General features: G+C 38.0%; 4 protein-coding genes across 10 annotated transcripts; 3 read left to right on the top strand and 1 right to left on the bottom strand.

Annotated features, from left to right (window-relative positions):
* The first annotated feature begins 3,765 nt into the window (after window positions 1–3,765).
* On the top strand, window positions 3,766–7,006 carry LOC306836144 (uncharacterized protein). Its single transcript, XM_079363090.1, has 2 exons — window positions 3,766–4,079; window positions 5,441–7,006. The coding sequence occupies exons 1-2, from the start codon at window positions 3,987–3,989 to the stop codon at window positions 6,305–6,307; spliced, it is 960 nt and encodes a 319-aa protein (XP_079219216.1). The 5' UTR covers window positions 3,766–3,986; the 3' UTR covers window positions 6,308–7,006.
* Window positions 7,007–9,174: 2,168 nt separating this feature from the next.
* Window positions 9,175–19,058, top strand: ppp1r1c (protein phosphatase 1, regulatory (inhibitor) subunit 1C). 2 transcript variants are annotated; one of them, XM_079363024.1, is made up of 6 exons: window positions 9,175–9,445; window positions 10,967–11,024; window positions 13,432–13,469; window positions 13,876–13,930; window positions 16,398–16,598; window positions 18,159–19,058. In XM_079363024.1, the coding sequence occupies exons 1-6, from the start codon at window positions 9,365–9,367 to the stop codon at window positions 18,212–18,214; spliced, it is 489 nt and encodes a 162-aa protein (XP_079219150.1). In that variant the 5' UTR covers window positions 9,175–9,364; the 3' UTR covers window positions 18,215–19,058. The 2 variants fall into 2 exon arrangements, with proteins under 2 accessions (XP_079219150.1, XP_079219149.1); XM_079363023.1 differs by lacking the exon at window positions 18,159–19,058 and having other exon boundaries at window positions 16,398–16,695.
* A 3,389-nt stretch (window positions 19,059–22,447) lies between these two features.
* On the bottom strand, window positions 22,448–53,177 carry nckap1 (NCK-associated protein 1). Of its 5 annotated transcripts, none has more exons than XM_079362987.1 (32): window positions 52,811–53,177; window positions 46,882–46,899; window positions 40,571–40,681; window positions 36,793–36,885; window positions 36,643–36,699; window positions 36,404–36,546; window positions 35,740–35,830; window positions 35,179–35,316; window positions 34,929–34,977; window positions 34,651–34,807; window positions 34,011–34,067; window positions 33,399–33,495; window positions 32,523–32,629; window positions 32,287–32,419; window positions 31,818–31,899; window positions 31,589–31,647; window positions 31,340–31,485; window positions 31,080–31,212; window positions 30,821–30,940; window positions 30,561–30,700; window positions 29,943–30,074; window positions 29,214–29,432; window positions 28,848–28,978; window positions 28,646–28,743; window positions 28,071–28,164; window positions 27,778–27,860; window positions 27,120–27,200; window positions 26,928–27,021; window positions 26,242–26,358; window positions 25,334–25,443; window positions 24,923–25,012; window positions 22,448–24,712 (listed from the first exon to the last, which is right to left on the bottom strand). In XM_079362987.1, the coding sequence occupies exons 1-32, from the start codon at window positions 52,916–52,918 to the stop codon at window positions 24,596–24,598; spliced, it is 3,405 nt and encodes a 1,134-aa protein (XP_079219113.1). In that variant the 5' UTR covers window positions 52,919–53,177; the 3' UTR covers window positions 22,448–24,595. The 5 variants fall into 5 exon arrangements, with proteins under 5 accessions (XP_079219113.1, XP_079219114.1, XP_079219115.1 ...); XM_079362988.1 differs by having other exon boundaries at window positions 36,793–36,879; window positions 52,811–53,175; XM_079362989.1 differs by lacking the exon at window positions 46,882–46,899 and having other exon boundaries at window positions 52,811–53,175.
* On the top strand, window positions 51,144–66,536 carry LOC306836094 (dual specificity protein phosphatase 19-like). 2 transcript variants are annotated; one of them, XM_079363022.1, is made up of 5 exons: window positions 51,144–52,368; window positions 54,582–54,831; window positions 59,664–59,710; window positions 62,574–62,726; window positions 66,173–66,536. In XM_079363022.1, exons 2-5 carry the CDS (start codon window positions 54,606–54,608, stop codon window positions 66,353–66,355), a joined length of 609 nt encoding a protein of 202 aa, XP_079219148.1. In that variant the 5' UTR covers window positions 51,144–52,368; window positions 54,582–54,605; the 3' UTR covers window positions 66,356–66,536. The 2 variants fall into 2 exon arrangements, with proteins under 2 accessions (XP_079219148.1, XP_079219147.1); XM_079363021.1 differs by lacking the exon at window positions 51,144–52,368 and adding an exon at window positions 53,774–54,226.
* Window positions 66,537–71,525: the final 4,989 nt, after the last annotated feature.

The following is a 71,525-nucleotide window of genomic DNA, read 5'->3' as shown; positions in this document are numbered from 1 at the left end:
ACAATTTACAGGTCAGTGAGGGGAGGCTGGTTGGGTAACAAGTCATTGTTGAGCTAAGCAAGCTAACTGTGAAACGATGAGACTTTCCTGTGATACTGTTAGCTTAAGACAAATGTCCTGCCAATGATGACTCTAATATTTCCCCTTGTCAGTCACATCCAAGCGTGGCTTTAACAGCTTCACTGGATTGTAGACGCATCGTGGCTGCCTGCCCATTGTTAACATGACTATTCTACGTCTTAGCTAACAAAAGCTACGTTAGACGATTTGTTTCATCATTTTACGACATGCTCAGATGTTTGAGCGTGTGCCGAAGACGTCATTGAATACATAGTAAATAGAAGTCAGCACGTGTGATAGATGTCGTCTGAGCTTCACAAAAACAGTCGTACGTGCTGAGAAGCCTGAATGCGAGATCTCACTCATGACTGCACACATTACTTTTGTTTTTAATTGACCGAGATGTGCCGGGATGTGGTTAATAAGGAAAGCCTCCACCTGTAAAACCAACATTTAAAGGCAACACTTTTTCTCAATAATAATCTTTGGCCAAAACATGCACATAGTACATTTGTGTCAAACTTTGAACTCCCTTTATGTTAACTCGAGTGTTAAAAGTTGTGAATCATCTGCTGTATCTTAACCTTCTCCAAAGTAAACCGATTATTTAAATGTTAAACTTCTACTCTATACAAGTATTTGAATTAAGTAAATTAAATTGCACCAAACACGAACAGTAGCCTTTTTTTCCCAGCATCAAGTGTGCAGTTGTGGTTTGTTTTGCACTTTACAGGGAATATCTCTTCTTTTGTTAATCCTCTTAAAAAGGATGCAGTGACAAAGGTACTGTGGTGAATGGCAGTGATCGTAAAACAGATGTTAGGTTAAAAATATCTGTTTTGAGTCAGTGTTTCATTTTGTAATGATCTTCCGCAGCAGCCTTATGTAACAGTGTGTGTTTTTTAAAAAACATACTAAGACTGAAATTTCTTTCACTTTCTCTGACAACTGTGCTGACAAGTTTCCCCAGAAGCTGCTGGACAACTCCATTAAACAAAGTTGTATCAGTAGTCAGACAGTTTTTTTTCTCCCTCAAGCATGTCTGCTTCATGATCAGCGAATGTGTGTTAAAATGTCATTTGATGATTTTTTTGTTTTATAACAGCTTGGCAGTGCTCTCATAGTTTATATTGCTGTCAGATTCCTCCCATAAGAATTGAGTAATTTTTCCAGACAAAACATTTATGTCTTAATGTGTTAGCCTTCATCGTAATTTTGTGAAATGTTTGATTTGATGCAGAGAATTAAAAAATTGAAACCACTCTGAAATTCAATATTTCAATAAAGTTTTAACCAGACAACATGGAAATTAGTGACTTTTAGAGATGCTGGTAGTATAATATTGTGACCCTTTAAAGGCCAGCTGCTAAGCTGTATGCTATGCTAACCAATGCTGCGTCCACATTCATATCAGAGTTTAGACTTGGGTGAGTGGAGTCAATCTGCTGTTTTAAGAAGACTGTGCTTCATGTCAGGCATTAAGAAGGACAAGTAACTGCTGATTTTTGACTGAATCCTCATTTCTTTGATTTTTCCTTCTTTTGGTTGTCGGCTGCTTTTTTGACAAACCAGCACAGATTTTTCATGCCTTAAGTGTCTCTGCACGGAGTAACATGTGTGGTTGCATCCAACTTTTCATTGTTTAGATACAATAAAGATATTTTGAACCGATGTGATTTTAATGGTCTTATTTTGTTTGACCCTTGTGAGCCTGGTAAAGAAAGGCACACTTACAAAAGCTTAAAGTTGCTTATAATGACGTCATGAGAATACTATTTAAAAAATAATGCAGGAGTTAACACTTTTCAGGCTCTTATGAGAAACCTAATTATGCTGCTGACAAATCCCAGTCACAGTTCTGTGTGATACCAGTCAGCCTTGTGGCGACACTGGTACAGTTGTCTTTTGTCTGATTGTATGTCTTTTGACCTTGTGTTTTTATGTTGTTTGCTTTTTATGTGTTTTCTAATAGACTCCTGAGTCTAGCAATAAAGATGACGATGATGATGTGTGTACAAAAGTAGTAAGTGGAGTTTACATGAAGCATGCACAACCTGCCAATCAAGTCTTACCTATAATAAAAACAGCTGATTAAAAACAACAGGATTAAGAGTAAGAACAAGAGAGAGTTTTTTCAGTGGTCTGAGTTTGTGTAGCGACGTATAAGGATGATCCTGCTGTGTGTTTACAGAGGGTGTATGTATCTCTTATCTGTAGTCTGGTTTCTTTTTCTTGTCTTTTGCTATGTTCAAATCAATGTGACACTGTGTACTCTTACAACGTAAAAGAGACACGTACGCTCACACGGGTGGGAACACTCATTTACATGAACAAATGCAGGTGAGTGAGTGCTGGAAGTCGACACAACCTGACAGTCGAGCTGTTTCTAGGACCTGAGGACAAGAGAGTGGGAACGTGGGTAAGTACACGTTCTCAAGATTTCTACTCAAAAGTTCAAATTTTCGTATATTTATGTTAGTATTTCTTTTAATATATCTTTCTGTTTTTTACTCCATATTGGACTTTATTCTGGCAAATCCAGTTAGTAGATATTTCATTCAATACAATTAGAAATGTCTGTATACATGGCACATATAAACCCTATCACATTATTCGTTAATAAGTAAGCAGCATTAACTCCACAGTCAGTTTGTAGCCTGGCAGAAATAACTGATGGTGGATTTAGTTCTCTCCCTTAAAAGTCACTTTGGGCTTGGGTTGTTTTCTGAAAATTCGCTCAAATTTTCCTGCAGTTGAAACAAACGATAGAATAAAGGAGAAAATAATCAATCCAGATCAATCCATAATACAATAAATGTGTCAGAAATCTATTCTAATGTTTTTTGTTGCTAAAACAACCACAGTTTCAACCACACGCAGAGCACTTCTGTTCTATTCTCGCTTTGAGTGAACAAGAGCAAACATTTAGGAACTTTATGTAACATTTTCTTTTTAACCCATTTGGTATTAAAAGGCCATTTTTCTCATGCGTGTAAAGGATATGATTACCTTAGTACTTCGTGTAAAAAAAATGATCTGAAGAATTTTACAGAAAAATAAGAAGATGACTTCATGTTACTTTGTTTTGACGCTGTAATATTTTCACCAGCAATGAATCAAAAGAATACATTATAATAAACATTCTATAGAAAGGCAGAACATTTTAGAAGTTGGTGTATGCCTTTATGCAAAAAAAATTACTATGACATCAATTAAATTACTTATTTATGTGTTAGTCATGGCGTTTGTTCTCGGCTCTGTAGCATTGGCAGATCATGTTTACTCATTGTACGATTGGAACCTGTGCACATTTTGCAACTTTTACCTGTGTACCGTGCATTTGCACTTTTTATCATCTGTGTTGTGTGACGTGACTCTCCCTGTAAAAAAAAACAAATCTACCCAATGATGAATAAAGTAACCTGAACCTGATCCTCTGCATTGCCATATGACAGTAACAATACATAGTTTAACTTAAGCGTTTCACTTACAGGAAAAAATTTTATCAAAATTTTAACATATTTATAATAATATTTGTATTCCTAGCCTTTTCCATGACTTGAATAAAGTTAAAGATAACATTATTATATTGCCTGCAAAAATCTCCACAACAGACACTGACATTATGTTTCTTACATGTAGCTCATAAAAACCTTTCTGCTTTTCTGAAGTGTAACATCTTTTTTCCACAGCATCAGTTAATGCCTTCATCTATTCATTGAAAATGTAACTTAAAAGAGCTTTTCAATCCTGCAGTGAACCAATGACAGGATAGCTCAGTGTGATTTTAGTTACAGGACATCACAAGTAAAAATTCCATGAGAACAAGAACCTTGCTCTTTTGTGTTGGTAAAGTATTTGTTTTTTCTTCTTGCCACTAGGGTTTAGCCAAGGATCAGGATATATGCAGGTAAAGAGGTGGAACAATGAGTGAAGGAGACGAACGGCCTCGAGGACCTCAGTCACACTCTGGAGGCTCCTCAGAAGAGCAGAATACTGACAGTGAAAACCAAGCAAAGGTAGATCTCTCAACTTTGTATGACAACAATGGTGTGTATCAATCTTGCTGCTTTTTATTTAAAAACAACATTTGGCAGCCATTAGGTCTGATGATCTGACATTAGGGGGTTACTGGAACTGGCGTATAAAAACAGTCATTCTAGTCCAAGTCTTGTTTGCTTCTTTAGGTCATTTAGGCATTATTATTTATTTCAGTCAGTTTCATAGCTACCAAAGAATTCCTCACAGCAGCTTTATAGCAACTGTTTAACAATTTGTTACAATACTTACATGTTCTACTAACAAGTGTACGTAACTACAGAAACATCTCAACACAGTGGTTAGCAACACGGACACTAAAGGGGGTTAGTTTGGTTTAGTTGTCAGGGACCATGTTCAAAAATAATATTAATCTCACATACAAAAGATGCTTTGTACCAGATTATAGCAGTTTGCTAATTTCCATCTGCAGTCCCTGGGCAGGTCAACACAGAATACAATGAAACATAAATTCATATCACAATACACTTATGCTAAGACTCCACACATAAACTCCATTTAAAAAGATGTTTGCATCTTCAGAGTTAAAATATCAAATACTACTTGCAGGAAAATAATAAGTAATGTGAGCATTATTGGTTATTTACAATCCATTTCTTAATGTGTTGTGAGAACAGATGAAAGTCTGTATGTGCTAATTAGTTCATGGGGTATATTGTTCCATTTCTTTATAGCTCTGTATGAGCAGGAGGACTGACTGAATGCAGATCCTCTCTTGGGGACTCTACACTTCCTCCTAGTGGTGGACCTTGTAGTCCTGCAGGTGGTTTCAGAGCAGAGCTGAACAAAGTTTTTCAAGGGAGGGGGAGTAGCGTTATTTTGTGGACCATGCAGATGGTTGAAAACCGAATGAAATTTTCAAGAGTCAACATTTTGTATTAAGAGAGAACTGTATGTGACAATGGTGGTACTGTTCTGATTTTCTGTCAAATACTTTCAGAGCTTGTTCATGCAAAACATTTTTAACAGATTCCAATGTTGACTTGTTTGCCTGACACCAACATGTAATACAGTAGGAGATATGGGAGAGGCTCATTGCATTTAAAAACATCATAGACGCACAACTATACATGATCACATCAGTCGGGGCTGTAACATCCGCTGTGCAATGCAAAGTAAAAGTCTTTACTGACTGAATCTGTGCTCTTTAATGCCTTCAAATTTACCAAGTTATAAAGGTGTTTTGGTATATTTGGATTTTTTTGCCCCCCATCCACCTGATTATATCTTCAAACTGAAAGTATGAAATAACAACTGTGGAATTCAAATCATTTTAATGACTAATTGTTTATTGGCCTTCTTTATCTCCTTGTCTGTCCAGACCATACCAGGCCCTTTGTTCCTCAGTCTGAATCGCTGTTCTTCCTGCTACAACCACAAGAAAAGATTAAGGCGAGATTCCGATGGTGAGTCGAGCTCATCAGCTGAAGGCTCTGGAGCCGAGCTGGACTCTGACTTAGATGAAGAATCCAGCTCCAGCAGCAGCTGCTCTGGGAGCGTTCTATCTGAAACAAATGAGAAGCCCGAAACAGAGGAGTTGGTTGAAAATGTTGAAGCTGACCTTAGAGATAAAACAGGTGAAGAAAGACAGAAGGAGGTGGGGGAAACGTCAGAGAGCATGGATAATAAAGGAACAACAATGTCTGGGACTCGAAGACCTCCACTTCTCAAATCATATTCCCTGCCCTCCTCCTTCCCTCCTCAACTCATCCCCTGGTCCTGCTTGCCCCGCCCTCGTACAATTGTCACCACCCTCCAGCTGCAGTGTTTATCCCAGAAACAAGACGACGACCCTTTCAACAACATTCAAAAACACATTTTTGAACAAATAAAAACTGAGGAAAATAGTGGAGAAGGGCGAAAAATAATCGACCCACCATATCCTCTAAGTCCTCCAACGAACAAGTTACTACGGCGACAGAAGTCACTACAATCATCACAGCAACAGCAGCCGCAATACCCGCACCAACAACCAATGCTTGAGCTGTCACATGAATACCAACAACAACAACCTCATTATTTTGATCCTCTCTCAGCTCAGGGTCAAGTGATACCACCTCCTCCACACACACTTCCTGTGTTACACCCCCAGCTGATTTTCCCACCCATGCACAACCCACTTGTACAAATGTATGCATCTCCTCTACAACCATACTGGTACAGCATGCAAAATCCTTACACGTACTGATTTGGATGTAATTAAGAATATGCAGAAAAATAGAAAATACAGATTTAAATATAAGGTAATGAGGGAAATTATTTTGAATGTTGCAAGGCCTTAGGCATATTTTTATGCATATTTTTATCTGTTACATTTGAGTTGTTAAACCCTGTAACCCTGATGCAGCATTTATTTGGACATTTTTTATTATTATTCTAAAATATGAATCAAGTGTACTTAATCTTTCTCCCTGGATGTGTGTTTCCTGTAACAGCAGCTGTTAAAACAAACCAATGTAAGACATTTTCCTTCTTCAGATCTCAGCACTTTCACTTTACAACATTCAGCACTGGCTTGGTTTAATACTTTTCTTCTCGGAAAATCAGACCAACTAGCTTTTAATTTGTGAACAATTTATGGACAAAAAGACACACTTGAAGAAGCTTTAACCAGCTGTACCCAAAATCTGACGTCATTTACCGACTAGAGAAATCCGACAATGGCAGCCGTTGACATGGAAAATGCAGGTGCTTGTTAGCAACAGACGAGCTGCAATTTGTGTCTCACCGTCACAGCAATGGACAGCTTCCAATCTAATAGAAAAAACGTACAAGAGGCTCTTTATGTTAAGCGTGTGTTTCACCTTTAAAAGCTACTAAGTCACTCCAGATGTCCCCACAGAAACAAAGCGTTTGTTTCCACTACATCTGCCAACACACACACACACACACACACACACACACACACACACACACACGATGCAATTGGTGGTAAAAGATACAGGTTTTCGTTTGGGGGAATTGAAGTGCAGAGACACAGAGATACAAAGACAAATAATAGGAGGAAGACTGAACTTTATATTTCTTTAGACTCTAATTTCTGTTTGCATATCATAAAACAGCCCAAACAAAAATCTGTTATGCATTTCCTAGAAATGTACAGTACATCCCAATCACAATGTTTCGACCAGCCGTTTTCTTCAGGGGATCATTTTTGACAGTAGACATCTGGTCAAAAAGCTGTAATTGTGAATAATTAAAACTTTTTTGTCATATTTGAGCAAGAGTGTAGGCCTATGGTCTTTCTCAGTGTACTTTCTTTGCATGGCCCTGCACCTACATGATCTTTTTCTAAATGATTGGTTAGGCCGAAAATTACTATACAATGAATATACTGATATCAGTTATTATTTGTTACTGTGTTTTTGAGGAGTATGATGAAAAAAATAAAATAATAAAATGAGTCTGGAGTCCATGTTTGAAGTCACATGGGTGGTTTACTATTGGTCTCAAGGAAACAGTTTGTTCATCCATGCTGTTTTATTATCTACATCATATTTCCATCATGTGACCCTGAGAGGTTCCTAAATGTTATGGTAAACGTTTTAAATGGTTTGGGAATAATGTTTAAGTCCATGAAGCATGGGAACATTGTGAACACTTACATCATTTTACTTTAACTTTCTGGGAATATAGGTTTTATCAACCTCCTGAGAACTAATTTTGTCAAAACCACACTCATAAACCACATTTAAAAGATGAATCACAGTATTTAAAGATTCCATACATTTATAACATCACTTTTTAGCCAGTAAAAAATACAGAAGTTATGGCTTAAGGGGCTGCTGTGATGCTGGCAGTGTGGACAAAGCTTTAAAGCGTGTGAAGTGAAATGTAGAGGAAATACAGGTACTCTATCTATCTATCTATCTATCTATCTATCTATCTATCTATCTATCTATCTATCTATCTATCTATCTATCTATCTATCTATCTATCTATCTATCTATCTATCTATCTATCTATCTATCATAAGTGTTCAATGAGGTGGAGTGTACTGATTCCACCTTCTGATTGAAAAAATGCTGTTAGCACCAAATAAACCAAATAACATGGTGTCCAATAAGTTGATCCCTTCCTCAACTTTTGACAATTTAAAAACAACAACAACAGCCCAATACAGTTGTTTGTAAAAATGTACTGAACTTGGTAGAACCAGTACTCTTCCCTCCTTTCGTGCTTTATAATAACTTTGGTGATCCTTGAACTTTTTCGTTGGAATCTCGTCATAAATATTTGACAAATGTTTACACAACGCCATCATGACATTTTCAGATAGCTCAGCTCTACTTGCTAACTACTATTTTTACATTGTTTTTATTTCTACAAGCTAAACAAATAAAAGGAAAACTTGACAGATTGAACCCGTTTAACATATACAAGTTAGCATTCACCACAATATATAAAATGGCAGCAGAGACATTGCTTTCATTCAGGATTTTTTTTCAAAAGGGTCATAGGATCTAAATGTCAAATGACGGGAATAAACATGTAATTTTACAAAAATGTGTAGAAACTGCATATCAGTATATTTGTCATGTCCGGATTTAATTTTTGGATGCCATCAACTTAAACAGCATCATATTGTGTATAAGAATGTTTAACTCATGCAGAATAATCTGTATATTCTGGAGATTCCTTTTTTTCCAGGGATAAATAATGAATAAAAATAAATGAAAAAATGTTTGTTTTTTTAAGTGGTTGTCTTCATATTCTTTGTCCTTTATCATGTACATAAAAGTGTTGCTTAATTACCTACTTTCGATGAATAATGTTAAAGTTCGGAATAAAGATATATCTTCAGTATTTTGAAATATACATTTGTTTCAATTGGTAAAACTGGTTCCCTATCATCATTCAACAATCAATGTTGCTGCTTGCAATTGAAGCTGTCTATTTAGGCTGTCTTATTTAATGTGAATCAGACGAGATTAGACGTAATTACTGTTTTAGGTTGTTCTGGTGTGGAACGTGATTAAAAGAGGCCAACTAATGTACACATCTTTGAAGTTATTGCTCTACATCATCTTACATCAGAGGTTGTGTTGAGGAAAATGTTGCAATGACTAGGCCACTATTTTTCCTCTCTCCCAGTACAAGTCTGTCAATTAGTGATAATGGACCTCATCGGCCAAGAAGACCACTCCCTCCTCTTTGCTCCCTCCCTCTTTGTCAAACACACACATACACACTCTCTCTCTCTCTCTGTCTGTCTTTCTTTCTTTCTATCTCTCAGTGAGTAATAATGGAGCCGAGCAGTCCGAAGAAGATCCAGTTTGCTGTGCCTCCGCTGCAGGGACAGCTAGACCCACAGGCCGCAGAACATGTAAGTGTGCATGTGTATGTCTGAGCATGTGTGCGTGTGCCACAGAGTTGGGTTGGATGGTGTGGGTTCATGCATGTGAGGGCTGAATGGGGCTTCTATCTGTGATCTTCTGAGTCTTGACTGGAATTCTCTATGTGTGGGTGCAGACCAGCAGCGTGTGCATAAGTCAGAGCTATGGAAACTGCAGTGTGTAACTGTGTGTGTATTTATTGGGTTTGTCACATTTGAGCGGCCATTCATGTGACATGTTTAAATGTTTTGCCAGCTAGTTTGAATTTAAGTCAATTTGCAAAGAGTTTGAATTTGTTTTTTTTTTAATGCTTTGTTGATGAGGAAAAATCCACTCATACAACTATTTACCAATAAAAAAAACACCCAATCAAGTAAAATAATTTCAGTTGTTTTACAGACATGTTGCCAATTGCATTAATTTCTTTTGCAGTTCTGTTGGGACTTGTTTCAGTTTTGCATCGTGGGAAACATACTAACAGACTGGTCTTTTCAAGCACAAAGCACAAAGTTCAGAGCACCACAGATGAATGTCTTCTCAGAGTATCAGAGGTGTAATTCTCCTTTAACTGACTCTTGACTGGCTCCTACAGCGGTAACAAGAAACATTGCTTCAGGGAGTAAAATAGTCCTCTCTATGTAAGCCGCGCTGCTCGCTGCCCCGCCGACGTCTTTACGAACTGTTTAGTTGATGCAAAACGGAAACAGTTGGTTTCCCAGGAAGCTGGTAATGAACAGTGACAGATGAGGGCTCCTTTGTGGCTGTTTAGGGAGCCCCTGTCACCCTTAACAGAAGTCAGAGATAAACTCTAGCAGGGGTTTTATGAGATTTCATCTTGTAACTGGGTACCCCTCTTTAAAATGACGACAAACATTTACATTTTTTCAGTGTGAGAACTGAGAGCCAGGAAGAGTGTTGTTCTCCTGCAGGATTCATAGAATTTGTTATGGCTGCAGTGTAATACTGTTTAGTGTTTGTACGCTACGTTTATCATGTTAATGTAAAAAAATATATATAAAATAAATTTTAACATAACACTGAGTCAGTTGACTAAAAAAAATGGAGTGCTTGATTTCTAAATGCCAACTATGTTGTACTTGCAATAGGGACATGCTGTTGTGGGAAAGTGATTTATTTTAGTAAGTTAGTAACACAGTAAGTGGATACAAATTGGTGGATTTGAAATATAAATAACAAATTGGCTAGTTAAATGCGCTTTTTTTCCACAAACCTACAGGAGTGTGTTTCAGTCTAAGGAGATTAGAGTGAGCTGAATATAGCTTCTTTTTTTTTTAAGTTTTATGTTAGAAGAGTTGTCAGGTCAAATAGCATGTTTAAAATAATGGCAATACAACCTACGATCAGCAATATGGGGGAGATACCATATCAAACTGATACATATCATACAGTAAAAATCTAAATTGTAGGAGAAACATAACAGGTGAAGTTTCTGAGAACAGATGTGTCCATTGAAGAGAAAATTGAAATATTTGTGCTTGTGTTTACCTCAGATTCGTCGCAGAAGACCCACTCCTGCCACACTGCAGATATATAGACAACCTGGCACAGGTGAGCGAGAGAGAGAGAGAGAGAGAGAGAGAGAGAGAAAGAGAGAGAGAGAGAGAGAGAGATTGAGAGGGCTGAAAAGCAGCAGCTATAATGGAACCTTTATTAGATTTGTGCTGCAGCTTTTGGTAAGTGATCTCACTGTGCAGACTGGACTGATGGAAGCCTGTGAGTGTGTGAGTGTGTGTGTGTGTGTGTGTGTGTGGGGGGGTGCTCTTTCTTTTAAATCTTTCTACACAGGAACTGGCTGATTGAATAATCGTACGGAATTATTTTTTTTCATGGGGCAGATGTATAAAGCTCTGTAGGCGCCTGAGGTGTTTGAAAGCAGACATTTTTTCTCTCTCTAAAAGAATTCAAAGAACAAGAATGTAGATTTTAGAACCCAGCAGGAAGACTGGAAACACAAACAAGTACAGAGTAAAACATGACTTTAGTAAGTTAAATATTTAGAATGAAATCAAAGTGTTTACCCGATTTTTTTTTTACTTAATTTTGAACAGTCAGTGTGTGGAGAGGAAGCAGCTGGCAGCTGTGAAAACAAGAAATGAGGGTGCACTTCTGACCTGGAGCAAAGATATTCTCCGAGCAGATGTTGGTTCTTAGGTTCATTTTTCTTTCAAATTTTTCCAGAAATATTGGATTGACTTTGGTTATCAATATGTAGTTATATTGTGAGAAAGTTTGCTACTTTAAGGGACATTATGTTATGTTGGACTTTACTAACTTATAGTAAAAGAAACCTCTGTGAATCGTGTACGGTTTTTAAGATAAATTGCCTGGTTATTTTCTTTCCCTCCCTGAGCAAACTCAACCAGCTCACCGCTGTTGTTTAGAAACTTGTTCAGAGCCAAGAATCAAAACATGAACATATAAAGTGGGAGTTTCAGATGACACTTTCCTTCATTGCCACCATAGATTTTTTCAAACCCTTAAGTTTGAGTTGGTCTGAGACGTTTCAGTTCATTCATGATTTATGGTGGCATCAGCAGCAGCGACATAAAAATACCTCTGGTTTAGAGTAATGAAATGATTGAAGTTGCAATAGGCTGCTCGCTTATGTAGCCTGTTCTAAAATCTAATCAATTTGGCTGCCACTTTCGCACACGACACAGATGTTTTGCATTTTTATTTTTGTATTGCAACAATTCATAACTAATATTAACTCGAGGCAATTTACAAAAAGCAGGTAAAAGACCTTGCTCTTTGCTATTTAGTATTTAATATTACAAAATAGAAGGTAATAGACTGTTACAAAAGTAAACAGATAGTGGGAGACGGGATAAGATGCAGGAGGAAGATTATGGACGAACAGAGGGAGGGTCCATAGCAGCAGGCCATCACCACCAACAATAAAAAGGAACTTATAAGGCATGAGAGCTCGGGAGCTCCCATGTGAGTAGCAATTAAGATTTACCGATAGAAACACGATGTGATATGATGTGAGAGCACAGTACACTACAATTATACCTGGAGTTAACTGTCGCAAGTTCACTCAAACTTATAATATGTAGCCTCTAGAAGTGAGGGAAAACTTTGTGTGGCTTCTGGTTAAGTTAAAAGTTTAAAGCAGAGAAATGCCTTGCTTATTGAACCCAGGTGTCAATTTATACATTTTTTTTAAAAACGTAATCACGAGCAGGTAACAGCCATCTTTTCTAGTATACATTGTATCATGAGAGATTACTTACAGCCTCTTTTGCTCTCCACACTGAGGGTTTCCCTTCATAAAGACAAATGTTATATTAGTCTTGTGCTTTGAACTGAAACAGAAACTGTTAGTTACTCGGGCTTGTGATGATAACAGAGCAATGTCCTTATGTTCATACATATTGCATTAGCAACAGGAAATACATCCTGAAAGGACAAAATAACAAAATGTTGTTAATGTATTTAGTCTTTTCAATTATATTGAATGTATACTGGCAAAATATCAACTTAGGTTCTGCTTAAATAGGACATCTATCTGTACTCTGAGATACTGCAGCAGGGGCTATGTTTAAGTGTTTATGTTAAAGACTATCTTAACTTTTAGAGAGAGCCTTTGATGTCTAAACCCAAATCTAAGAAGAGAGTGTGGATGTAAAACACAGGACCAGTTCTGTTCTGCCTGCCGTCATCAGACCATCTTCTAATAAAACCATTTTACAAAAATTAAGGTTTTTGTTCACTCATAAAAGTTGTTTGTGAACAAAATTCAGGCAGCAATAACCTTGTTTCTAGAACCTCATTTAGAGGACAATTACTGGTAAGTAAATCTGAATGTCCTTCCTGGGAAACAGGGCTGCTTGTGAGGCTTAAAGGAAACCCTGTTTTCGGCATACAGATTTTTAAAACAACAGTATGAGAGATCCATTGACATGTCATCTATAAGATAAAGATGTGAATGTTGTTCTCATTTCTCATGCAGATGTTGGTGATCAAAACAACGCCAGCGGAGAGTCTCAGGTTTGTTGAATGTTTTCTGTAAAAACAGGGAGTTTGAGGAAATGACCTTTCATTGACAAACTGTTGACGAAATACCAACACTTTATACCTCTGACAAATCTGATTGATTTCTCTCAGCAGGGAAACACGTTTATTATTGTATTTATTTTCAAAATAAGCAGTTTCAGTAGATTAAAAAAATGAAAGTTAAATAATGACTGTCTGAGAATCTTACACATTCACTGTGTTTAAAAGCTGACAACAGTAATTAACAATTTGACCAAATGGCTGCTTGTGTGGGAATTGAGCGTTCCACCATTGGACATCACATTCAATGTATTTTACGGATACACAGTCTAACTGTGTGACTGACTCTTCTGGTTATGTTACTGCGTAACATCAAATGTTTTCTCCTCTCGCTCTTAAGGTCTCAGAAGCCTCTCAGAGGAAACAGAGCACCTACGCCCCACCTTCCATGAAAGGTAAACAAACAAGCATTTTCTGCATAATTAACCATATGTATGTATTTAATGTTTTTAATTCAGTGCAACAAAAGCCAGACATTAACTGTAAACTCAAAATGACATGTGGCAGCACTGAGTTTTTATTTTCAGAGTTTCAGTTCGTGGAAGCTAAAAAGATGGCCAAAATGAATGAGCAGAAAAGACGATTTCAGTTTTCAAATATTTCTTTTAATCCTAATGATCTCTAAATCCATGAACAAGCCCAGCTTCTGTCCTTTAGACACAAAGAGCTTTTAATGTTGATTTAAACCATGACAAGTCATGCAATCAGCAAGCTCTTTTTCACCCACAGATGCCCACTGCAGTAATATTTCTGTTTTTTGCTATGTGTGTATATACACATATATATACTTTTTAAAAGTGTAGTAATAGCTTCTCCTCATCCTGCATGTACTTTAAGCTCTGCTGTTGTGTGGTGATGGTTCTGTTGAAGCTATAAACACGTCTTCAATAGAATGGTTCCTACATGTTTGTTTTTAAAACAACACTCTTGTTTGTTTTGGTTTGTTACTTGTTTTCTATCTTTATCTTTTCTCTCACTATCAGCACTTATTTCAACATGTGTTTGTCAGCATGATGTACTTTTCAAGCTCAGATCAGGGCAGTGTCAGCTGATTGGGCGATGGTAGATGGTGGGGGTTGTGGTAACTTGATGGTTTGGATAAAGGAACATGTTAACTTCAGATTGTTCTTGTTCTGTGCCTTAATATGGAAAAACAACCTTTTTAAAAGACTTCGTCACCTACAATTCAACATACATGTGCAATGATTCATTTTCTTTCATATTTATTTATTATAAAACTATCTTTGATGTTTTTCTCAATAGTATAGAGGCTTCTCTCTGGTGTTACCAAACATTTCATTCATAAATGGTTTTGAATATTAGTCTAAGGTTTCAGGCAGTTAGTAGACAGTCAAAAGAGAGTTAGAAAAAGAAAACTTTGTGTTGACATTGACTTTTGTTTTATGATTAACTGTTCATCCCTTTGTAGTTGGAGCCTTTGCTCAGGTGCGTTTGAGTTTAATCGTTCAGAAAGTGTTCAAGTTAACACAAGAAAGCGGGAAACCAAATGTTTTTATTTTATTTCTTTTTTAAAATCTCTACTATTTAGAACTTTGAGGGTCAAAAGAGTTTACCTTTCAAGTTGTAAATACAGGTCTCAACTTTTAACGACAAGAAGTACTATTTTTGAGTATTCAGTGCTAAAAAGCACAACATACTGAAACTCTTAAATGCAAAACATTACATAATGTGTTGATTCTTTACATATCTGGCTGATATGAGTGTTGTCTCCAGATTAGTGAATAGTGAACCGATCTTTTGTGGGAGTCCTTTAATCAGAAACAAAAAGCTGTCATTCCAGATTTATCCACAGAATATCCAGGGAGCATCTGCCTGCCTGCTTTTATCTCTAAAAGACTTCTCATTTTGTTATCATCATTAATAATGAATAATTCATAAAACTGAAACAGAGCCAGAAGAAGCTGTGCTGCTGCAGCCTCTGCATGGAGCTCCACGCTCAGAGAAATGTCTTACCTAATGTCTGCTGTGATGTAACAACATCTTTATATATTGTAAATACAGGTATACAGTATATAAATTCCAATGCATAAACAGTAGAAATATGTTCTGTGGATAAGACACATAGCAATGCAGGAGACGAAGGGATATTAAAAACAACACATTAGTCTTTTGCAGAGCCAACTACAAGTGACTGCAGCAATGAGTTTGTTCCAGGAAGTGGAGACAGTAAAAGCTTTTCTCTTATTGATCCTGTCAAAGTGTGTGTGTGTGTGTGTGTGTGTGTGTGTGTGTGTGTGTGTGTGTGTGTGTGTGTGTGTGTGTGTGTGTGTGTGCGTGCATGCGTGTGTGTGTGTGTGTGTGTGTGTGTGTGTGTGTGTGTGTGTGTGTGTGTGTGTGTGTTTGCGTGCATGCGTGTGTGCGTGTGTGTATGCGCATGTGTGCCAGTTAGCCAACATCCTTGTGAATAACTGCCTATGCACCATATGACTTTATGAGTAGAAGTATTATTAACTTACCCCATTAGATGTTTTCATCAGGAATGGACTGGATTTTATTGATGGCAATTTAAATATGTATATAGCTTAATTACACCAATATTATTCCATACTTTTATAAATGATACAGTCCATAATATTTTCAGCCGAATAGACACGGAAAGATGAAACACAATAAACCCCACGTTAAATCTGTTTAAGTACAATACAAAAAATTCCACTGAAAGCCACTAAATTGCTTTTTCCTCATTAGAATTTCGTTTTAATTATTATTATCTTTTAATATTAATGTTTTACTTAATATCAATTGAGAGATTTTTTTTTTTTTTTATTCAGGGCCCTCCCCTCCTTTAGACTACATGACTGTAAGAAAAACTCGCCACTAGAAGTGCTCTTTTCTCCTCAGAGCTTCAGCTGGGGGTGGAGCAGCACGTTCTGGGGGCGGGGCTTTGTGAGGCAGAAGGCCAGCTCAGCCCAATCACAGCACAGCTCTATGCCAGCGCTCTTTGGGCCAATTACAATGGGCAAGAAGAAGCCAATGGGAATGAAGCATGTCTGCTGTTAGCCAATCAGGAGAGAGGAGTGGCAGAGAGCAACAGTGAAGGGGGTAAACGTTTTTTAGTTAGAAAGATATACACACTTTGGACAACAGTACATTTAAAGTAAACATGTTATTATATACACTCAGATAAAAAATAAAAGTGGCACAACTATCAACAGTACCACAGGAAATAAAAAAAGAGATAATACTTAGATGACAAAAACATCAATAATATGATGCTGTTTGTCAAGGTGCACATTTAAGACAATTTTAATGTTAAATGTTTCAATGTTAAATAACAGTAAAGACAATTTTCTGTTAAATTTACCATGGCTGTCAGCTCCTGACCAACACATTGCGCAAACGTAATTTTCAGAGTTAGCGAAGTTGTAACATTGGCCTTACACTGACCAAAGACAAATAGACTAAGTAGATTGAAAAAACACTATACAGAATAATAACCACCTTTAACTACATTTTATTTGCTTGGCAACATCTCCACAAAACAAAGTTACTAAATGTAAGCATAACTTCTTAATTATCTTATAATAAATTAAAATGCCTTAAGACATTTAGTAACAGTAGCCAATTGGTTGGCTGGTTTGTATAGAGGCTACAGTTCGCGTCTGACCTGCGGCTACTTCCCTGAATGTCATTCCGCAATCTCTCTGTCTTCCAGATTCTTGACTCTATCCCTGGGTCGACAATAAAGGCACAAAAGCCAAAATGTTAATCTAAAACGAAAGAAATGAAAAAGTAACTAGACAAACCTTCAAATTTGCCCTTTAACACTTTCTACATTGTGAGTCCAGAACTGCGAGTCCACAATAAAGGTCCGCCATCACTACGCCTTTCTACACCAGCCGTGTAATATTTATGTCCCAGTATGTCATTTTACTGTCATCTTGGTTTTTTACATTGGAGATGAGGCGAAGTGGCATAAATAACATGCCTTGACCGGATAATAAATAAAGAGCCTTTCTTGTTTCTTGACATTTTCTGTTCTAAGTTTAAACAAAGTAATCTGATGAGCCTATACAGGCCTTCTGTGCAACAACTATTTACAAGCCGTTTTATGTTATAAGTAAAGCATCAGCCTCCAGAGGCTATAATAATTTAAACAGGACGAGGAGCAGAGCCAGGTCACATGTTACAAAGACAACTAATATATTTTTGGATGTTATTCAGTAGAATTGATGCATCAAGCAAAAGACTCTTTAACCATTGGTCCAGAGCTTGTTGAGTCAACAATAACTTATTTTACATTTTGTGCATAACTTCATGTATGACCTAATCTAAACCACAAACTTTTTAAACCCAATATAATAATTATTATACAATTATATAACTGTGAGAGTTATGTTTTCCTGCTAAGGGTTACATCTGACTATTTACATACAGTTTTAAAGCAATGTTCATTCATGCACTATTTTGACATACTTCACTCTGACATACACACAGCTTTCTCATTGTTACTAATAACTCACTTTGTTTATATTTCAATAATACTGACTACTAACAGCACTAACGACCTTGTCTCTCCCTCTCTGTCTTTTCATAATCTCTTATCTTTCTAACACCTTTATCCCCTTTTACCCCACTCCCTTCTCTCTACCTCTTTCTCAGATTTGTCATGTGACAACAAAAAGGAAGCGTCCAGTCCGGACTCCATTTCTCGATAGCCACCTTCACTCTGTTTCATGTATCTGTCTTTCCATAACCAACTTTCTCTTCTCTTTCTCACTGACATTCATCTTATTCCATTAACATCACTGCTTTATTCCTGTGACGCACATACATACTGTGACTTAATTTCTTTCTGTCTCTCTCACGCAGACATAAATACACACATAGATTTCAGTTCAATGTGCTAAATCTGTCTAAATTTAAATGATTGCAGGTCATGTTGGTGAGGCTTAGCTTGTGAATAAATATGTAATATATTCAAAAATGTACTGGATGTGTGAGTGTTTATCTTTCAGTTAATATTTTTAAACTCAATTTTTTTTTTATTGATCTGCTTTTACAGAAACGTGTATTTTTTGGGGTTTGCTTTAAATTAAACAAATCGGAGATAAAGTATAGCATTGGGGCGACCATTTAAACTTCAAGAATCCAAGATTAAAGACATTTTTTTTAAAGGACATGCTGTTTTGTCTCTGTGCACCATTTCTTGAGGGAAATCTAAATAGCATTTCATGCTGTGCTATACATCTGTGTGACCCTGTTGTTTGTAGATCAGCATCCCCTGTCAATGCATAAACAGCTGAGCTGTCTCAGTGTGTTTGTTTTTATACAATGGGCCTGGACAGCCTACAGGTCCACAGATTTACTGCTAGAAGAAATAATGGAAAATAAATAAAAAATAGGATCCCTTCAAAATTTCCGCAAATAAATATATTCTTGGGGTTCATCTTTTTATCTCTACCATCTTATGGGAGAGTCATCAGCTCTAAACCAGAAGGTCGAGGGTTCGATACCCAGCTCCTGCGAGCAACATGTCTTATATGTCCTTGGCCTTTTACCCTGAATTGCTCCACCTGCTGCGCCAGGGACATATGAATATGTACAAATGAGATTAGTTACTTGTGACGGTCAACACGCAAGTCCGTTTGACATTTATATTGACACCTATAAGCATACAGTAAAACATCAGGTAATTATTTACTGTAGTTTAATGGTTTCTAAGGTTGGTTCTATTTGGATGCTTATAAAGTAGTACCACATATTATTGTGAAACAGTATATACATGTCTTAAAGTTCTTTTTAGTATCAATTGTCCACTTTCCTCCCTTTGCCTGCCATTTTCAGAATCAAAATCATAGATATTCCCTGGAGGATATTTGGTTTCAAATCTGCTTTGTTGGGGGGTCGTGTCAAGGTGGGGCTGGGGCTCTGCGTGACATGATATATCATGCCTTAAAAGAACTTAACAATGATTCAAAATAAATATCACTATAACAAGCGTTTGTGAGGATTGACCTCATCAATTATTAGGTGAATGAAGTCAATCACAAATATTTGCATCAAACTGCTTCCGCTCCAAATGCAGCCAAAAATAGCGTCTGTATTCCTCCACTGTTGGTGGATGCACTTTCAATACATACCTAGGAACCTTGTGCAAGCATTAGTGTCTCATAGGACCAGTCAACCTATGACTTTGGATGACTTAATGCATCAAGCCTAAACGTATATCTATTTTATGTGCTATGGTCAAATAAACATTAATTTAACTTGAAAGCAAAACAAAAGTATTTTTTTTGTTGATACTTGGAAATCCATTCAGGCAACAAGGGGTGAAGCAAGTCACAACAGAAACAACAGGAATGGGAACAGAATTCAAATTACAAGAAAAAGACATCCGAGACACTGGAAACGGGTTGCATCACTCATGAAGTGAATCATTCATTTCTGTGATTAAAAATTTGTATTTTTTATTTTTCAAAAGATCAACACAATATCCTATCCCTTAACACAATCATAACAATGAAGAAAACTTGAAGTTGCAGAAGTGTAACACAAATACAGATTTCAGTGTATTGATGTATTTCTTTTGTATTGTATGCACTGTGTAAATCATAGGGCTTGCAGCTTTTAAAGGCTGGACACCTTTAAATGACCCCATTTTTGGGAGTGGTAATAATATCTATAATCTTTAATATAATTTCTATAATAATATAATATTTTTTCTTTTGATTGTAAAATATGTACTGGTATAAATTAACATGTTTCAGGTCATAACAACTTTTAAATCCAATATTGAGTAGAAAATGGCTCTGAAATGTGCCTTAAAAGGAGAAAAGGTTTGGAACCATAACCAGCATTGATAATATTTTCAATATTGTTGAATTTGAGTCACATTTGTGTTTGTAGGTAAACTAAAAAGTGTTGTACCTGAAGAAGACGAGGAGGCAACTAACTCTCAGGATGGCTGATCCAGCAGATGTATCTCGGTGCAGAAGAGGCGGACATCCTTCTTATTCTGGACAAACAAACAGACTCTGGTCTTCGGCTCAAATGGGATATTTTAATAGAGAGACAGAAGTTAATGTTTTGATAGGACAAGAGACTGTAACCAGCTGTTGTACTTGTCATGGAAATAGTCTGGTTTGACAGTGCTAACTCACTTTGCAAATCCAACTACAAGACTCAGCAAAAAAAACTGTCAACATTCTCTAAACTCTGAAACTCATCTGAGTTATCTTACCTTTAATTGCCCTGTATACATTTAGAAATAGGCTTGGAGTATTATTTTTTGTTAAACCAAAGCAGCTGCCTATTGTCAATTTATTGCTTTCACAACACTTAACCTGAAACAGTCAGTTTGTTGTGTTAGTTTTCATTTGATTATGTAAACATAAAAAAAAGAAAGAAAAAGAAAAAAGAAATTCAGACATTTATATTTGGTTTCCTAACCCCAGTTAGCTATGGCAGTGTAGCTAATGTAGCCATAGCTGCTGGTAAGGTCGTCAGTTTACAGCAAATTATTTCTGTCACTACTTAGTGTCGGTAAAAAACGTTTTATGGTTGTACGCTTATGCAACTTTTACTTCCAAGTAATTAGGATTTGCTGATGATAGGAACACTTAAAAATAAACTTTAAGTAATTAAATATAAAACGTTTGTTATACTATTCTGACCTATTTAACTCTGTGTATTGAAACAGTGTGCAGACAGAATATTCAATGGTCAAATCAATAACATTCATAAAGACTGTGCTTATAATGCTTTCATGCCATTATCTATATTGTAGGCTACATACTCTTAAGTCAAAATGTATGACTGTTTAATTTGTTTGAGTTTTTTTTTTTGTTTTTTTTCCAGTTTTAAACAAAATACAAACGTACAAAAGTTAAATGACATTTTACAGATGGCCAGCCCAGGTTTGGACTTATCTTCAAATGAACTGGACAAGGGGATACCTGTACATCTTTTTTTACTTCTTCTTTGAATAATCTTACATACAGTTTTTACTCACTGCGACTTATAATTGAATTGTTAAAATATCAGCATGATTTAAAAGGTCATAACAAAGGAATATAAAATCTCAGTCGCAGCTTGTAGCAAAGCATCTCTGATGTTTACTTCACCTTTAGAATCCATGTTATGGGATTCCCCTAGTGGCTGCAGCAAGTAACTGCACAGCTACAAAGTAGATGTCCAGAATTCATGATGTCACTGTTTTTTGAAGCGTTTCGGCAATTTACGAAGTAATTAAACCTACAACAACAAGAGAGGACCGATGTGTATTCATTTAAAGAAATACATAAATTAAAAAGCTTTATATTGGACAGAAAGGGTTTAAAAGCTCACCCTAAAAGTGGATAATATCTTGCATTTTTCAACTTCTTCCCTGCCCCATTTTCCATTTGAATTTAAGTTCTCAAAACAGCTGCCAGGCAATCCATGAATAAAAAGAAGTGGCAATAAAGTCTGTCTGGTTTCTTGCACGGGTTTCAAATCTGTTAAAGCCAGACAGAAAAAGTTTTAAACTGAACAGAATGACACGAATTCTTATTAAATTATTTGGTTTGAATTCATTAATTTCATTTAGATTTTATTAATTGTTTTGCATGAGCATGAAGTCCCTATATTTGAAAGAAATTGAGCTGATTGAGGTATCATTGTCTTATGTGTTGATGGATTCATAAGGGGACAAGTAGAACCTGTTTTTTATAATTTCCTTTTTATATTTGCTTTGGAATGGTTCAGTTGACTTTGAAGTGGCAAAACGTGACATTTCAAAGCGTCCTTTTGACAGTCTCTGCGTCACCACCGGTTCAGTCAGGGTAAGGCTTTCTTATGCTGTTAATTAAAACTTATCTGCTCAAATAAAGCAATGCCACTTACCTACTTTCCTCGTCACCTCACCTCAGCAACGTGCATGGAGCAGTGTTACACACTCACAGCTCAGGTCTGACAAAGCCCTAATGTTTATTTTATTCATGTCATTTAAGTTACATGGTGGAATCAGACACAAAAGAATGATGAGAAAGAAAACAGCAACCATCCCACATCAAATGGCAGAATGAGTCCATGGATCTGTCCTCAAGTGCTTATAATGCATACTACTACACGTTCATGTTGCATGGTGCAGCAGAGTCCAGATTTGTGTTTTCCTGCTATGTATTGTTAATTTGAGTTCAGTTTGCAACTACAGCATCTGCTTCCAAAATTAAGAGTTTGATATAGTATGCAGTATGAGGATTCAGACAAATCCCTAGTGTTAGTCATACATCAGCAGAGGGCTGGCATAAAGAGAGCAGTGTTAATGTCTCAGTATGTAGCCCTTTGCCATGCCTTGATAAAGAGAGAGAAAGAGGAAAAATAAAAACAGACTGCACTTTGTAAAAGTTGTTAATCTGTCTGTTCTAAAAAAAAAAAATAAAAAAAAAAAATCCCTATCAACTGTCGCAATATGTAACCTCACTTGAGAATGTCCCATTGACAGTAGTTAATAAATGCAGTGAAAACATCACCCAGAGTCTATATGTATATGTACATTTGTTTTTCTTGTCTTATTGCAGCTCCAGGTTTCTGTTGACAGGTCTGAGATCAATCAAGACGCTCTAGTTTCTCTGTGAAGGATTCAATTTCAATTTGAAGGTTAAGTATTTAAAAAGTATTTCATCAACAACCGTGTTTGCATGTTTGATCCTCGACATTTACTCGTTTAAAGTTACCTTTCAGCAAGGCACTATCCCTCCAGCTGCTTTAGGGGGGCCTGCTGGTGGACAACAATGTAAGGTTGTAACATAAAAGAAAAATTGCAACCTCTTTTCAGAAGCCAGGGGCTTTAGAAAGTGTTGATATCAATTATATCTTGCACATCTTTCTGTTTAACCACTTGAAAAGAGCAGCACCTACTTGACCTTTACTTCATTAGGAGAGGTTACCTCAAACAGCGCTGAGGATTATGTTTTACTGAAGTATTTATCTTGAAGTTAGTTTCCTTCTGAAACAGTGTATAACCCCCTTTTGTTAAACCGAGCTGTCGCAGTCAGACGGATAGTCCATACGTCTGTTTAACTCAACACATAAAATGGCATTTCATCCATTAATACCCAAACACTCAACCACTTCCAAGCCCTGATACACATTTTTTTTTTAGTGTCAACACATTTGGCAAATCATTATCATCATCGTAATCATCATAAAAATAACGAAACATAAACATTAAAAACAGACGAGTTCAGTTCACATCAAAGTAGATTACAGATATTATATCTTTACCCACAAAAATCTCGTTACATCTAGCTTGAAAAAAGGAAGAAAATATCACCATGTTATACAAATGTGTGTGTTTATGATGAAATATTGAAAGATTAGTGTGTCAATGTTTTATATCTGCTCAGGATGTTTGTCAGTGTTTGTTTTAAGTGTAAACTTACATTAACGAGCAACAAGTCTTTTGTTATAAACACCAGGAATCCTCAACCACCCTCCTTGATTGAAAAAAAAAAAAAAAAAAAAAAAAAAAAAAAAGGAACCCACATCACATCATTTGCATTCCCAAAATAAGCATCCAAATCCATCACCACATAAAAGTTGTCAGCTGGCCACTAAAACTCTCAAATCTTTATGAAAAAAAAAGACAAAATAAGAAAAAAAAACATTTTAGTGTCAACTATATATATACTATATATTTATATTTTTGTTCTTTAATACCAACCAAACATATGGTATATTATGTGTTGCTATGGTTACGGTCCCTTGCAACATCATGACAAAGTATAATGAATAAAAATAAAGACGCCGATCCCCCAACTTCATCCAGCTTGTGTTTGTTTTTGTCCGATCTTTTGTAATCTTTGTGCATTACTATTGTTCTGTACATTTGTTTTGGCGATTGACTTATTTGATGGACTTTGTATTCTTTGATTACATACCTTCAATGTGTAAACATTCTGATGCACATGTTGTACACTGATTTGTTATTTTGATGTAAGAAGTACGTTGAGGCATTTTAGGCATAAATTAGTGTTTTACTTTGTAGTCAGTACATGTGTAGTGTATGTTTGTTGAATTGATGGTGAACAGTATGGTGGATCTTTGCTGTGTGTCTATGCATTTGCACTGATGCTCTGTTTATAGACGGCGTGGTAGGCGTTTCGTAGCAGGACGTAGGGGAAACAGGACTCCAGCAGGTCCATGGTAAGGAAGGGAGACTCCTGCACAATCTAAAACACAACGGCACAAACATGGTTTGGTAAAGTTTTTTTTCCAACATAACCAAACAGGAGAAGTCTAAAAAAAAAAAAAAAAAAGAAAAAAAAAAAAAAGTTGATGAATTGTGGGGCCTTATTTATAAATGTGTGGTTTAAGTAGCCTTATCTACTGTGTAACTGGTTCCTTTGAACAAATCAGTTAAATAACAACATCTCTCTCACCATGTCCAGCAGCAGGTACACAGATTCCCGGTTGCGGGTTGTCATCTTGTCCGTCTCTTGGCCGATCTTCAGAAGGCTGGATGAGGCAAGCTGCACAGATAGACGGAGAGAAACAAGTCAGAGAGAGGGTTTTTATTCACAGGAGAGTGGTTTGTCCAAATTGTTATTTTTTGTTCAAACTTTGAATTTCTAAAATGTCAGCACACAAAAAAACAATGTCTGCTTCAGTGATGGAAGCTTTATGCAAATGCACTGAAGAAGTCTATTCAAAAATGAATACGTCTTCACATCTCAGCTACCTTAATGTGTTATTCATGATAAATTGTGAACAAGCAAGAGGATTAAATGGGAGGGGAGAAAGAGGTTGGTCACAAAATGTGAAATTGCTGGTTTTTTTTTTTTTAATCTTACAGCCAAGAACTCTTTGAGGCGATCCTCTATGCTCCCCTTGTGGATGGTGAAGAGAGCAGCAGCGATCTGGTTGATGGCTTTTGCCAGGCAGTGGATGTTGTTACAGTGGCCTGTAGGGGGCAGAAGACGCACACAGTTAGAGAACATGGCGACGTCTGTATTTGAAAATCAAGTATTTCCAGTTTCATTTCTGACACGTGCAGCCATTTTTGTGGATTACATTTCTTGAGGGTTTTTGTGAAGCGTGAATGTGAGATGTATAAAAAGTGTGGAACTATTAATTATGTGTGTAATTGGAAGTTAACAACAGTTGATGTGGCTGCACTGGAGCCATGTGCCGTCGGAAAGCCAATTGTTCCCCGTTACGCGGTCTGCATAATAACAATGGTGGAGCCCATTACAACTCATTATTCTTTTTCAAATGGCCCTTAATAACAATGGCACCTTTCATTTCAAGGCTATTAGAGGGCAATGTCTTGATAATTCCTCTTTGATTGACAAGCCTCTTTGATACCTTCTCAAAAAGCCTTTTCAACTACAGTCACGTGTCTCTGTTTGACTATCGAGTTTATTTGACTGAGTCAACCTTAAAGTAACAGAATGAGGCAACAAATAAAGCTGAACAAGTGACAGCTTATAAACAGCTGAAAAAATGTTGAGACATAGCGTATTTATTTAAGCTAACACGAGTCTAGTGTACACAAATGAATCAATTAGAAGGCACAAGGTCGACCTCATTAGCATGCAGAGCTGTTAATGCACAGCGTTAACTCTTCCAGACTGTCGTGTGTTATTCCTGCTCTTAGGCAACTGGCTCACTGTTACAATATATTATATTTGTAATACTAAAATAAAAAACCGAGGTCTGTCAGCCAGGATTTGAAAAACATGTCAGTTTCTCGTCTTACCTTCGATGGCGGGGCTGTACTGTGACATCACGTTGCTCGCCAAGGTCGGCAGGGAAACCGCAACAAACACCATCAGCAGGCAGGCGATCTTATACTCCTCCTCTGGACTGATGTTTTCTGCACAGGCACACGATCTCGTCAGACATGCTAGAGTCATCTGTGTTTATGAGTCAGGGCATTTTCTCTTGCTTTGACTTTGAAGCTTTTAGTTTCATGCCAAAAAAATTAAATAAAAACATTTTCAAATACTTTACACTTCTGTCCTACACACAGTCTGAAGTAGAGTGACCAGACTCATCAGCTTGGACAGTGTTTTTTATACAACTGTGTATGTTCAGACCACTTTTGTAAGACTGCAGCTGACTCTGCTCTTCAAGTATTTAATTGAGCACTGTGTGATATTCTTTCATTGCTCTTCGCTGCAGCAACAATATAAATGACAACATTCTAATGTTTATTTATTTCTTTTTTGTTGACACTTTCATCTTTGGTTAAATTTCAGTCGTTCATTTACATCTCTGTGATGTATTTTCTCTTATCTTAAAAGGAATCAGACTTTTTAGTCAGACATCGGACTGATGTGTTAAATTGGATGTCTGGCGGACGCACAGAAGGTCATTTGATTAGAAGGGACATGTGGAGGATGGATGGGGTTGGGTGTATTTCTGTCTTTTTTTGTGTCTCACCACTTTTCTGGGAGGACAGAGCCACCACCAGAGCCGGGTCGATCTCGCAGGGCAGTCCTGCTGCTGATGACAGCTCGTAGACGTTCATGGCCACCTGAAAAGATTCAGGTAAAAAAAAAAGAATTAGGGGACAAGATTACGCAGAGACTTTCTCAACAGGTTTTGTTTACATTACGCGCATGTATCTTTTACCTTCATGTCCGTCTCTCTGGGAATGTGGTCTTTGAAATCTTCCACGGAACTGACCAAGAAAGGAATGTGACAGGATAACACCTGGAAAGAGACAGACAAGGGAAAGTCTAGTTACAAAGTATTAAAGCCTCCACGCTCCAGAAAAGATCACTAAAAGGTGGATCAGTTTAAAAAACAAACACTGCTCATTCGTTTCATCTGGCAAAGACAATGAATGCAAACAGATGTGACATGTATTCATGATCCTTCTTCTTATCTCCAGTAGATTCAAAACCATCATGAAATCATCAGGATTGGATTTCATAATTTGTGCGAGCAAAGAATCGGTTTCTTTAAATGATGTGACTTTCAAAGGGAGGTCGAACGGCAGTCTGTTGTGCTTGTATTCTTGTCTCTGCATATTGGCAGCTCATTAAGTCTGTTTGAAGGTTTGTTACACTGGGATCCTAAAACAACATTAATATGTCTGTATGGATTAGAAACTATTTTACGCTCATCTCTACAGTCAAATTCATAAAATAACAACATGTGGTTGACTTGCACTTACACTTCAAACTGCTCATTTTCAGTTGGTCACTTTATGGACGTCTCTGTGTGTGTGTGTGTGTGTGTGTGTGTGTGTGTGTGTGTGTGTGTGTGTGTATAAAGTGTATCTTACGTCTCTCAGGGCCTCCTGAGCGAGGGAGCGGAAGGACAAGATGACTCCAATGATGGTCATTCTCTTTAAAACACTGTCCACCGCTACAAACACGGAAGAACACAAATCAATGAAGCTGTAAATGTGCGTCTAAAGAAAAACGACTGTTAAAGTCAGTGACGTGAAGAAAAAAAAGTCACTTCATTGATGATATTCATTCAGCAGTCAAACCAAGTCAGAAAAGTTCATCTTAAGGACGCATATTCACGGATGCGTGTGTGTGTGTGTGTGTGTGTGTGTGTGTGTTTGTTTACATGTGAGCTTCTTGAAGAGGGCAGCCATGTGCTCTGGTTTGTCAAAGCTCGTCCTCATCTGGGTCAACACCTCCATGTTTTCTACCACCAGTTTCTATACAGGGACAAAAACAAAGAGTTAGATAAAAGCTTCATGTTTCATCAGCTAGATAATGCTTTTCTTCCCTTTTTTTTTTTTTATTAGGATCCAAAGACATTAACTGTTCTTATTGGTGGTATATTCACGCAGTCAGGATTCTTTGGAATGGCAGATAAATTGAATTACAGTCTTTCCAAGATTGATGTTTTTTGCTTTTTATGCCGTTGTTTTTGAGCTGACTGTGGATAGAGTAGGAAATCTGGACAAGAGAGGCGGGTACAAGGGGCACAACCTAACCGCTGGGCCATCTGGTACCACATTACAGTCATACTGTTTGACCCCTGACCTTATAGAAATGCATGACGATGATTTTTACACAACTGTACTTCAATCAACACTTTCTCCACCACTGCAGGAATGATGTTCCTTTGATAAAAGGTAAGGTTTTTGTATTATTATCGAGTTTATGCTCTATGTGAATTATTTATGTTTATACCTTCAGCTCAGCAACCTGTGATGAAATGTGCCACATCAGACTCTCACTGAGGAACTTCATACCATACGGGCCCAGAAGCTCAGACAGAGAGCGCATCTCTGTGAAAACAAACAATAACAACATCAAACAGATCCTATAACGAAGAAATGATCATCCGCGATCATTAAATATAAACCTCTGAGGACAGCGTCTGTGTTCGTACCAGAGATGTCGGAGTATTCCTCAGCATTGAAAGTCAGTTCGTTCTCTGTGGGCAGGTTGACGAAGGCCTTCATGGCAGGGAAGTAGGCGATGTGTCCGTTGCTAACCTGACGGAGCAGCGTTTCCAGGTACCTGAACACACAAACATTTTTCTTTCAAAGTGTGGAGCAATGACCTTTAATGGCAAATACAAGAACAAGCAATCCTTCATTCTGTGCACACTAATATTCACTGATTTGAGCTTTAAAAGTTTTCCCCAAAGAACAAACAAAAACAACATTTTAGAAGTCTAAAGATCTTTCTGCTTTGGATACTGAACGCTCTCAAACTGACAGCCCGAGCACAGACGGGGATGACGCTCGCGTACCAGTTTGTGTACAGACTGGTGATGGTCGGCTCCCCGTGGCTGTCCAGGTGCTGCGTCTGCTGAAGGAGGACGTTGTTGAAGACACGGGTGATGTCGATGGTGACGTAGTTCTCTATGGACTGAAGCACGGTCATGTAGGCCCGGACGCTGGTCAGCAGCTCGCTAGGCTTGGCTATCTCCTGTGTAGCCTGGTTGTACATTGTCATCCCCACTATAGACCTGGAGACAGAATGAGAGAGACAGTCGGAGGATGTTACAAAACACTCAGAGGTGTGGGTCAGTTCTACATTTGTTATATGAAACTCATTTGTGAGTGTTCCCCCTACACTCTTGATTCCTCGTCAATCACTTTACTTACAACTTCCTCAATGATCTATATCAAAGGTGTTCATAGCACTGACCATGGAATGATGGCTGTCTCTAAAGATGATTTTAAAACTTTTCTGTCAATGAAGAACTTAATGATTACAAAATGAGGATTAAAGATTAAAAAAAAAAAAAAAAAAAAAAAAAAAAAAAATCAGATCTGGGCATTTTTTTGGGCCTTTCCCCGTGTTTAGATAGCACAACTGATAGGTGACAGGGTGGGGGTGTGACATACACTACATGGGGCCTAGATCAGGTTTAGGAGTCGAACCTACAACCAGTGCAATGAGCTAAAGCAGTGCCCCACCCTTTTACCCGGATTAGACATAACAAAGTTTTGACCAATCAGTATCATTTGTTTACTTGGTGAATCGGATCTCCAGGTGCGAGGTGAGGTACTCTCTCGGTGTGAACGTGTGCTCCCACACAGCCAGGTTGGGAACATAGTTGATGGAGAAGCAGAGCTCAGATAACGCTGTGTGGAGTTTATCTAGACTGGGGAGGAGAAAAACAAACAAAAAACAAGATTAGACATTCTCTACAATAATCAATAAAAAAATTTGTTAAATGAAGCTAAAGTGAAGCTGTAGAATATGGTAGAGACAAAAAAAACAAAGGAGAAAATTTAATGACATTAAAAATGGACGTACATAAATGTGTAGGTGATAAGGTAAAAATAAAAAAAGAAGAAAGTTGTTCAATGTATTCTTTTTATGGATGTAACTCAAATGGACAATAGTGATTATTTGATAGTAATGTGTTCAGAGTGATTCAATAAGATTATCATAACTAACAATGTCAGAGGTTAACATGAGGATATACAGCTATATGACTGTTATCTTGACTGATGCATAAAAAGATTTATGGAGTTAACCGTTAATACAACCGAAGTCTATTATCATCTAAAATGATGATTATCATCTAAAATGAGAGAAGGAGACTTCCTGTCTTCTGCTGTTTTTCTCTGTTTATTTAACTTACTTAGTGACCAGTAGTCTGTTCTTCCTCATACTCTCCACACCCGGCTTCTCTCTCTCCGGCTCTCCCTTCTTTCCAGTCGCCTTCTTGCTCTTCTTGTTCACGGCCTGGCTGATGGTCTTCGCACAGTGCTTAGGAAGCAGCTATAAAAAAAAAAAAAAGGAAAAAAAAAGCAGAAGACGTTAAAGAAATGAGACAGGGCGGAAGGAAGATAAAGACAGAGATATCACTTGGTGCATTTGTGATAGCGTGCGAATTTCTACCTGATCGCTGAGTGTACATTGTTCAGTGCAGATGTCAGTGATCAGATTTCTGGCCTGTTTGGCCATCTCATCCAGAAACATGTTGCACAACGACAGGCTTCGATCTCCTATGTGGTGACGCTGGGGAGGGGAAACAGTAAAAACATGCAAAGTCACAAACGGGAAAAGTTAGTATCAAGATGAGAGTCAGTGGAGAAAAAAAGAACGAGTATTTTATGATTCCAATGGAAAGTTTCTGGATCCATGTTTGTGTGTTTACCTCCTCAGGACAGAGCTCGTGTGTGCAGGACATGAAGTGTGTGCAGAGTAGAGGGAAGCAGATGGAGTGTCGGCTCTGAGAAGGAAGCTCCAAACACTGCTGGAACATCTTTTCAAACGCACGACTGTAGAAGCTACAAACACAAACGGATACAAAAAATTAAAAAGAGAAACACACACATCTGTCCTCATAATACATTTGACCTTGAAGTACATCCTTGGGACATTGATGTTCATTGAATTATGACATGATATTCTCACCAGAAAATGGACAGATCTGACGTCTCCACCAGCATCTCCACCAGAGAGTCCACCATCTTTGTGTGGAAGATGATGGTGTTCATCATTTTACCCAGCTCCTTGTGATCGGCTATACCGAGGCTGGCTTTGGAGACGCTGGTGTAAGCCTACAGAAGGTCAACACAATCAACAGATCCTTTCTTTTACACTCCACTCCAACAATACAGTACGTGATTTTAAAACATGCGAGCACTGAATTTGTTTTCCCACCTGCAGTCTGAACCAGTCCAGTCTCATGCCTCTGAAGTCAAACACCTCTCCATCCTCCACTGAAACACAAAAGCACAAAAAAAACCAGCATGAAATCAGCTGCCAGCCAACAGTATCACAAGTACGGCTCGACTTAGTGCGAGTAAAAATCGATGCAGTTGCTGAAACACAGCTCCTGCTTTCACACTCCTCTAAAAACTCCTGACAGTCACAGTGTACACAGCCGTACCTTGTTTGACACTGAGAGAGGTCATCGTGTTGACGAATGAAGACATGATGATGGACTCGTCCTCGGGACACACAGACAGGTTCTGTCCAACAGAAAGCAAAAATAGAAAAACTGGTGAGGAAAGTGGTTTATCCACATACAATCTGAATTAGGGTCAGAACATGTATGCAGGAGTTGATGCCACATTCAAATATCTAAAGATATATTTATAGAAAAAGCAGAGTGTTAAAGGCAGCGGTGCAGCTCAAAAAGACCTCCTGTGTGTTCTATGGATCTTGTGTTGATGTCAGCGAGTTTTTGAGAGTACAATGAAGAACGTAGCATGTTCGTTGAGAGGGTGTGTGTGTGCCTGTGTGTGTGTGTGTGTGTGTGTGTGTGTGTGTGTGTGTGTGTGTGTGTGTGTGTGTGTGTGTGTGTGTGTGTGTGTGTGTGTGTGTGTGTGTGTGTGTGTGTGTGTGTGTGTTCATACCTGCACCAGTTCATTCAGCACCACAGCATCAAATCCTGACAGGTACTGGACGTAGTATCGCTGCATCACAGGACCGTACTTCCTCACGTGAGCTCTGAGCTCCTCCATGTAGAAGATCAACTCCGCTATGTGTCTGTTACACACACACACACACACACACACACACAATGACTATGAACTGTTTGTCTCCTCACGTGCGTCTCCGCTCTTCCAAAGTGTGTATGTTGTGTTCTTACTTGTCTATAAAGTCATCCGTGCTTTTCTTCTGGATGTTGTCTGCGTGACGAAGCAGCCAGATGATCTCATCACGGGCGAACGACAACGCCATGAACACAAACAACGCCTGGTGGGACCAACGGAGGAAGGGAAAAAAAGAGACAAATAAACACAAAAAACACAAAAAACACAGCCAACAAAAAATATTCAAACACGAATAACCAAGAGGAGAAAACAGTGATCTCATTGTCATAGTCTCTGAACAACAAATGTTTACAGTCAATGGGGCTTAGCAAATCTATTCATACACACATTTACACATTCATGAGGGTCCCTCACAGACAGGTTACAGACTTCTGGAGCATTCTTCATAAGAAGTGCTTTTACATGAACTTAAATGGAATGATTGATTAATAGCTCATTGATATGACGGCGTGTTTGAGGTGACTCATTAAATGATCATTCAGCCGCTGCATTGAGCCAGTCTCTCTTAAAAACAACAAAGCATTCTTGTTGTAATGAAAGTAAATGAATGAGAAGTTGGAGAGGTAGTTGGGAACTGCTAATCTGAAAGCCATGACTTCCATCTTTCTCCTCAAAGGTTGCACTTGGGGTGGGGAAGTTTTTTTTGATGGTACAACACCCAGTAAACACTCAGGGAAGTGAGGCATCTGCAGAGGGCTTCATGTACATTATAATGCATGTAGACTAAGCGAGAATATAACTCGCTCACATACCGAGTAATACCGGTAACCGGTAACTTCATAAATGCCTGCCTGAACTTCAGGTTGTACAGATTTTCAGAGGCCCTGGCAAGGTGAGTATATTCATTCTGAAACCTAATGCAGGATTATCCAAGATGTGATCCAAATGTTTCATCTGAAATTCTTCTCTACCTTGGGGCCCAGAAGTCCAGGCTGATCAGCCAAAACGGTAGCCAACTCCTTCAGAGCCGATCGGAGAAACTTGCGCCTCTCTCGGTGCATGGAGCCTCTGCAGAGATAGATAGATAGATAGATAGAGGGAGAGAGGGAGGGAGGGAGAGAGAGAGAAAGAGAAAGAGAGAGCAAGGCATAAAGAGGAAGTCAGAGTGGAGCATTGAGACACACAGGCATCGTGGTTAAATGGTATTTTGACACTTTGAGGACAATCCTGCAGAAGCACAAAAGTAAGTAGATGGCAGTGACAGCAGAAGAATGAGAGTGGAGATGAAAGGGGAAGACAGAATCAGTAAGAGGATAAGAGCTGGGATGAGACAGGGGGGAAGGGATAAAACAGGGGGGGGGGACTGAAAGAGGGATAAAGGGAAGAAGGTGATGATTCTGTGTGAGCCTCCCTGAGGGAAAGACTAAAGCCCGTGAGCATGAACATAAATGAATAAAACTGAAAATGAGGGCAGAGAACTGAATGAGAAAAAGCATATCTTTGAATGCGTGAGGAACAAAAGGAAAGATTGGATGAAGATTTAAGTTCGGATCCGAGGATGAGTAACACGATTATGTACGTACGCATGAGACAGGGCCTGCTCCTTGCACTCTCTGATGTCGTTGATACGCTTGTTGTACCTGTAAGACATACAAGGAAAGACGATGTGATAAAAGAGCAAAAAAAATGTGCCCAATGTCTAGTGTCATGCAAAGCATAAACCAGAGCCACAAGTGAGTACACATACAACAGTCTTTGTTTTGATCGACCAAGAGGCCAAAATCTGGACAAATTGTGTCTTTCAGAAACTGTAACCAGACGTGAATCTTTTTCTTTCAATTTTTAAAGATTGATAACGCAACAAAGAATAATGCTTCGTCTGAGGTTCTCTTGAATGACTTCCAGCATTTTTTTTTTTAAATTGAATGTTTTTTATGTTTGGGATCTATACTATGATTTTATCTATGTTTTTAAACTGTAGACTATATGTATCTCTATGTGACATGACCATACATTTGAAGTTCTTTATTTTTTTTACTTATCAGAAACCATTTTTGTATTTTTTTTTAATGAATATTTTAGGTTGAATTATTTGAAACCAGTCTGTAATAAAAGGGATAAAAAAATTAAAAAAAACATTTAAAAAAAATCAAGGATACTTCACAGTATGAATTACAATCTGTCTGTCAACCCATCTGCTTCCCCCTGCTATAAGACTCTTACCCTCTGATGTTCACAAACAGATCCTCTGCAGCCTTGTGGATGTGGAAAACTTCGTCTCTGAACAGACAGAGGCAGGTGGAGCTCTGCAGAGCCAACTTCCACAGAGACAACGCTGCTGCATCGCTGTTGAGCACCGCGTGGCACAGGATGAAACCGACTAGACCGAGGAACAGAGAGGAGTACGTGACCATTTGGAACCGGCAGCCGAAAATAAATCAAATTGACTAAAGAAATTCATTAACATGGAAAGTTTAAATCCATGTTTTTAAAGAACTTACAAACAATCCACTTCTCCATAGCGTCCAGTGAAAGGTATTCACATGGCATCTAAAGACGGAGACAAAAAGGAGCAACAGACTTTAAAACCAGACTATTTACTGTTCACTTTTAAGGATTTTCAAGTTATTTTATCTAATATGCGTATCAATGAATAGATTTAAAGGCTCAAGCTCTGACTTTTAATGAACAAACATAAGGGCTGTAGCTATAAAATTAACCATTTGAGTGTGAAGTCATCTTTATACAAACCGTGTCTGACTGTGCAGGGTTAAGCATGGTGGAGGGAGCAGAGATCAGAGAGAGCAGCTGGGCATTCCTCCACTGGTCAGCGGACAGATTCCTCCTGGGATAAACCATCTGAAGACTGATCAAAGCATCTGACAGCGACTGCAGGACGGAGAAGAGAGAGACGGTAATGAAGTGAGACCTCGTGAAGACAGTGAAACAGGACAGAGGGAAGAAAAGGAGAGGAGTGGAAGATAGGAGTATCTGCACAAAGGCTCCACTCCTCATCATTCTTAGAGATGTTTAAGGATGGGAGAATGTTCAGTGTGCAGTGTAAACAAACAACTGCGACTGAGCTTTTAAGGTGAATTTCAGATTCACTTTATTTTTAAATTATTCCTTGATACAGTTAATTCAGAATTTACTGTGGCAAAAGTGCTAGGTTAAATTCTGTGAACCCTTAAATTTACTTCAATGAAGCTCTCAGTGTACACAGAAGGACAGACAAACAGAAAAAACTATTTCAAAAGGCACAAAGACAAAGAGGTTTCAGTTGAGCTCTGAATATGAACTTGGCTCTTTTACCTTTCCATGAGGAACAAACTCCTCCATCATCTTCTTCAGCGGGTTCTCGTAATCCACGATCATCTGGCCCAGCCTGGGGTACTCCCGGTCACTGTGACACAAGCGATCAATCAGTAACTCCAGACACAAGGGGGACTGATGTATCACAATGTTAACATGCTGACCTCATTGGACTGGGTCAGTATGTTTGATGTGCCAAATTCGAGTTCATCTCTGTGCTTGTGTTTATATCCGGGAACTTTTCTGACTGTGTGTGTGTGTGTGTGTGTGTGTGTTTCGATATTTGATGTGCATTTTTACGTGCTGGTGAATGTAATGCAAGTTTCTATTTGATGTGCGTTTCCAATTAGCACCCTGAAAAACCTGTTCATTCTCAGCTTTAAATATACGCGTGTCTCACAGTAGGTTCACAATTGATTCAAATGTTAATACTGAAGAGTTCTGCTCTGATTTGTGCTGGTTTAATCACATCTCACCCTTCTTTTGTTTACAACTTTTAATGATATCTAATTTAGGCTTGAAATATTCTTACCGTTTTCCTTTACAAACCAAGTCCTAATATACCCACAACAGTATGGGATGGGTGTATGCATTCATTTGCATGTTCTTTAATAGACATCTTCCAAAAATTAGGAGGGAAAACAGTTTGTATGTTTTCATTCACCTGGCTCCATGCGTCATCTCGTGGGCGTAGTTGTAGAGTCCTATGATGGCCTTCCTCTCCTCTATACGGGACAGTATTGTCATCAGAGTAGTGTAAGTGACCACCAGGTCCAGGTAGTTCTTGGTCAGGTCAAAGTTCACCGTCTGAAAGAAAAACACAGTCAGACATTTTCCTGAGCACGTAAACAGTGTTCGTCTGTGCCATCTCCAGATCGTAGAGTGCAACCATTTAATTCTTACAATGTCAAAGAAGACCTGGCAGGCGTCAATGGTGTTCAGAAGCTCACACACATGGTCCTGGAGAGAAAAGTGTCAACACAAATACATTTATTAGAATCCCTCACACTGTAACCAGTTAGTGTGTGTGTGTGTGTGATTGTGTCTTCCCACCTTGAATTCCATGACATCCACAAAGGTGAAGTAGTAGAGAGCCAGGTTCTTCAGAATCTCTGACTTTTCTTTCTGCAGCTGAGCCAGCTGTTGCTGCAAACACGGCACAGTGTACACAGTTAAAAAAAGCTATGATAAGCTATATTAACATCATATACACTTTATATTTCTATTTTCTTGAATTTCCCTCGGGATCAATAAAGTATCTATCTATCTATCTATCTATCTATCTATCTATCTATCTATCCATTTAATCTGACTAAAACCTAGGAACTGTTTTTGAACTGTCCGTTTAGGTCTATAAAACTTCCCTGAAGAAAGTTGTACATGTCCAAATCAGCTTTAAATGACCTTTTACCCTCTTGATTTCTTTTATTTGGTGTAACAGAAAAGCTTCTTGTAAATGTCACATGTAATTACTGAAATATGAGCGGTGCATCAGAGTCACGAACCTAAATCTTTGTGACAGATCAAAGGAGCTCTGAACACATCACCACGTGCTGGTTTAAACGTCTGACCCTTTTCTGAAAATGACCCTTACTTCTATCAACTTTTTTATAGCGATGAAAGGTAGTTCATATTTTTTATCAACTTCGTACTGTTACAAATGAGATGCTGAATCATGTATATCGAAGCTGGCTCAACTCTTTCTTTTCATCAATACGAACAAAGAGAAACACAGTTAGAGACAAAGGGGATTGTAATTCTACTCCACTTTAAACTGTAAATGTTTATGAAGTCATTTTATTTTGGTGAAACATTTGAACTTGAAGGACATGAAGGAAGTAGGAAGTGTGTTGTCTTCAGTCTGTCTTCATGTACTTAGGTTAAGAAATGTTTCACCAAAGGAAAATGGCTGATTTTGGGAAGCATTGTGATAAGACATTTCAGAAGTTAAGAGGAAGCCCAGAAATATAGAACAGCTCTTCTGAACCTGTCAATAGACCCGTTTCCACCAAACGCTTCAGTTCGGTTTGTCTCAGTGCGGCAGATATTTTGTGGCATTTCCATAGACTAAAGCCGGGAAAGATTCCCAAAAAACCGACCCGTACCATGCTACTCTCTAGAAGTATGTCGAACCGACCCCAAAAGGTGAAGCTAAACACTGCAGTCCGTTGATTGGTCCTGTACGACAGCAGCATTAAAAGACAAACACAACCTGGCCGAGTCTATTGTCAATTGTTTTTTCGGCTGTATTTCTCACTCAGGTATGTTAATTATTGTGATATGAAGAGTCCGTAGTGCAAAATACTATGACGTTACGTCCTCCTTTCATTACCCCGTTCCTCTCTCTTAAACAAAAGAAAGTCAGCAGCAGTGGTCATATTTCAGAACCGCTGCTAAATGAAAACAGGGGAAACACGGCAATGACAATTACTGTGCCGTGTTTTTCTTCTTTGTTGAATTTATTCGCAGTGTGAACTGTGTCGCGCTGTTACGTAGCTGATGGCTTACGCGTCCAATATCAAATATGCCACGAGATGGCTGGTGAAACGCAAACAGGATCAGGCTTCGCCGAACCAAACTGTACAGATCCATACTGGACCGCTTGGTGGAAATGGGGCTAATGTCTGGAAAGTTAAGCTAAGGGTGAAATGTTTTGGAAAAAGCTCAGCTTGAAAAGATTGTGACTCCACAATCTTTTAATAAGCCGTTTCCCGAGCAGCTTAAGTGGCTTTATTTTACCTGACAGAAATGAGTGAAGTACTATATATGTAGATTCAACCCTGCACCCAAAGCAGCTTGTGCTGGCCAAAACAGGATGTTAGATGTAGAAGATAAAGTGGGGGAGAATATGAGAAAAGACAAGTGTAAGGAGTGTGATCCTGCTGAACCAAGGAGTTGAAGTGATCGTAAATCAACTTAGACGTGAAAAAGTTTTTATTTCTTAAATCTCTAGAGATTTGGAAAGGCTTATTTCTGCCTGTTTTCTTTTATTTTGAAAGAATACAATCAATGCTAATGGCGGTCTCTGTTAGGCCTTATAACTGTTTGGACATGGTTTATCCTAGCTTCAATAAAAACTGTCAAAAAAGCTGACAGATTAAAAAAAAAGAGAAAAGAAATCCACTCCTTAGTGCAGGCAGTCCGCTGCTCAGTCAACAAGCCATTTAACCAACTAGCAGTCAGTCAGCTGGTAAACTGGGTAGTAAATCAGCAGTCACTCAGTCATTCGGTGGATGAAAGTTAGACAAATCAAAAAAAGCTGCCAGCAGAGAAGAGAAAAGCGGAGCAAAGCAAAACACACTCTAAAATCAGCTTCAAAAACGAGTACAAAAAAATTACAGTATCACAAAACTTAAATACATAAAGTTACAAAAACTTAGATACAAAAACTTACCAAAAAGCACAAGTCCGGATTAAGCCAAGTTTTAGCATGCAAAACACAAACAAACACAGAAACAAAGCAGAAAACAACGTAAGAGACCATTTCTGCACAGATATACTGAATAAAGCAGTTAGCCACACACACACACACACACACACACACACACACACACACACACACACACACACACACACACACACACACACACACACACACACACACACACACACACACACACACACACACACGTTTTCTTAATGACAGTTTCACAAAAACAGGTTGGCAAGAAGCTTCGAGCTAAGCTAACAAGTAAAGCTGAAAGACATTTGATGAGCAATGACTCATAATGAGTTTAGTTCACTCTCTTCAAACATGAGCACGCACGCACGCACGGGCTTCATTCAGTTGACAGTTTTGTCGAAATTACAAAGTCCACCAAAATGATTATCATTATTTTTTTATTCAGTAGCTCAGTTCCTAAAGCCTTGGGTTGGGAACCGGAGGGTTACTGGTTCAATTCCCCATGTGGACCAAAATATGGAAGTTGGTCTGGTAGCTGGAGAGGTGCCAGACCACTTCTCAAGCACTGCCTAGGTGCCCCTTAGCAAGGCACTGAAGCCCCACCAGCTTGATGTGGGCAGCCGCCGCACTTTGACATCTCTCCATCAATACATGTCCACAGGTCCTGCTTATATGTATGTGAGTCAGGCCTCTGTGTGTGAGAAGCATGTCTCTAAAATAACAGTCTGAAGCACAATTTCCCCCTCAGGGAATAATAAAGTATATAAAGTACAGTACAGTAGTAAGAATAGTAATTAGGTATAGTAGTAAGAATAGTATATATAATAACGTATTTAAAGTATAGTGATATGAATAGCATATATAATAAAGTATATAAAATGAAATAAAAAGAGGATCTGATACCGGAGGGAACAAATGTTTTATCATGTCACTTAATGTTGAGTCATGATTGAAGTGCTTGTGTTCAATTTAGTTAAAGGTGAACTGAATATGTGATAATATTAATTAATAATAAATAATAAATAATAAATGAATAGATTCTTTATCAAGTGGTCTTTGTAATTAGTCACCTGCTCGGGTAAGTGAGAATTGTTTCTGATCTTTCCTCCTCTCTGACATCAAATTGAACTTTGTTGGGTTAAGAACAGACGGAGCACTGAAGGATGACATCTGGAGGTTAATCAACTGAATATTATTATATCATGTGCTTCTGCCTCATTATAATCCTAAACTTTAATGTTTGTGGCCGCAGTTATTTTCTTTGTGTCACTGAGGTCTGCTCAGTTTCATATTTTAGTTTAAATATAAATATCAAAGAAATAATAGAGTGTTAAATTAAAATTAAAAATTAAAAGAGTGTGTGAATGTGATGCTTCTGAATGATAATCAATTATACCAACAAGTAGACATCCGTGCAGGTGAACTTACATTATTATTCCGCGTCTCCACAGCAGGGAACTTTCTTACAATAAATTTAACCGCAGACTCCAAGTTCTTATCAACGAGATAGGAGGGCTTAGCCTTGGGATCGCCACATGCCTGGAAAAGGACAGGAGAATTAAAAGTGAGGGGAGAAGAAACACAACAAGTTAAATGACAATGCTGCTACTGAGACACATCTAATGCTAACATTTTCAGTTCTCATGGTCAGACATGTTTGATCTTTTTTGCCAATAGTGAAAACTGGTTTATCTGAGCGGTGGATACGAGAAGGGGATCAGATGAAATACTGAAACTACGGACAATTTGAAGACCGGAGGCTCATCAAATACGTGGAAACAAACTTAAAGAAACATTGTGGGTGCATTCTAGTTCATTTTCCCACCAAGATAAACATGGCAAAAAGAGGCTCTCAAAGTGTTTCCTCAATCAGGAGTTCCCACGTTGTTGGTTTGGATTTGAAAGATAACGCTTTACATGTTCAGATAAACCAGGTTCAACTGTTGAGCAAAGGCTGAGCTACAGCCTGACGTGATCAGTGGTTCTCACAGGCTCCGCTGCAACAATGAGCCAATTAATCCATTCATCAATGTAAAAAACAAAAAAAGACCAACTATTGTAATAGTGTCATTATTTCAAGGGTTTTTTTTTAAATTATTACAAGCGGCTATGACAATAATCAAAGCCCACGCAAACATAGTGACATAAGCATTTTATATTTTTATGCATACAGTTGTGATGACAATAAAGAATTTAAAAGGGCATTCATGTGTGATCATTTATCACTAAAATAGAGTAAATAATGGATTTTTCAAAAATAGGACACTATTTGTTTACTGATACTGTTAGTCAACAGATTTTTCCATAACTAACAATATTGATTTTTTTTTTTTTAATTATTTGAAGTTATTAATTTCTATTCAAATAGTTGGTGATTTGTTGTGTAGGAGATAATTGATTCATTGCTGCAGCTCACTTTGACAAAATTGTGTAATTCCTGATCCTCAATACGAAAATGTTTTTAATTAACTAATAATTGAGGGTGACTTATTTGGATTACCTAAACATGGCAACCTGGGCAGCCATTTAAGTGAAACTTTGCCAACACAGAGCAGAATGAGAACCAGTGGGAGGGGGTCTGTTAATGAGAGGGCTTCAGCTACAAACAGTTTCTCTGAGCCATTAGTAGTCTGCATGGCAGGCTGAGTGATGTATGGGTGGCATGAAGAAGGGACCGAATGACAGAAATGAGAGAGGGAGTAAGAGAAATGCACAGAGTAGATAGGAAGTGAAGAGAAAGGGCTGTAGGGAGAGAAACTCAAGTGGGTAAACAAAAATGTGAGAAAAGATACAGAAAAAATATAATCTGTATTTCCTGCTTTTTCCATGATCTGAATATGAGCTTTATGATTTGTATTATTTTGCATCAACACTGTTTTCCTTCGAAGGGGTCTTGTATCTGTTTAACTGTACAGACTATGTGAGGAAGCAGCAGCACTCATGCATTGTGGGTCGTGTAATAGTGAAGTCCATGCAGGTGCCATAAACAGTGTGAATGGATATAAAAGTTTGGCTGCCAACACAGAGGAACGATCCCAGAAGAGGCCAGTGTCTTTGACCGCTCTGGAGATTCACTTCCTGTTCGTAAAGGTTTGAGTTTAAAAAGTGGAAGCATGTTAGAAAAGTTTAAAAAAAATAAAATAAAAAATGAAACCTACAACACAAAACTACACTGTTAATGTAATAACACATCACATCTAACAGGCAACACAACCATAAACCTAGATTTCAGTTTGCATGGCGCTGAAACTTTTCCAGCATTGGCCAGTACAAAATGAAAGCACAAAAACAGCAACGCATGCTAGTTTAGATGAGCACAGATGTGATCAAACACAGGCCGACAACTCTGTTTAAGCCAACTATAGTGGCAGTGGACGGTCTCACATCTCTAATACAGGCGCTGATTTTACAGTACAACTCATTTCTGACATACATGTGGTGGTCACTTTGACAAAATGTGTCTTCTGACAATTAAGTAATTAATATTTCATTGACCATATTCCAATGGTAGACATGTTTCCCCTATGTCATACTCAGGGTGGGAATCTCAAACGCTGTCACACTTTCATTCTGTTCTGCTCCAGGTGGATAGTCATAGATTTAAAGTATCTGGCAATTGTTAGTGAGTCACGCCTTCCAAAATAACCAGCAATTCAAAACATATTATATATAATGAAAAGTGAAAACTGGAAACTTATTTGGCCATTTCAAACTACAACAACACATTTGGCGTCCCATTAGCTTTGGTCAGACAACGGCTACTTTAGCGGCCTCCAGCTACCAACTTCAGAACAGTTCCTTTAGCAAGGAAATAGCTAAAAACTACTATTACTGTTGGGTAGTGCTACATGACAAAATTGGAAAGGCGATCTTTCCAGCAAACACATTATCAAGGAAAAAAACCCCCAGATAATGTAATGTTAGCTCATGTGGTTGAATGCTAACATTAAGTGCTGCCTCAATTAGTAATCAAATATGTAGATTTGTCTATGGATTTCTTGTATCTATAGTCTTTTAGGTAACAGCATTTTTAACCTCCAACCCTGAGCACAACACAAGGTAAAATAGCTACAGCGTGTATACGGAGTATTTCTCTGCGAATAAACGGACTAGCTACAAAGACAAAAAGTTTAATAAATCAATTGAACCCGGTCTACTATTGAACAAATAGGCAACATAAACAGGCTACTGGATGAAAAAAACCCAACTTCATAACAGTTATACAAGCTACTTAGCCATACCCCACTTCAGTTTATTGGTTTAGGCTACATCTGCATGATGAACCAATCAGAAAGCTAATCCAGTGTACTCTGAAATGCAAAATGGGAGTTTTAGCACCAAAATGCGGTAAGCAGCATTTCAAAAACTCTCCATTACCGCAGATAGAAATCATCATAGTGGTGGGGATTCTTGCCTAATGTAATAAAAATGATAACATTTTTAAAGACAAACTCATCACTGTGACTGAAGCCTGAATATTTCAACTGAAGCTATGTCATTTACTTCAAACACCCCAAAACAGGCATGCCAAGCTCTTGTAGAGCGGCATCTGAAACACACCCCTTTACTGCAGGTCTCACACACGTTAAACACTTGGACACTGGGGAGTTGGGGGGGGGGGGGGTCTGACACAGAAAAACATACAACATCGACACGGTTTCAGCACGATTTGCCATCAATGACACAGACTCAGACTTTTGAGTCTCAGCTTGTTTCCTTGCGCCCACCTCTCTCACACCTGACCAGATTTTTATTTTTTTAAATTTTTATACGCCCACAGTCGCCAGTGCTTATTGTCAATGTTGTTTGTTTACACGGCTACTGGCCGAGGAAAAATCTGTTGAGGTGTGAGAGAGGCAGACTGAATTTTAACTGAATGTTAAATGAGAAACAAGGAATCAAGATTTGACCGTGGAACCCATGCAATTGCAGAAGCACAAGCCTTGATTTACTAACACAATGCTCTTCTGATGACAACACATTTCTAGTCTCACCCTACACGACAACACTGATCTCTACAACAGCTACTTTGATGTAGTTACCCTTTGACTCACGCCGGGGAACTGCAGAGTGAAAAACACTTGCTGGTTATTTCATAAGTATAATGGCTGAAAGGACTGTCGTTTTCCATAGTATTGGCCCAAACTCAAATCTAGTGGCTCACAGTCATTTTTCTGTTGCTGTCCACAGATTCTGTGAAAGCTTTAATTTGAACATATTCATATAAAAAAGGTATTTTTGTTCTCTCAATATCGATCATTTATAACAAAATTGTGACAATCATTGTGAACATCTCTTTGGAGTTGGATTGTTGTTTTTGTATTCTGTTTGTCGTGATGCTAAATTGAACGCTTTAAATCACAGATTACAAAATCCCCCGAAGAAAGAGGAGGAAAACGGTTTTATAAGCTGTGATTGTAAGAGCTGCCTTAAGGCAACAGTGACAGGATTTTGAGGAACAGAGAAACGAGACGATAAATCATTTGGATTAATGATATGCATTTGTCACCTAGCAAAAAAATCAAGAAAGCCTTCCCTAATACTGGTTAGCCAGTAATATTGACCTTTATTGGTCAAATTGAGATAAGCCAATCAGCAGCTAATTAGCATTTTTTTTCTCCCCATAGGTGCCAATAGAGAAACACTCTGAACATATAATTCAGAAAGTAATACTTTTTTTTAATAACATTATTTGTTTTCTGCTTTCTTTCCCTCTCAGCTTACTGACAGTTAACTGTGGATAAAAATAAAAACACTGTTCAGGACGTCATCTTGTGTTTTGGCCAACTGAAGAGTAACTGCCAGATGAAAATCGACAACATAATGACACGCCTGTGCTTTGGATCATGGTAGGCTGTGGTCTATTGGAAGTTTAACAAGCGTTGTCGGCGTTGACATGAAAAACAACATATGTGTTTAAAATTACAATAGAGACGTAGCTTACTTAATACAGCCACACTATTGAACACCATTTAGCTCGTTCTTAAAATGTAATTTTCAGAAGAAGAATAAAGTAACTTTCATTCCCATGGCATGGCGCTGTCCGTTAGTTCTTGTGTTGGCTAGTGCATAAGCTGACTGGCTGAGTTTAGGTGGGGTGGGGGCTGATGGTAGGATGGATGGTAGGGAGGAGAGACGCAGTGAATGGAGGGACAGGTCATGGGAATAAGCTGAGGATCAGTAGTGGTCAGGGAAGAGTGAAGGGGCTGTTGCCTGGATACCAGAACAGACCTTAGTCTCGCCTCCACCATCGTTCCTCCACTCCAGGTAGCAATTAAGAGCTGAGCTTCTCAAAAGAGTCCCCACTCTGACCGACATAAGGCAGGGGACCTCGTAATGGATACCAGTGGGCCAGGGAAAGCTACATCTGAAAGCTAATTACGACTGCTAATTACTGGATGAAATATTCCAACACCCCATGGCACCTCTTCAGTGATCCATCAGAGTCCCAGTAAACCATGCAGAAACACACTGCTCTTCTCTGAGATCAATTAGTATTTGTCTTTCATTCCTCACTTGTTTTTCTTAAGTAGGGATGATCGACTGCAAAAAATGACAGAGCTCTAAAGAATGGATGGTTTCACGTGATTAAGAACAGCCGAACTAAAGAATCACTACAACCAGCGAAGAGTTGGCCGACTGCCTTCACTCATCCTGTTGAACCCACAGCAACGTCGTACTTGTTCCTGATTTATATCTAAGCTGAGCAAATGATAAATATTAAGAAGGGAGCTCATTCTTTTTTACATTGATACCAATTTTGAGACTTGTCAAGAGTCTTCATAAACACCACTATCAATTATTTCCATTAATTTGATGGAAAGGTGAGCAGAACTGGTGAACTGGTATACATTTCTTATTGCTGTTAAGCAATCTATTTTTACTCCAGACAACTGTATTGGTTGTACGATTGTATTGACAACTGTAAATTATTTTTAACTTAAAGTTTCATTTGAACACTTGTTGACATCATTGAACACATGTTTTTCTTTTTTTTACCTTTCCCAAACAGACCAGACCTTGAACATGTGACCCCTAAGTCACTGTGTTTGGTTTAGCCAAGTAGCTTTTGTTATTACAATTTCAACACTGAATATCTTTTTTTTTAACTGAGACTTCCTACAAAGATGGCTCCCTTGCCTCAGCTGTGTTACACAGCAACAGTCGGAAACTGAAGAAACACTTTTCATTATTCAGGATGTAAATGCTTTTGATCTCATGCCAAACACTTCTTTTATGAAGTCAGGAGATGGCCACCAATAAACACCAACTGTTTACAAGAAAAATCAAAAAAACTGTTTTCCATATGACTAATTATTAATGAACGTGTCAATCTATTGCTACGATGTAAGGGGACTTTAATCAAGACTTGATCACCTGATAAATTTAAGAGGTTTCAAATCTAGTTTTGCTTTGTAGACTTGTTCAAAGCAAAACGTTTCTCTTTCCAAACAAAGCACAGAAAGATCGTGTGCTCGAGTTGTGCTCTGTATGATGACAAAATGAGTAACACGCTGAATTGCCACTGCAGTTTGGCAGAACTGGCAATGAATGCGTACTTTCAGCATTAAATTTAAGCAAGAATAGGAGTGAGGCGCGGAAGGAGAGGACCAACAGATCAGTACAGGTAGCCCGGAGGAGCAGAGGGAGGAGGAGGAGGAGGAGGATGGAGGAAGGAGTCGAGAGGGGTGAAGGGGTGGGTGTGGTTTCATCAGTGGAAGGTGATAAACTTTGCAAACCTTCCAAACTTGTCCTTGCTGCATAGGAGAGGGGGGAAGCATTGGAACGGAGAGAAGAAGAGAAGAAATCAAAACAAAGAGCCCACCCAGACAAACTGCTGGATCACTGGTCTATCACACTCGCTCACACAGGCACACATGCATGCACGTCTTAAAACAGGTGTTTTCTGCACATCTCAGATTAGTTAGGAACAGCTATTCTGGCAATACTTTCATCACAATACATCAAAACAACACATGCTGTGCCAACATGTCATTATATTAACACTTTTCTTTAATGCACACCATCTTCAAGGTAACACACGGTGTAGTATTCTTCCCTGCACACTCATTGAAAATAACATCCATTTGTTACGATGCAGAATGGCTGAAATAATATGGCTGACACTGGCTGTGTCATACAGAACAGCGTGAAGACTCATTTTGGCTGCTGCAGTTTTCATTGGCTGCATCACTGTCTCCACTTCTCTGCTCCATTGCTGTTGCCTGGTTACGGACAGTACAGTGTTTCCTGTTCACCGACGCACGGGGATGGGGGGGGTTCACTTCTACATTGCAATGGTAGTATGACGTGCAAAGATTAATGACTGACGCAAGTTAGGAAATTAGAGTTCCTCGGTCACACAGTCCTAACGTGAATTTGATGTAACTTCATATTGCACTAGTAATTTTCTCAACAACATATTACCACCGTTTCTGTTTCTCTTATCTTGTTTAACAACTACTGTGCAAGCAAACCATGTAATTGCTACCAAATTAATATCAATATATCTGAGGATAGCTGACGTTTCATCTTGGTCAAATGGTGTAAAAGGCCCATGCGTCCAAGGCTCCACATTTTTATGTATTGCTTGCGTACATTTCCTCTTCATACAATGTGTTTCCCGTGCCTGCTCTGATGTGAGTGGTGACTTCACACTTGGGATGTTCTTGACATAAATTGAAATTCAGACAAACAAACTAAAAGGTGAAAACACTGGGGCACGATTTCTTTCACATTGTCTGCAGGAACTACCAGTAATTTGGTTCGCCGAGCGTGGCTAACGGTATGGCAGTGATAGCACCGCCAGTCTTTGCTCCTCCCTGCAGGTTTGTATCCACATGCTTGTGTTGAATGTGGTTACGCATTGTTCCCGTCAACAGGTCGGTTTAACCAGACACAGCCTCGGTATATGAAGACAACAATACTACCAAACTGTGCTGCTTCTACCAGATGCTATCCATCTGCTGCGTTTGTTTACATCCAGGTAGTAGAGTAAGGAGAGCAGGACCATTAAGAGAAGATACAGCCAGTCTATCACTTTACCCCTCTCTAGTGATGGGTGGCTGCATTACAGCTTGAGTGTAACATTTGATTTCCATTGAGGTAAGCCAGATATCCTACTATACAGAACTAGAAAGAGTTCAGATCTGTATATGAGTTTATATGTGGGCTAATGAGTGTAGTAGCCAACAAGGGCAAATGCTGTGGAATGCCCAAGTGATTTCCATTTGAAGAAATGGGCGGTAAGTCATGAACCATGGAAATCCAAAACGACATGCAAGAGTCCAAAGAAAAGACAACAACGAAAACGCTCTGCAGGAAAATTTCAAACGGATACATTAACGGCAAAGTCAAAAAAACACAGAAGACAAAAATGGTACATACCCAGTCATCACATCAGAGAGTGTTAAAGGTCGCAAGAAGAGAGTGCATAGCTTGGGCAAAAGCAGCACCAAACACCTATGAAGATCCAACAGCGGAAGAACTTCCACTGTGATGACTGAGTTTGTAGCCTTTTTCTTTTTGACTTTGTATCGCTAATGAGTTTGCAGAGTGTTCGCAGCGCGTCTTTATTACATTTGTCTAACTCTTTTTTGTTTTGTTTTTTGAAAATGCACCATCTCTGAATGTGCCTCTTGTTTCTCCAAATGGAAATCATTTTTCACAAAACACAACTTTATTTGATTTCTGCAACAAATTGAACTTTTAAAAAAAATCAAAAATTGAATACAATTCAAATGGTTTTTCCAAGAATTTCAGATTAACTGTAGTGTGAGACACATGAGAAATCTGTTTGCATTTATGGGTAGTCACGCTGCTTGACTGAATACCAAAGAGAAAAGGGAATCTCTGAGCAAACATGTCAGCACACATTTATGACTCTGCTTCCATCTAACCATGATATTTGGAGATTGCAAGAAAAAAGGTCAAAGTCTGCAGGTATTTGTCAAAATCCTTGATATAACATTGATCATGAAAAAAGCTTTAAAAATGCACCAAAAGATGTCCTTCATTAAAAGTCAATGTGTAATTTTTATTCCCATTCTAGGCCATTGTTCATTTTTGAAAGCAGCAAACAGAGTCCTCTGAGTCACCGCAGAGGTGAGCCTAGAAGCGATCTACAGGAGTATTCTGGGCCACAACAATGAAGCAGATATTGTAGATAAAATCAACTACAGTAGGTAGAAGTGTAAGAACACGTTTCGTCTTGAAACTATTTATATAGTAAAAATGCATATTAAAAAAGAACAACACGTTTAGTTAAAAACAGGGGAGTAGTAGTGGCTGAACCGGTCAGGGGAAAAAATAAAAATAAAAAAAGGTATGAAAAAGGGTGACATCCTCCCCAACAAGTGTCCAAGAAAATCAGAATCTACTCTCAATAAAGCAATGGGTGCAAATCTGAAAGAAGTCATCTCAGGAGTCAGAATGACTGAGAAAAAAACAGAAACAAATTTAACGGGTCTTAAAACAATCATTCTTCTACCCTGAAGCGGTTCAGCAAGATCGTGTCTCATCAATGAGACCTGATCGTATATCGGTTAGGTTGCAATGACTATGGTTGTTTACAAGCACAAAATACTGCAATTTGGCCATTTATCTGTGTAAGCAGTTTACCAGTGCTACTGAAAACCATGTTTTATTAATGCTGTTTATATACAGCCATATAGACTGTGATTAAACCTAGCCTTACACACTTTAGCTAGTTGGTTTGTATACAATGCACATCAACAGAAAAGAGGAGTGGTATTTTAGTAACAACCTCAACTGTGATGCTTTCTCATAAGCTGCATATGTCCAAAAAATGCTCCCACAGTCCCTTCTGAGGCCTCCCTTATATGTGAAAATAGACTGTTTTCCTCTTCACTGCCCATGGTTGAGTTCTACTGACTTTATCGCACATGTCCTAAATCATGTTTATGAATGTTAACGTATGTCTGCTATTAACTACCCCACCCCCCCCTCCTGCCATTTATGAACATATTCAACACATTCTTTAAATATTTACTTTTGCAGAAAACAGAACATTCTAGTTTCAAAGTTACATTTTGTCACTAACATGGTTTCGTTAAAATGCATTTTTCACGCTTTCCTCCTGTTGATAATCTATAACACCAAACTGCATTAAAATGTCCCGGTGTTCTTGTTGCTGCATCCATCCTGCTACAGGAGATAACCTTAGTCAGGCTGTACATGTTTATTTTAAAAAAAACATATCTGTAACTCGATGCTCACTATAGCTGAGGAGACTAAATGTGTTACCTGGGTGAAAACAAGGTTCAGAAAGAGAGATACCCTGTAAGTTCGTGCAAGACAAAATTATGATGTTAGAGAAGCCACTGGCTAAAAGATAAGCTCAGCAAAGAAAAACTTCAATGCCACTCAGCAAAGATTAGTGAAGGTGACGGTTAGGGAATCAAAAAACAAAACGATATTAAGGATTTCTGCAGCTAATGGGGCGTAATGAGTGAATATGCTGAAAATGGAGAAGAACACCACTGTGATCTTAGATGATAATATTACCATTTGCGAGCATGAATTACTGTCTCCCAAAGGTAGAAACAAGAGACCCAAGTCTGTCACCTGCCTTTTCATTAAGAAACAGAATAACGTTACTCCACTGGTGATAATGAGGAGCTTTCTCAGGGAGTTTCAGGAGGGAAAAATCAAATTGGTCTCCAAATTGCTATTAAGCAAAAATCAGTCCAGAATGAACCCAGTTATTGTATTACACATTACTGTTCCTGTCCTTTTATTTCTAACTTTGGGAATCATGTCTCATAGCTTCTGGAAAGTTTTAAAATATCCCACAATTAAAAAAAAAATAACGAAAAAGAAAAAACACCATTAGAATAGCATTTGAGGGTTGATGGGTTCAGAGGCCTTATGGTGAGGCAGATGAGTATAGATATGAAGATGATGGAACCGACAGACAGACAGAAAGAAAGAAAGAAAAAGAAATGAAGGAAGGAGGTAAGAAAGAAAGAAAGAAAAGGAAGGAAGGAAGGGCGTACTCAGAAGAAATATCAGCAGTAAAATCACTTTGATTTTGCCAGACTGCTTATACTGTATCATCACTTCTACAGAGGAAATGAACACTGACATGCTCACAAATATCCTTCTACATATTTCTATACATTATTATTATCTGATGTTAATAAAGAACAAATGCATATTATATTTTTCTGATAGATAAGGCACAAACATAATCATAATACTAATTAACTACTGTACAGAGGAGAGAAGGCTTGCACTAATGCTGATACATGGAAACAGAATAGGCTTTTAGATAGTTTCCTTTTGTACTCCCTAAAACTTAAAGGGGACATCTTGTGCCCATGTTTCACCTTTTAAAACAGTTCCCTGTGGTCTAAATGACATGTCTGTGCTGGGGTTAGGTCAAAACATACATCACTGTCCTCTCTCTCTCTCTAATTCCTCATACACTGACACAACAGCTGGCCCAACATGAACAGTCCCACTACTCTTTTCCTCCCACACACAAACCATTGATATAACACTTGAACAACACAGTTAAGAATCAGTTGCATCATAAAATAGTTGATTTTGTGTCAGCTGTCTTAAATAATTTCTGCAAAAAAAAAACAACAACTATGAATCACAATCTGTGTAACACCAGGTGCTTCATATCTGTGTCAAAATAAGTACACTATCTATTATATATTCTATTATGTATTTCACATAACGTAAGAAAACATCTGTATGGTTAAACTGGGACTTGTACATCCCAGTTTTCTGTATACCTTTACAACGTCAGATAACATGCTTATTAAAATGTTAAATTGTGATTTTAAAATAGTATTAAGACCATGATTTAGTCGTCATTGCATTGCTATGTGGTGATTTGTGAATGTATTATCGTCAATACAATAAAGTAACAAACAAAAATGAACCTTTAATTATTATTAGTAGTAGTATTGTAACTTTCGCTTCACTGTGTCACGTTTAGCAAGCCCAAAATGAGTGTAGCTTTCCACGAATGTGTAATAAAGCCAGTGAATAACGTTAATACAACTTGCTTTATTATGCGTTAGTATAAATGGTGTGGTGTTTTGATGTGCTTCGTGTTTTTGACATTTGATGGAGCAGAGACGACGCCCGGTTGCTAACGTTAGCTTAGCAGTGGTTAGCTTAGTAAGCAGCCGCCGCCATTACCAGCCGACATTAGCTAGCCTTTAACACTTCTGCAGGCCTTTAGGCAGGTAATATCATGGTAGTGACTTCATGTGAACATCTTGGTTTTAGTTATAGCTTCTGTGTTATATATGTAACCACACTGCTCATAATAAAGGTATCTAATCCCAGCGAAAATCAAATTACGCCGTAAATAACCGAGCCATTTTACCGCAAGCTAACACGACAGCTTGTAGCTAGCCATGCCCAAAGCCTGCTTCCAGTGATGGGTAACATTTAGGTCAAAGTAAGTGCTTTCAAGCGTTTTGTTCGTTCTAATAACAAAAAATACTAATCGCGGTCTCGTCTATAAAACATCAGGTGTATATAAATGTCGCTAAAATTGACGTTTGGGTTACAGTCAGTGCTAGCTAATCAAGCATTCATACTGTCTCTCACATAAACATTTGCATTCGTTTAGGTTGCAGATATTATCTGTTCATCGTGATATAACTACGTGTGTATGCGAACCTTTTTGATATTGTAAACACGGGTCAACATTCCGATGCCTCTGTCGTTGAGGATGGTGAGTTTTTCTGCCAGTTTCTGCTGGCTGGGCTGGATCACTCCCCGAGACATCTTCTCGCTCTTCGTTTGGATCTCCAAATAAATCCAGAAAAAAATAATATATATCAAATCCCCGCGGCCTCTCTTCCGGAACAAATAGCTGTGATTTTATGCGTTAATAGATTTCGCCCATGTTCAGATTTTCGGAGACAGCAGCTTCCTGTACTCCACCCCACCGTCTCCCTGCCTTTTTTCTCTTTCGGTCACAGGGATGATGAGGAGTTGTCCTGATTTCTACAACCAGACTAGCTCCCGCTGCGTTCACGTCCCCCAGTTAAAGGGAAAGATGTGTGGCAGTAGTGTCCTAATTGATCACGACTCTATATCTCAGTTTAAATAAATCGGATAGATATCGGGTGTCTAATGACGCCTATCCTTATAACTAACTAACACACACACACACACACACACACACACACACACACACACACATTAAATACACCTCTTAGACCTGATGCCAAACACCATACAAACAAGCAACTGGAGATATACGTATCATTATAGTACTGTAGTGTTAAAGGTAATTGTGAACACTATATAATAGTTGCACTACTGTTTCCCCTTTTTAAAATGCTATTGCAGTATGTGCATTTTTTTTTTTTTTGAAGATTTCCAACTCCAAAAGTTATCAAAAATACCCCTGTGAAAAATGCTGGATTGTTTCCAAACTGCGTATTTGTCCATTTAACAGTCCAGATCCAGAAATACTATGCATGTTCTTGTATAGTGTCCAGGTGCAGCAGATAATAAAATCAAAGAAGCTGAAGCGGATGTTTCACTTGCCTAGTGTTTTAAGTTAAATTGCTTTTAAATTTAGATTAATTTATTTAAAATGGGACAACATACTTTAATTTATCGGGCGTAAATATATCTGATTTAGCCATGCAGGCTAATTTTCATCAGCAGTCCCTGGTTTTGGGTTTCCAGTTATTTTAGCAGTTATATTTTAATACTGACACAATTGCTTTATTTAATTTTACCGCATAGCTTTTCATTTTGACAGGCAGCGAGTCAGACGAGTTTATGTATCATAATTAGCCACACCCTGTGCAGAGTTTGTAGGAAAACCTAATGATTAACTATTTTACTAGGGATACTTGAACGCATCACATTGTTGACGCAGCTTCCGACTCAGCTGTCAGTTCTGTGTGGAGCCCATAGACTGTAAATAATAGCCTCGATGGCTGCTACAGTAACGGTGTTTCTCACTAGTTCGTAGTCTAGTATCCTGAATACTCGAGCAAACCATTTGATAATAATGCTTGAAATAGCAACGATCTAACTGTGTTCGGGATTTGTGCAGAATAAAAGAATAGTCAGGTGGGTGAACGAAGCAAGGAAATCTAATGAGCCCTTTGATTTTGTCCAAAACCAAACACTTTCTATAGCTAGAATACATCTCATTGTATTTTCTCAGTCATAATGTTGTGTGTTGTGTGCAAATTGAGAGTAAATGCACAAAAACTGTGTAAAATACGCCACAGTAATCTGTTGCTTTTAGACTTAAATGAGATCATCCACTGTATTTACAAGTGACTGATTCATTGAGAAAAGTTAGTTTATTTGCTATGTTAGATAGAGATCTATTGCTGGTCATTTATTCTCATATATGAGTTCTACCACTTGTAATCGATGATCCGCTCTGTTAAACCAAATACTTCTGTACTTGTTTCAGCTCATTCCTTAGAACTCTGGCATAATGCATTCATTGGCTCAGGAGATCCAGGGCTTCTCAAGGAATCGACTGAAGAAACAGAGTACACATGTTACCACAGTGACAGGCAGGAAGCTGCTGGAGAGGAGGAGTGATGGAGGAGAGGGGGACCAGCAGGTTGAAGTCCTGGAGGAGGGAAGTGGATGTGGATTTGTGGAAGACAAAAGTCTGGACCTTCAAGTTGGCATCATTAGACCCTTTCTACTCCTGGGTAAAATATTGTACTTTATTAAAGTTAAACATTGTTTGTATCATTTTTATTTGTACTCATGGTTCTTACAGCTGTTGCCTGCTACTTCCTGAATATATTTGTTGACCTGTTACTTCATCCACACTTACTCCTTCAGAGGCTATCACTTCTGGTTGACTGACTGATTGATTGATTGGTTGGTTCATAGAACTTTATTTTCAGCCATGGTCTGAAATTCGTCTTGCACCTCAGCTGCTCCGGCATTTGCAACATAAAAATAAAGACAAGATACAAACATTTGATACAACATTTAAACCACAAACAATTATTCAGAGGCCTTAAACTTGCTTTGGTGAACAGAAGAGTGTTTCAGTCTGACCATATTAAAACATGGGACCCTGTAGCTCCTGTAGTTCATAGCTGTGTATAGAGCGTGGTCAGGATCAGAGGCGATGCTGTTAGCCATCGTTAACTTGCTTTTTATCGTAGGCTGATTCATAGTCTCTGCAGACGGTGGCCCACAATCTTTGAGCAGATGTTTAACTGTTGGAGCAGTTCAGACTTCAAAGTAGTGGACATACACATATACCATGAGGTGTTATAGTACTGTCGGACACTTCAGAATTATTGAAGTAGAGAACAAAACTAGAATCTGTTGACTCACCCCAAAAGATCTCAGTCAGCAGAGGAAATCATTTCATTGTTTTATCTTTTTACAGATATCTTCTATAACTTCTAAAATTCAATTAGCACAAGTAACACACAAGAATCCAACTAAAATATAAATGATAAAAATATACTAAACTTCAGGTGATCCAATGACAGAATGTAGATATTCTGATTATAAATCAGTTGGGGTTTTTTTTGTCTTGGCTACTTTTATCTTTTTACTTCTTATTCTGTTGCTTCTGCTACTCCGACCTCTACAACATCTGCTTCTAGTACTTTCAGCTTTATAGTAATAATGTTGTCATGAAAAAAAGTGTTTCAATTAAATTATCTTCAACAGTTAGAGTTTACCTAGACAGATGTTATAGACAGATGTTATGATGTGTTTATGGTAGTACAGTGTGAAAACCTCACAGGAGCTTACAAGGTTTTAATTGTCTAACAGTAATTATTTGATAATGTCACCTTAGTATGCAGGTCCAGAAAGACAGAAGCTTTTTGTTCCTAATGAATAAAATCCATATTAAGGAATAAATCAATGTCATTAAGTCTGAATTAGTCTCAGAGAGCAAGGTGAAGCACCCTTCAGGCAGAGGACACAGGTTGACACCCTCTCATGTCAGCGTGTATCTGAAGTGTCCTTCTGCCTGTCATTGAAGTCTCTCTCAGCTCTGGGGTGCTCTTCACTTCTGCAGCGTGCACAGTGCTTTGACCTGAGCTGCAGGAGAGAATCAAAGTGAGGATTTCTCAGCAGGGATCAATAAAATATTACATCTGTCAGAGTCAACAGAGGTGACTCTTTTTTCTATACTCTGATTCGCTGCTAAAAGCAATAAACTGTTCATGTCTCTGTTATGACACCTCACAGGATCAGTTACAGACCAGACAGGTCTGCTGAAAACCACCTTGTCTCCAATAATGAAATACCTCTTTGTTCCCGGGGATTGTGTGATAGTGATGACGGAGATGATTTCTTTGTGTTTGTTTCTTTTTTGTCAGCCAATTTCAGGCTATCTTTTATTTTAGCCTTGATCTTGTTGCCTCTGATGTTCTTGTCACAGTTGTCACCCATTTTTTTCTTCAAGCTTCGTTTTTTTTTCAACTTGCAATTTACAATATTTGTAATAACCTGACAATCTTTGATAAACGCACGCGTTTACGGCAAGTTGAGATTGGCTTTCAGTTACAGACTGGAAACAGGCATTTAAGCTTGGCACATTATAAGTGGAAAAATAATATCAAAGTACACTGCTGCTGACCTAATGTTCATACAATCTACATAACAACACCTGTAAAGTATATCATCGACTATGTGGCCTCCATATCTGGAGAGACAGGGCTTTTTAACATGCTTTCAATTTACCAGCCAGCAGCGACGACTTCACAAGTCCAACTGTAAAGAAGTCAAACAGAAAAGGACCTGGGTCTGTCCTTGCTTCATGACTGATTACATTTTCCTCATGGATTTAGACACTTTCATGTCTTCCTCATGGTAGAAAGCTGTTCATTAAATAAGTTTGACATACACAACAAAAGCAGAGTTGGTTGGAGGGCGTTCTTGGCTACCTTGTGATTTTTTCTTTGGTAAATACACGTTGCGTTAAGTGCATAGATAGAACAGCTGACCTGACTGAGGGAAGCTCTTTACCAACCAAGCTAGCGCTAACTTTAGCTGAAAAGTTGTCGTGCATTTAACCCTCCCTTCTTTACAGCTCCATGCTGTGTTACAATCACACACACCTCTGGACAGGACGGCAAACGTCAAAAAACCAAGGCCTCTTAGCAACAGTCCACAAACAACTGGTTACTTTTTCAGACACTACACTCAATTCTGATCTTTAATCTCTGGTATAACCCTGAACACAGCATTAATAAGTTCAAATAACACGATTTTACCTTGTTCTGCTGGACGATTTAGTGGCCAAGCTTGCTGTTTTCAGTCTTTGTGCTGTGCTAAGCTAACCTGCTGATGGCTAATCGCTTCATATTAACTGTACACACCTAAGCGCGCTCTTATCTTCCTGATGAAATGCTTAGCAAACAAATAAACATATTGCCAAAGCTCTCATACAATTCTTTTACCTTTAACTTTGATATATTTGGCATATTTGACAGATGACATTTAAAGAGGGCAAATAACTAACAGATTAATTATACATTTGAAGCCATCCTCTGCAGCAGATGAAGCTCTTTCATCTCGAAAAAGTACATTTTTGAAGAAGTTAAACAAAACTGATGGGTTGTGTGCCTGAAAGGACCAAAAGAGTATTTCATCTTTTATATGAAAACCCAAATGATCAGCCGATATCGAGCTACAATGGAAATGGCTGTTACATTCAAGAGAAATCACTGCAGAGAATAGTTGTCAGGGAAACATGAACAAAAATGCTGTTCAGTTTTATGTCTAAATATAGAATTTAACTGCATTTTTAAGAACATTTGCCGCACACATTATAAATATGACTGAGATGTGTCCTCTGTAGCTTAGCAGATTGAATTGGTCCCATGTCACACTTGTATTTAAAAGCGCTCTAGAAATCCTGGCATTCCCGCATCCTTTCACAGATGTGTCAGTTTAAATCTTTTCCTTTTACACTGATGAGGCATATGGGCTGGAGCTGGATTATTTCCAAAGACTCTCTAGCCTTTGGATTTAGATTTACTTTCTGAACACCATGAATTTGGCATTATGTGAAAGTGGCTTTGGCTGCTGCAAAGAGTGCAAATATTGCTACTTTGAAGGCCGTGAGCTGCTGCAGAGTGGCCACTCAAGAAATCTGGTGGAATCCCTTTCAGCATATTGTGTTTCCGTATGTCGTATGTCCCTTTACTAAAATGATCCAGCTTCTGTTCAGACTTTCACTGCATTTGAAAAAAGTAAACGTGACTCCGGTTTAAACGTGTCCTTCAGTGACATTGAGGCACATTATTCTCTTCAGTAGTCTTTGACACGCATCCACTGCTGCGTCAGTCATTGCACTTTTTTCTATTATGAAGTCTTGTCATGAAAATCCGTCTCTCAGTCTAATCATAAAAATAAAAAACTTCCTTGTCTGCAGCTGTAGGTAATACTGTTATTTATAATTACAATGTTTATATACAGAGTGTAGATGTTACTAATTCTAGTTGTATGCTTTGTTGCTTATTATTCTGGTCTTATGTTCTATGTATTGTCTTTGTTGTTTTGTTTTTAGTTTTTATCTTTTTTTTAATTGTACTCTAAATAAATAAATAAAGGTAAATGACTGAATTTCAGCTGCATTTAAACTTGCTCTGGTGTTACTGTCATCTTTCTGTTTTGCTGTATCTTTAGGCGGTTTTACTACTGCTTTCTGCTGACTGATGGTGCTGCAGCTGTTCAGAAAGTGTTTCTCTGTCTGAATGTTTTCCTACTAAGTGATTTAAGTGCTGATATGCTTTCCACCGCTGAATTGACCTTTTTCTTTGTGAAAATTTGTATTTATGTTTATGTTTCTTGCTCCGCCGCTTGATTGTTCATGTGTAAGGAATATTTAGTATAAGAATAAGGAATATTAGTTTTAAGTTAATAGTTAGCTCTATTGTTCATTTACCATCTATCTGAGAGAGCATACTCTGATTTAATCCATGCTAATGCTGTGGCTGCCATACGACTTATTTTGGCAGCATGGTAACAAAACAGGTGTAAATATATTGTTTCTTCTTTTTTTTTACAAGAACTATCATGTCAACATTTAAAATTCTAGTATTATGACAACCCTGGTGCATGTTATTTATTAATCTTGAATTAATCATGTGATTGATTGTCAGTAAAAATGTCAGAAAATTAATTTTGAAACATTTTCTGAACTACTTAGTTTACTTCTTAGTTTGTTCAGTCAACAGCCCATGACCTTCAGATTCTAAACTTAAAATGAAGTATTTTTGCTTCATGAATGATCTATCAACATCAATTATTTAGGTTGTGGAAAATTAATTTTCAAGTTTCAGTTACTTCACTTTTTACTCTTGTCAGCTAATTAGGAAAACAATTTACCAACAGCATGCATCACCATCAAAACATTCTTAACACTGCACAGATGAATGAAGAGCTACATTTTGTATTTATCATTAGAAAGGTGATGATAAATATGTGTGTAAAGAAGGAAGAAAGGTCCGTTTTTATGGAAAGCATTGTGTTCATGGGTGTGTTTCTTCTTTTCCAGCCTCTCAGGACGCAGCCCAAGACATTGACACCCTGCAGAAACTTAAGGTCAGTACAGGGCGATCAATACAGCGGGCATGCCCTTGTCTTGATATGATCACATGTGTAGTGGCATGAGATTAGAGGTGGCCATGCAGGTGCGCATTCCTGCGGCTCTGCGACAACCAGCCAATAGCCAGAGGAGCTTCATGACTCGTGCAGTGACAGTTTAGCTCAGTAGAGGGAGTAAATGATTGCACTAAGTCTCAGAGCTGCTGCGCCTCCACATCAGAGAAATGTGACTACTGCTCTCTGCAGAGGCTGCTCCCAGGCACGAGCATATTGCTGCCTGTGCAGTCTCAGGATGATGAATTGGAGAGATTACAAGTGCCTTCACTTCCTGTTACTGCGATGAAGCCCTGACCGCCTAATAACCAAACCACGCAGGGTTTCCCAGACAGCTATTAAAGCTCAGGAGGCTTAACAGAGGGCTCAGAGGACAATTTATAAAAGAATCTGTTCTTTCTGTCACAACATTTAACAAAAAACTTACTAGCATGCAGATAAAAAATAAAAAAACTATTGTGTTGAAGGTGTTTCTTGCCAGGAGATCAAATCTTTATTGCAGGCAGGTAGAAAAAAATGATTACATGAACATTACCCACCCTGTAGAATCCTTTTTTGTCCAAATTTTTAGTTGAAGCGTGAGAGGAGCCCTCTGGTGTACCTTGATGTTTTAGTGATTTTAACATTACCCAGGTTCCTGTGATGGAGGAGGTTTGTCTGACTTCTCTTTATCAAGCCAATCTGTCATATCTGAACTGACTCACCTCAACATTTTAGCATTAAAACCAGTTTGCTCCCTGACTGCTTGATATTTGCAACATCCCTCTCTGGCTTTAGTTTCAGAATGCCGAAAAAGATACACACACAAGAATTGTCAGAGTCAAATTGTATCATTTATGCTTCATTCAATTTTATTCCAGCAGCTGGATCTAAAATAACATCATCAATCATGATATTTTTTGTCACTGACTTAATTGCTACATAACTCGATTGGAGAATGCACCTGTTAAACATGGCAGAGGATGAGCAGGAACATAATGGCTGAGATCTCTGACAGTATCTCGGCTAAAATCCAGGTCAACATGTTTCTCAAAGCACGTTCTAGATCCATGGATAAACCAGATGTTCAGAGTCTTTATAAATGTTTTATGTTTCAGATTTATCAAAGAATCCTGGCTCTTAAAGACCATATACATGATGAACAAGCTATAAACAGGATTTTACACACCCTAATTACAACCGCGGCATATAAATGTGCATGTGTTTTGTCTTTGTCTTTGTTTGTATTGTCAAACACAAGACAAAAAAGCAACAATATTTGTACATTTCCCATGACTTTCTGACTCCCTGCCTATAAGTCTCAGCTCAAAGTCCACCTGCTCTTCACTGTATAAATACAAAATTAAATATTAAATAGAAAAAAACAAAAAAACAAACCCCCCTGATACTCTTTCAAAAATCCTGGCACTTCAGAATTAGAAGATGTTTCTCAAACGACACTTTAATAATGCTTTTTTTTTTTTGCTGCAGATTCATCAGTTTTGGGTTCTATAGTGAGTATTTCTCGGCAGCAAGATTGTTTGTGTGCTCATGGTAATGAAGGAATATGTCACCCGGTTCGACAGTGTGACTCACTGATTTGGTTTTAATAGTTTCTGGACAACAAAGGAGCCCAATGGCAGCATCAAACCAGCAGGTACTAAAGAAAAGACTGCAAAGAGGTTCAAAGAAAAAATCGATTTTATTTGTCACTGTCAGTGTTCAATAATTACTTTTGATTCAAATGGTAAATGGACTTGAGCTTGTACAGCGCTTTTCTAGTCTTCTGACTACTCAAAGTGCTTTTACACTGAGTGTCACACCTACCCATTCACACACTGGTGGCTGGTTGCTGTGTATGTTGATCATCACAAGTAACTAATCCTGTTCATACATATTTACACGCCCCTGCCGCAGCAGGGGAAGCAATTCAGGGTCGAGTGACAGGAGCTGGGTATCGAACCCTCGACCTTCCCGTTGAGAGATGACGACTCTACCAACTCAGCTCATTTCAGCTGCAGAAGAAATAAAGAACGCAGAAAAATTAACTAAACAATGCCAATTCGTTAATAAACAGTCTTTGCCACTGCTAGCTAGCTAACAGTCAAGAGCCCCTTTGAAAGCTCGATATGTTGTTGCTGCTAATAAATGTATTGGCGAGTTTATGTGATTAAAGGGAAGTTTACTTTGCCTTCCTCTGCCATCAGTGTATCACAGGTGTGAATGTGTAGGTGTGGCTTTGAGTAGTCTGAAAACCAGGAAAGTGCTATACAAGCTGAAGTCCATGTACTATTTATTTACCTTTGAGAAGTGGTCTACAGAAATGGTAATACAATCAGAAGTGGGCTTAGAGTAACTTTGGCATTGACAAAAGGAACAAGATATATTATCAGGCGTTTAATCCATACAAAATCCTTTTTGAGGCTAAGAAGAAAAAAAAATGGAACCTCCGCAGACTTATCCTTTATCTGTTCGAAAAGGATGGTAGATAATAAAAGCAGCCCAGAAGCAGAAAACATCAGGACAATGAAAGCTAAATTATAGTTAGACAGGACAGATACTACAAAATGAATTGGAACCATCTGTCTTCTCTTGTTGTCTCCTCTCTTTCTCTTTCTCTTTCCTCTTCATCTGTCTTCCCCCTCCTTTTTAACTCCCACCTGCTCCATCTCTGTGCCCTCTCACTCACTCACATTCAGGTGGTGTCATGGCCATCAATAAGGCTGGCAGAATATCTCTCTTACCGAAGCAAAACATCCTTTTAAACAAGTCAATGCTTAGGGGTCGTTGGCTCAAGGAGTTTCATGTCTCTCTCTTGCCCTGTCAGGTGTCTCATGTGCTGAATGTGGCCTACGGAGTTAATAACCTGTTTCCAGATCAGTTTGTTTATAAGACCCTCGAGATCCTGGACCTACCAGACACTAACATCATGGCATATCTTGGGGAATGCAGCTCCTTTATTGATCAAGCACGAGAACAGGTATATGCACTGACAAAACAAACACTTGTACACATTGCTGGAGGAAGTATGGAAACCAATGAAAGTTGCAATTACAAATGTGAAATATCCAAAAATCCCATTTTGAAAGAAACACTTTTTGGTGTTGAGTTAGTGTTGGAAATGTGATGAGGGTGAAGCAAAGGGTTGCTGAACCAATTCCAAAGTGACACAATACTGCAGTTCCGATTGTGGCCACATAAAACAGGCTCTCAGAATGAGTCAGACTCCAAAGAGACCCACACTTACATCCCAATAACGATCTATCTGCTAAAAACCAAACAGATGGAAACAGCCATTATGATCATTCAAAAGCTTTTCCATTGATTCTATATAGTCAATGTAAACTGCCAACAGCAGTCTTCAATGGTCCTGTGGGAAAAATAGCTACAGTCATTTCATGTAAATGTATGATTTCTTTTCCTAAGTATACAGGGATTTCAGAGGTGCTTGCAGGTAGTTTTAGAGCAGGCCATGCTAGCTTTTCCCAATCATGCTTAGCTAGGTTAACCCGCCGCAAATGATAGCTTCCTATGTTATAGTCGGGTTAAAGACGAGAATAAAGTACATACATTTTTCATAAATAACTCATGTATATACTTTAAGGCCTGGCCATTATATCCTTACAGTGTTAGTGACTGCGGGATTTGTATTTATTTGTATAGGATAAGCCCCTTGAGGTGTACCATCTCGTTTTCAAGGGGGTTCTATTGGTCAATTTAAAACATGACAAAAAAAATGATGAAAAATGCAGAAGAATTCAAAAGAACCGAAGAAATTAATAAAAAATAAATTCAAAGGCAAGACAACAAGACAAAACCAAACAATATGGTAAAAATACACAAAGTGCAACTCACTAAAAACCAAACAATAACAAATGAAAAACATTACAATCAATATAATCAGAACTGAAGGGTAAAAAATATTGTTGTAGACAAGGTGGAAAGTTAAGTGTATACATTTAAATAGAAACTGGATCCAGTGCTGTTGTCTTCTTCGAGTGAGTGATGGCCAACCTAGTGCATCATACAATACTGAGAGGATTTAAAGAGTTTGGTTGAGTTATGCTGGGGTTTTCTATACTTATTTCATTTTATACCAAGAACTCTTAAAAAAAAATGGTGAAGCAGAGTTCCTAAATCATCTGTTCTTGTTAGAATTTTATAATAAAATATAAGTACAGAAATGTTATCTGTGAAAGGTGTCATCATTTTAATGTTACAGTAGGATGATATGGAAAGAATCTTAAGTATTTTATTTCTAAGTAATTTGGCAACAATGCTTAATGTACCAATGGCATAAAACACATTAATAGTCCATCTCTGAGCAGATGACTGAATACATTGTGTGCTATACACATGCATACAGGATACAAACCACCCTTCCTGGGTTTTTCCAGATAAGAAATGCATCAAATCTATTAAAAATATTTCTGTATCCACTTCTCCCCAGGGGGCTCGTGCAGCCTTTAAAATGCTGTCTTTTATATCTGCTTGCTAATTTAACATGTCAGTGTGCACACAGAGGCTCAGCTATAACACACTGCGATGCATTTACACACATCAGCCACAGTCAGCTATCTTTAAGTCAGCACAAAGGCGAGGTGGGTGGTCAGAATACCTATTAGAGGCGCATGCTGGGGTCAAAATGTTCTCTGCTTACATTTTCTTCTCTGTGACTTCATGGGCTGTGTGCAATACTTTTCAAAGGATTATTTTGTTGCCAAGTCTTAAATATTTTCCTGTGTGTGCGTGCGTGTCAGAGATTTACCATAAACGGAACACAAGTCGATGCGAGCACTGATATGAAAACACTCAGCTCAAGCGCAATGAAATAAAACAAGAAACTCTGACAAAACTAAATTAAGTCACAATGTTTGCTGTGATGGATTATCTTGCTCTGGCAATTTTCAGCCTCCAAACGTTTTTTTTTTCCTAAACGAAAGAAAAACAAGCTCTAGTGTGTAGCTACATTAACTGCAGACACCAGTGTAGATAAAATGAATGCGCACACAAAGGGTTTAGATTGAGAGAAACATATTGAAGAATGATGTTATGGTAAAGCCTTGCTGTATGTTTTTTGTCTGCTTCATGTGATTGTTTTTAACCCAGAGGAACAAACTGATTGGTTTATAGTTGGAAATGAAATCACAGATATCAGTGAAAACATGTCAATTACGGCGGCTGTACGCTTGTGTAGTCAAAGCTCATTTCAATCTCTTGTCCTTTGGTGCAAATTGATTGACATGTAAAATAAAGATTGTGCTTGCAGTTTCTTTTCTGCTCCATTTCAGCCAGAAAAAAAAGACTTTATTCAGTAATGGGAGGCTCCACATTGAATAAAAGAGACAAATGTGTCAATATGCTGAGCTTCACAACTGAGCCGTGGGCCTGCACGCATTGTCTAAAGATGTGGCTGGAATTTAAACTCATTCCAAAATTCATTTCCAGCCAGGCACTCTAGGCAGTAAAATAATTACATCAACATTAATATTAATCATGTCGCAAATTTCGGCACACACACACATAAACCACAGGCACAGATTTATTCCTTCTCAATTTGTTCTACATGCACAGCCTAATGCCGCTCTCAGAGATGTTAGAAAGTCAGATATTACAAAGTTGTTTTTTTTAAAAAGGGCCGATGAATTATTTTGAGGAGGTAAACTTTTTGATCTGTCCGATGTTACCTGTTTATTAGATCGTGCATTACAACTTAGATTGTAAATCATATAATATTGTGTAAACGTGTTAATATTTCACAGAATATGTTATGTTTGAACTGATAACTTTCTGGTTTGTCATGCCAAGTTTTACAGCAGTAAAAGTCATTAAATTTGGAATAAAAACAATAGTCATAGCTGGCCATATTGATATTTTTGATATATCAGCATGTGAAACTTGTGCCACATCCGCTTTACATTACAATTGAACGTTGTTGATTTGATCTCAACCTTTAACATGCGTCGTAAATGGCGTAACTTGTGTATTTGCTGCTAATTCTATAAATGCATTCAATATTGACTTAACTTACCAGTAGTTGAATATGACTGTAAGTCTATTATTCTCACGTACTGCATTTAATCACCAATTACAGTGACTTGTAATTTGCACCCACGTTAGAGTATTTTAATTTGTCTCGAATGTTTGGTTTCTGGTCCATGACAATTTTTCATATCTTCCTGTACGTTGAAAACCAAGTGACACCCAGAATGTTGTTTTTAAATGGTTGTGATAAACTCAAGGTTAAAATGTTCCTATACCCATTGAAAAAAGTCTTTGACTCCTGACGATAAAATAAACAAGTCCTTTATATAGGCAATTAAATGAATTTTCACAAACTGCTTTCAACTGACTTCTTAGAGAAACACGTTTTAAATCTTTTGTGTCTCACCCTCAATTTTTTCTATCTCACTTTGTTTCTCACAGGACGGCGTGGTGCTGGTTCACTGTAACGCAGGCGTATCACGCTCATCCTCCATTGTGATTGCCTATATGATGTTGAGGGAGGGACTGCAGTTTGATGATGCGTACAGTCAGGTGAAGCTGGCAAGGCCATCAATTCGCCCCAACCCCGGCTTCTATCAGCAACTACAGAACTATAAACCTTAAAGATGCAATTGTTGATCATTTTTTCACTATTAGAGACAAGTCTGACATGCTTGTCAAGCTGCTCGTCTGTGGGAGGAAGAAGTGAAATCCTTAAGGAGTTGTCATATTCATTTTTTTTTTTATTATTATGTCCAATCGGTAAAATGTTTTGTACAATTAATAAACACTATTAGGTCTTGTATATGTGTACCATTTGTTCTACCCAATCTTATCTTTTTTGTGTGTAAAATACACTTTTTAAGTTAGTGCTTGTGTTTCTTATTCCACAAAAGTCAAAAAATAATAATTTAATTATGTTTTGTCATTTTCGGAGACACTTCTGTTTATTTCAGTTCTGTATTTTGTTATTGAAGGCATACACGTTTTTCTTGGGGTACATCTTGATTTTGACGTCTTTTACTACACAAACATATACACTGATCAGTTATAATGATCACACTCTCTGCTATATTGCCTCTATCTATCTAACAACTTAGCAACGTTGATGAGCTAACCTCGCTCCCTTGAAATAATTAGCTTGTAATTAGCTTGTTAGATAATGAGGGAAAATCCAGTCGGCTCACATGCTAATCATCACACTCCACTGGGACGAGCTCCTGATGCTGCAGACTCACTGAACACAAAGGTTTCATATCCTATCAAGCTTTGATTGCTGTTTAAATGGCTGAAGTTCACAATCAGAACTACATTGTAGTATACGACACAAAACAATGAGTCCAGCCTTTGGATTTGCACAGAAAATACCTTGTACAGCTAAATGCAATACAAAAAAAAAACATTCAAAGGGCACAAAATCACCATAGTTTAAATTCAGTTAAGGATTGTGTGATTCTGTTTCTGTTTCTACAGAGCTTCTCTGGTGAGACAGTAATGTGTGGCCATGAGATAATAACTTTAAGTTATCTCCATACATAGACTGAGCTGCTTTTCAAAAACGTTTAACAATGGCAAAAAAAACAAAAAACAAAAACATAACACTGCTTATTTTGGATGTAGTATAAACAAGTTATAAAGTAATAAATTTAATGGACTAAACAACTATCACATGTCTCACAATAATTTTCACGTGAGCATGTATCACTATTTAAAAAAACAAAAGCCCTTTGAGGGGCTCCGTAGATTAAAACTGAACTTTGGACTTAAAGCGGAGGAACAACTCCAAATGCTAGAAGCACTAACGTTTGGAACTCGGTGAAATCTGTGAGCATGTGTTTTATTCACTCAGTTGGATGCTTCTGGTCCACTGCCCAACAACACAATCCTTGAACACAGTGCATGGTATGTGTAAGACTAACTATACAGAGGAGTGGCACGAAGGTGAGTCACCAACATGAAAAATGCAACACTCTGAAGCTAACTGGACTGTACTTCACATTATGCACAAATTCAAAGTCAAATGTCAAGTCAAATGTCTGTGCATTATGACTAAGTAAAAATGACACAAACTGGATGTTTGCAGCGCCTATGTATAGCCTAACAGCGTAAAGCTAAGTTACATGTTGTGTTGCTCTCAATCGTTGTTGCGTCTAAAGGCAATTTAATACATGCTTTTTGGAAATGCAAACTGCAGATTGATTATAAACGGAAACGCTTGAGACCTTTTTTTTGCTCAGTCCAGTGACCCCTTTGATCTACAATGAATAAAGGGTTAATCATTTCATAAGAATATTCAAAGCATCCTAATGACGTAATTAATCTTCTCCTGTTGCATCAGTGTTTTAAACAAATATTAGTGGGATCACAATGATTCAGCTCAAAAGGTGGTCTTGTAATTTCGGTAATGCCATTTTTAAATGATAAAATGGTGAACGTGATTAGAATCACACCTGTGAAACATAATGGACGATCTTAAACAAGCTAATTTGATGTTTCAGTACACCAGTAAAAGGTTAAGCCTGAAAATGTTGTAAATGTAAATGTTGCACTGGATCATGGGACTTGCTGTCTTCATTTTTAAATTACAATCACTGCCATTTAAATCTATCTGACACTTTAAAGTCAACACTCTGCTCATAAATGTAACTGATTTTAACTGTAGTTTTCTTTCTCTGCATGCTTCTTGTCCTATTTGCTATTGTTTATTTCGTTTTTTGGGTTGCCTGTTTTAGTCTTTTCATCTATTTAACTTAACTGTACTCTTAACATCATGATCATAAAGACATGCCCTTAATGACCTCTCGAAATAGAAATCAAGGTTGGATTAATTCATTCTATGACACACCTTTAAATGAAATTATAGTTAAATTATAGTATATTGATCTAATGTCAACGGTTAGCCATCTGCACTCTACATAATTCTCTCCTGAAGAAACAATTAATGAGTTCTGTCACAACTATATGCCACATAAAATACATCCAGTTCTGTTAACACTTATATATAGGTTTATTGTTATGTGGGGGTCAAGCATTGCACATAATTATGATAATACAGTACATAGTAATCACTTTCTGTTTTCATTTAGTTGTGAAGCTTGTCATTTTGTCATACAAACTTTTTAAACAGTAGAAACATAAAGGCTTAAACTGTTTAGAATTAGCATGTAGAATGGATTTGGGACACATCTCTTGTTAACAGCTTAATAAAATAAAGCTGTACTAGGGACGTTATTAGTCCAGTATTTTGCATACTGATGTTTTACTTCTTCAACAAGACACTTGAGCTGTTTTTTTGCTCTAATTGGAGAGCTCATTTGCCCTCTTTTTGAAAATCCAGCTTTTATACTTTATGTCAGTTACAGGCTGCCATCACTTGGGGGGGGGGGGGGGGGGGGGCGGATAGAGGTTGGTTCTGAGCCAAAGACTTGGGGGAGGAGGGACGTTTTGCCAAACTGGTTGAATTCCTGGTAGTCCTATAAAGGTCATAGATTATTTAACGCCCCTTTAAAGCAACAGACTGACTGCAAAGAGCAGGCTTGGTCACCGCTAACTAAATATTTGGGGGCCACCGCTTAATTTTTCCCATAAATGTCCAATAAATACATAACTCTTCTCGTTAAAGTATTGAAAAACAGGAAAATAAAATATTGATTCTGTGTCTGACTAATGGCGACAAAGCCGATATGCAGTCTGTGGCAGCATTAGAGTGGAGGGGAGTTTGGCCTTTTCCTTGGTCCTCTTCAATGGTGTATCACTGAAGAGTATCTGTTATGAAGCCAACTGGGTTTCCCCTGACATTTTTGTGACATTTTACCGTCTGGATGAGTCGGCCCACGAATGGCACAAGCTGTCCCATCTGCAGGGTCTCGTGGGGTCCAAGCACCATCTCATTCTGTGCAGATCTCAGCATGAGAATATTAACAGACACTAAGAGGTAGGTTACATGCAGGATGTTGAATCACTTCCCCCCTAAAGCAGTAAAATGTTATCTGGCCTGTTAGCTTTCATTAGATTTGATGAACTGCAGAAGAATAATGGATGGCCTTTTTTTCTTTCCCTTCATTTAAAAACATCCCACACATAATTCACTGGCCCCCAAACACACAAAATAAACCCAGACATAAACTGGACAACATAAACAGTAAGCAATGATAATTACAGCTTCTGCTGCCTTGCAAAGTAGCTTGTATGCTTTTTAAAAAAAAATTACTATCACAAATGCATACGAGCATCGCTGCATCTACACCATTTCTATTAATAAAAGTGCACATTATCATATGTGATTATCACATGTAAATTACATGTAAATGTTTGTGTTGATTTATTTAAATAGACGAGGGTTCATTTTTACAGTGAATCATTCGGTATATTCTCAACAACAAATCTGTAAATGGATATAGATCCATCCATCTCAATATGGCTCAGTAAATATACATTGAGAAGATTTTTTTGCATGATAAAAACATTCATCAAATAATTCCAGTGTGAATATTAACATGATAACTATATATTATTATACTAACATAATAACAGATGTGACAAATTAAAGCAGAACTCTAGAATTACAGCCATGGGGCAGTTAAGGGATGTACAGATCTAAATATACATTTACTCTATATTTGAAATAATCTATTGTGCCAAAAATAAAAACTGGCCAAAGGAACATGTAGGCAGGGGTGGACATACAGTAATACCACATAACATTGTTTTTCTGTGTCTGCAGAACATGAACATCCTTCTAACAACAACACGACAAACAGGTAAAGTGGACATATTGTCCTCTTACTGTTATTTTTAATCGGTACAGAAACATCAAAATAAACCAAATATACTAAAAGTCCCTCCTGGAGTTCTTGGGATATTGTGTTAACAAGAAAGCTTAATGTCACTGCTTTTGTCAGCACAGAGGGGGATAAAAAACATTGTGGTACATACACTTTCATTCAAGGCACGATAGGACTCGCTGAATTGTTTAATGAGCATGAAAATGTTGTGATGTCATGGCCTTCATGGTCACCAGATTACGAAGAGTGTGGAGCCTCATGCTGGGGAGGATGCACACTCTTCTTCTGGTTTGATGGACAAACTCCTCACTGAAGCAGACACACTCTTCATCTTCATCCACCTTTAACATGGAATTCATCTATTTGCATCTTTCTCTTCTTCCTTATTCAGTTAATGTGCAGATTGGGAGATAAACTGCTCTATTTAGCATTTGTTATTCTGCATGTGTGTTTGTGTGTGCATGCGTAATATATACTATCAAACAAACCAGGCATTCATTTAAACCACAACATTATTACATATAATAATATATGTAATAATAAGTTCCTTGTTATCTCCCAACGCCCAAACAGGATGTTTAATCCTCCAGGCCCATTAGCCCACTGCATTGGAAAATCAAACAAAAAAGTAAAATGCACATATAAAACATCCATAATAGAATACAAGGGAAAACTATAACAGTGGACAAGATACATCAACTAAAGCATATATATGCTGTCTGATCCTTCAGAAAGTGCTGAACAGGGGGTAAAAAGTTAGATTTGTATTTGTGTAAAATTAATCTAGTGCAGCCGGTGGGAGGGTTTTAATCTTATTGCAGTATTGGATCATGGGACCCAAAGTAGAAGGAAATTTATCAGATAAGCCTCTTACTGTGTGCTTTATTTTCTCAAAGCTCAACAACAATATTAGGTCACTAAACCAGAGAGACACCCTAGGGAGTCTTGACAATTTCCTGTAGAGGAAAACCGTTTCACAAGCCGATACTGATGCCAATGCAGTAACACAG

The sequence above is a fragment of the Symphodus melops genome, assembly GCF_947650265.1.
Source record: "Symphodus melops genome assembly, chromosome: 15".
In the NCBI taxonomy this organism is placed as follows: Eukaryota; Metazoa; Chordata; class Actinopteri; order Labriformes; family Labridae; genus Symphodus; species Symphodus melops.
The sequence above is the reverse complement of the archived record's forward strand: the minus strand, read 5'-3'. Positions and strand labels throughout refer to the sequence as shown.

Bases quoted from the DNA above. Each gene is read 5' to 3' on its own strand.
- LOC306836144 (XM_079363090.1), top strand. From the start codon at position 3,987: ATGAGTGAAGGAGACGAACGGCCTCGAGGACCTCAGTCACACTCTGGA. The intron at 4,080-5,440 runs GTAGATCTCTCA...TTGTCTGTCCAG, and splicing joins ACAGTGAAAACCAAGCAAAG to ACCATACCAGGCCCTTTGTT.
- ppp1r1c (XM_079363023.1), top strand. From the start codon at position 9,365: ATGGAGCCGAGCAGTCCGAAGAAGATCCAGTTTGCTGTGCCTCCGCTG. The intron at 9,446-10,966 runs GTAAGTGTGCAT...TGTTTACCTCAG, and splicing joins ACCCACAGGCCGCAGAACAT to ATTCGTCGCAGAAGACCCAC. The intron at 11,025-13,431 runs GTGAGCGAGAGA...TTTCTCATGCAG, and splicing joins ATATAGACAACCTGGCACAG to ATGTTGGTGATCAAAACAAC.
- nckap1 (XM_079362987.1), bottom strand. From the start codon at position 52,918: ATGTCTCGGGGAGTGATCCAGCCCAGCCAGCAGAAACTGGCAGAAAAA. The intron at 31,900-32,286 runs GTATGAACACAC...TCTGTTGGACAG, and splicing joins TGCTGAATGAACTGGTGCAG to AACCTGTCTGTGTGTCCCGA. The intron at 31,648-31,817 runs GTACGGCTGTGT...TTTGTGTTTCAG, and splicing joins CTCTCTCAGTGTCAAACAAG to TGGAGGATGGAGAGGTGTTT.
- LOC306836094 (XM_079363022.1), top strand. From the start codon at position 54,606: ATGCATTCATTGGCTCAGGAGATCCAGGGCTTCTCAAGGAATCGACTG. The intron at 54,832-59,663 runs GTAAAATATTGT...CTTCTTTTCCAG, and splicing joins TAGACCCTTTCTACTCCTGG to CCTCTCAGGACGCAGCCCAA. The intron at 59,711-62,573 runs GTCAGTACAGGG...TTGCCCTGTCAG, and splicing joins ACACCCTGCAGAAACTTAAG to GTGTCTCATGTGCTGAATGT.